The following is a 62,795-nucleotide window of genomic DNA, read 5'->3' on the forward strand; positions in this document are numbered from 1 at the left end:
GCAGCTCTAGTCTCAGTTTGTTGGCGGGTTGATGTGCTAAGATGGACTAGTGTGCTGTGTGAAGGTCACAGCTTGGGGACAATCGTGGCACTGCAAGGAAAGGCCAACACTCTCAGCCTACGTCCTGGATGCTAGCCAGCCAGTGAAGCCACCATCAAAAAGGAAACAGGAAAAATGCCTGTCAACATAGCCAGGAATCTTGAAATCTTCTGCTTCATTTCCAAAGTCAGCATTATTGGTAACATTCAACTCAACAAGTGAAACATTCTTCCACCAACTTCATAGGACCCAGAGATAGATGTGTACATCTTTTTAACTGTTATCTGTTTACTCAGTTCACATTTCTAATTTGTATGTGTCTGTGTGTTGCTTTCTTGTCTTTTTTTCATGTTTATTAGATAATAAATTTGCCTTTTATTTAAATCAAGAAAGCCTGGTCATTTTGGCTTCTTTTAAAACAGAAATATATTTTGATTTGCAAAAGCTATCCAAGAAAGAAGGGATCCTTACTAAATTAACCTTTTTACGATCGACCAAAAGAGGGATTGAATTTTGAAGAGGACCCAGTGCACCTGTCTTCATCCAGGAAAGAAACAACAGCGAGTGTTGTATTTGGACTCATGATGAATTAAGGACCTTTGTCCAGACACCGATTGTAGCAAGATTGTATTTAGTGGTGTTTTGTTTTACTTTATTTCATTGCAACTGTTGTTTTTAGCCTATATCAAACATGCATGGCCAATCTCCTAAAATATGGCTGTCAATTCCTGGTTAAAAATTTTGGTCTCAAAAATCAACTTTTACATGAGCACCTAAGTTAAATATTTTCAACAAAAAGTCAGAATTTGCCAAAATATATTATTTTTGCATCTTTACTAAGATGTGCCTTATGTATATTCCATTCCCCTGTGCATTATTTTACATTTATCCACAATTACACTTCTCTATTCATCTGTCCTGTTACTTTACATTGTCCTAGCCCCTTTCAAATTATTCTGCTCATTTTAAATACATCATCAATTATTTTTGACTAGCCTTGTAGCGTGTCACCATCAAGTGTTGTAAAACTGTTGGAAATACCCTTTTCCATGCTTATGAAATGCTTGGTCAGCGGGATAATCAAATATACAAGTTTGAAGATGTTCCCTCATCTTGCAGTTGTAACAGTAGATTGACATATTGCTATAAAGCACATATTGTAGGCCAAACAAAATGAAGATAGTTGCAGAGTCATTCTATAGCCCTACATCGGCACGGTGGCACAGTGGTTAGCACTGCTGCCTCACAGCGCCAGAGACCCAGGTTCAATTCCCGCCTCAGGCGACTGACTGTGTGGAGTTTGCACAGTCTCCCCGTGTCTGCGTGGGTTTCCTCCGGGTGCTCCGGTTTCCTCCCACAGTCCAAAGATGTGCAAGTTAAGTGGATTGGCCCATGCTAAATTGCCCGTAGTGTTAGGTGAAGGGGTAAGTGTAGGGGAATGGGTCTGGGTGGGTTACGCTTCGGCGGGTCGGTGTGGACTTGTTGGGCCGAAGGGCCTGTTTCCACACTGTAAGTAATCTAATCTAAAAAGTAATCTTTAGTGAATACATTACCCATGATGATAAATGAGTTTGAGTAGTCTATTTCCAATATCTCCTGAACATGGAGCTGTAATATAAAATTTAGTCTAACAATACAAAATGGACAACATCAGTTAGAGGTTTTACAAACTGGGGGCAACACCATTGCAACAGTCATACTCTTTGAATTTGGGATTGAACAACATATTGGAGCACACCAAGGAATCTAATAGTGAGTCCAAAAATAAAGTGTGATATTGCCAGCGCTAACAAACTAAACCTTAGCGATCATAACATTCTTTCCTTCACCAATTTGTCTGCAACAATTAATTTCCTGAAGGTATTGCCTTTGTCAAGCGTGGCTTCACTGTAATGCATTCCTTTCAATGGCTCTCGTAGAACACCTATCAGAGTCTTCAGCATTGTTTGCACATACACAAGTGCAAACATCTGTCATGGGCCTTGCATGACCTCTACCTCTCTCTGTAACTTCCTCCAGTCCAACAACTCTCTGTGGGGGTGTGATATCACCCATGAATTCCAAGTTAGTGGCAATGTGCACTTTCACTTGCAAGTTCATTTCCAAATGTTTAGAAATGAAAACGGCTCAAATTTATTTTGTTCTATATTACTGACTAGAAATCTCTCTTGCTTTTACTACATGCCACTGGCAGTATAGGATAGGTTTGTAGATTCTTAACCTGCTTGGCCACGTTATGAGTGCACTATCCTGAGGTATCAATTCCTTGGATTTCAATTGAATGTTGCACTCCTGGCTCAGAGGTAAGAACACCATATCACTGCACCACAAAGCCTCCAACCAAGATTCATACAAATCTCCTGTTCCAGCTTCTTGCTCATTCCCAATTTTTAAATCTACGACTCTATAGCTGGCAACTGTGTCTTCAGCGGTCTATCTAAAATCTTGACTTCATTCTCTGAAACGTTCTACCTTCCTACTCTTTCCTTTTCTATACCATACATATTCTTTAAAATCTATACATTTGAACAATCTTTTCATTACGTTTCTCAGTGCTTCCTATAATGTGACAATATCATGTTTGATAATGCTTCTGTTTCACCTTGGGATTCTTCACTATTCTATAGGAGTTCTGGTAAATTTAAGTTGTTATTGGTTTATTGAATAGTGCAGGGGTATGGTTGATTTTCCATTAATAACTCAGTTGTGATGAGTCCAATTGTAATTCCATGGTTGTCACCCTGAATGTTATGGATGAACAGCACAGACTGTAGCGATTGTAATTAGGTCAGCCAAGTTGACTTGATAGAAGTCGAGAGTGTGGTGCTGAAAAGCACAGCATCTGAGGAACAGCAGAATCGATGTTTCGGGCAAAAGCCCTTCATCAGTAAGGTACATCCTAACCTCATAGATTATGAGTTCCCTGATTGGGCTGTTAATCTGGTCCCTTCAGGGAGCCCTGGCTGACAGACATAACAAGGAATATCAGAGGTTCTGCTCACTCTGAGAGCTGGCTCTGAGGAAGCCGGACCAGCGACATATGCATGTGTAAATAAAGGGTGACTTGGTGACGGGATGTCAGCCTTTGTGGAGCTATCTCAACAAGAGAAAGTAAATCCTGAAGAAATTCGCTCACACATCTTTAGGTTGGGGGTAAGCATTTCTGGCCTCAGGCTGTTATTTGGGAATCTTGACTTGTTCAATCCTGCCGTGAAAGACTGGGCCCAGGACATGGAAAGAATGCATTGGGGAATGACATTGGAGCAGATGAAAAGCAATGAGTCAATCTCCTGACAGCTTGTGAACCCACAGCTTTTTCAGTCATCAGGTGTCTAACATTTCCTGAGGCACCAGATACTAAAACCGAGTTAAGGAATATTACAACCCCAAACTTCCTCTAATGTTAAGATACTATGGGCTTTACTCAGCAGTTCGAGAACCAAAGGAATCCGCATCGGGATGTTTGACAAGGTTTAAGACGACTGGCAGAGACTTTGTGACTTTGATTTAACCATTAATCAGGTGCTGAGAGACCATTTGGTATTTGGGATTAATGAGTTAAGCATGCAAAACCCCCTACTAGCTGAAACCCAAAAGAACTTCCAACAGACCCTATGACTAATGTGGCAAGTGGACCATATGCATTACAGGGAATGCCGATAGGAGTGGACACTCTTTCCAGGACAACTGACCTTGGGGAATACAACTTGAGTGAAGGCAATTGCATAGCCTCACTCAGATCATATCCTGAACAGAGGAACTCTGGGTCAGCCCAGAGCAAACCTCCAAAATAAAGTCAAGCCTCAGCCAAACAGTAAACATTTTCTTCAGGATGCCGGCTTGTAATTGCTGCCAGTGTGCAGACTACAGACAGCAAAAGGGTCCCACTGGGTCTGAACTGAGTAAGAGAACTCATAAGCTGGTATCCAGGAAAGTGCACATCCTGAAAAGCTCATCTACGTCTGGCTTGGAACAGTTAAATTGTTTAGCAACATCCAAATCAGAACCAATCAAAATAAGTGTCTGGTTAAATGGTCACCTAGTTCTAGTGGAGATTGATACCAGCACTGCTGGAACAGAGATTGCAGAACCTGCCTTTAACAAAATTTGGTCTCGACCCCAACCCTTAAGTTAGAGTAAGAGCTCAGATGGACAGAGAACCTATACTGGGGAAGCTTTACAGATTAAGGGTACAACTTCGGTTCTGTTCTCTTATGAGAAGCAGCTGCTTCAGTTACCAGTGATTTTAGTCAAAGGCTCATGCCCAAGCCTGATGGGGCAAAATTGATTGAGAAAGATTCACCTTGATCGGCTCAACATTTTCAATTAGAAAATGGCTGCCTGAGTGAAGCCCTAATTAAATACCTGGACGCTTTTCAGGAAGGTCTAGGGCCTATGAAAAGAGAAAAGGTCACCTTGCATGTTGACCAGGAAACAATTCCATGATTCTGCAAGGCTCATTCAGTGCCTTTTGCCTTATGGGCAAAAGTAGAGGCAGAAATCAGGAGGCTGAAAAGCAAAGAAATCATCAAACCCGTCCAGTTTGTGGAATGGCAGCACCTGTTGTACTGACTGATGAAGCTTGATGGGTCAACTCACCTTTGTGGGGATTTTAAACAAATGGTAAACTGCTTGTTGGAGCTGAATAAATATCCAATCCCTCGCAAGGAGTATTTACATGCAAAACTAGTGGGGGGAGAGGTGGTGACCAGGTGTCCATCACGAAGCTGGACATGAGCAATGCTTACCTGCAATTGCAATTAGATGAGGATTCCCAGAAGTACACTACATTAATATCTGTAAGGGCTTGTACCAATATGCAAGACTTCCATTTGGGATATCATCAGCCATTTTTCAGTGGACGGTGGAAAACATCGTATAAGGTCTATTCGAGGTCACCATTTAGCCAGATGATATGCTAATAATAGGGAAGACTAATAAAGAGTACTTAGAGAACTTGGATATAGACCTTGGATGGTTCTTCCAGGTGAGTGTACAACTTAGAAGGGAAAATGTGTGCTCCAGGCACCCCAATTGACCTACCTGGGCTATGGAGTCAACAAGACTGAGTTACACCTGTTGAAAGATAAAGTGAGGGAGATCAAAAGTGCCCTGGCTCCCCCGTCTGTACCAAAGTTTAGGTCTTCCCTTGGATTGGTGAATTATTATGGCGAGTTCATACGTAATCTGGTCTACATCCAATCAGGGAACTCGTATTCTGGGAGGTCCACCTGGCTGAACCCGTTACAATCACTGCACAGATGATAGTCTCTTCCCAGTAAGCAGTGCTGTACTGTAGCAGCAACATACAATGCTACAGTAATGAATGGTTACATATTCAAAACATATTTTCATAGATGTGGACTGACTTCCTGTTAATTTCCAACATTTTCTGTTCATCTGAAGTTATTATGCAGGTTGGTTCCCACTATAATTCACAAAATAATTCTCCCACTCTGAAGCAGCCATTTGATATTGATACACAATGTATAATTTCATACCCTAAGTCAACCCAAAACTATAAATGTGCAACAGCTTATTTTTAACATGTCACTTTCATATCTTAAGATTTGTGGTGTGTGGCTTGATTGTGGTATATACAGTCAACATGCAGTGAACAGTTTCCAGTAAGAAGTTCAAAAGAGACCCTGATTTCATGTGCAGATGGCACATTCTGTCTACAATTACATTTCTGCAATTTAAGAAACAACCAATAAGACCATGTGCTCTGAAAATAGACAAGTGGTCAGAATGAAACATTTTGCAGCACAGCCACAGAAGGAAAACATTTCTGCTCATTTGAGATTAGACCTTTCGTTATGCCCCCCAATTTCATCATTTCAGGGAGGGCTCAAAATTTGAAAGAATTACTCTTAGTTTTAGTTTCTTCAAAATATGCTATGAAGTAAAATTTGATTTGTGTCCTTTCATTGGTATTTCAGAAATATGTTTCAAATACTAAAGAGGGTACTCTAAATCAGCCCATCCCACATATTAGCTGAATTCAGGATCAGGGAAGTTGCCCATCCCAGAGGAATTGTATCAAATATTAAACAGGAAACCTGCATCTTGATGATATCATCTGGTCACCCTTGTAGGATTAACTGTGGACCTTGGGCTGCTCATTCTCAAACAGGTAGCAAAGGCTAGCAGCAACCATTTTATTTTGACTTATTATTGTCACATGTACCTAGGTACAGTGAAACGCTTTGTTTTGCATGCAGTGCAGGCAGATCATACTATATAAAGTGCCTTACTTTGTGTGAAGAATGCAATATTACAGCTGCACAGAAGGTGCACAAAGAGTAAGATCAACATAAAATTTAAAATTTCAGAGGTCCATTTAGAAGTCTAGTAACAGAGGGGAAAGAAGCTTTCCTTGAATCTGTTAGTATGTGTGTTTAAACTTTAATATCTTCTGCCCAACCAAAAAGGATGGAAGAGAGTATAACTGGGGTGGGAGGGTCCTTGGTTACGTTGGCCACCTTCCCAAACAGTGAGAAGTATAGCTGGAGTCAGTGGCTGGAAGGTTGAATTGTGTAATGGCCTGGGCTGTGTTTACAACTTTCTGGAGTTTCTTATGGTCCTGGGCACAGCAATTGCCAGACCACAAAAATGCATCTCGATAGAATGTTTTTTGCAGTGCACCTGTAAAAATTGGTAAGAGATTTTATGGACAAGCCAAATTTCCTTAGCCTCCTGAGGAAGTAAAGGTGATGTTCTCATCCTGACTGTAGAAGGCGCAGGTATTTTTATTTTATCAATTCACAGCATGTGGGTGTTATTGACCAGGCCAGCATTTATTGCCTATTCCTAAACGTCAAGAAGGCAGGTAAGAATCAATCACATTGCTGTGAGTCTTGAGACACATCTAGGCCAGACTGGATAAGAATGGCAGATTTTCTTCCCTAAAGGACATTACTGAACCAGATGGTCCTTTTTTTCCAACAATATACAACAGTTTCATGGTCAACATTAGAATCTTAATTCCAGATTTTTATTGAATTCAAATAAGAGCTAAGAAGTTAACATAGAGATGCCAGGCCAGGCAATGTGTTGTACCTGCATAACGTGGGAGTTGGTGGACCCAACTTGTGGTTATAGTGACCACATCTGGAATGAATGTTGGCTTCTTAAGTAATTCCAGCTCAGAGTTAATGACCTGGAGGCTGAGCTTTGAGCACTATGACATATCAGGGTGGGGGAGAAAAACCTGTCATAGAATCCTTACTGGCTGCTCAGGGGCCATTCAGCCCATCGAGTGCACACCAATCCTCTGAAGAACAGTCCATCCTGATCTAGTCTATCTCCATAGCCCCACATTTATCATAGCTAATCCACATAGTCTGCAAATCCCAGACACTATGGACAATTTAGCATGGTTAATCCAACTGGCCTGCACATCCTTTTGACTGTGGGAGGAAATCCATGCAGACACATGGAGAATATGCAAACTCCACACAAGTAGTCAATCACCTGAGGGTGGAATCGAACATGGATCCCAGGTGCTGTGAGGCAGCAGTGCTAACCACTGAGCCACCATGCTGTCTGGACTCCACATGTAATACACTTTTGATTAACTACCTCGAATTTGTTTAATGGTCAGGGTCAGGGTCAGGAAGGTGTGACTATGAGTGAGGCAGGTAGAGGGATCCATAAGGTAGTGCTGAAGGAACCTTAGCCCTTGAGCTTGTCTAACGGGTTTGAGATTCTGCCTCCCTATGTGGATGACAGTGGGAGCTATCGGGAGGATGAGCGAACTGAACATAACACTGTGGTACAGGGAGCCATTCAAGAGAAATGGAGTTGTAATCAGGGAGCATGTTGTCAGAGGAATAGACACTGTTTTTTGTAGCCAGGATCAAGAGTCCTGAAAACTGTGTTGCTTGTGCCCAGGTTCAGAATATCTCATCGGGGCTGCAGAGGAAATTGGGTGGGAGGGGAAAGATCCAATTGTGATCTCTGTAGGCACCAATGATAGAGGTAGAAAGAGGACAAAGGTTCTGCTTAGAGAATATGAGTAGCTAGAGGCTAAATTATAAAGCAGAACCAAACAAGTAATCTCCGGATTACTGTCTGAGCCATGAACAAATTGGCTCAAGGTCAACAAACAAGGAATATTGTTTTATTGAAACGTGGTTAATCTTAACAAGCATCCCCAAATGGCAGCTGAGAAGGTGTTCTATTGCCACTCTTGGGGGGGCGGCACAGTGGCTCAGTCGTTAGCACTGCTACCTCACAGCACCAGGGACCAAGGTTCGATCCCAGCCTCGGGCAACTGTCTGTGTGGAGTTTCCACGTTCTCCCAGTATCTGTGTGGGTTTCTTCCGGATGCTCCAGTTTCCTCCCACAGTCCAAAGATATGCAGGTCAGGTGGATTGGCCATGCTAAATTGGCCATTGAGTTCAGGGATGTGTAGGTTAGGTAGATTAGTCAGGAGTAAATGTAGAGTAAAGGATAGGGGAATGGGTCTGGATGGGATACTCTTTGGAGGGTCGGTTTGGACCTGTTGGGCCGAAGGGCCTGGTTCCACACAGTAGGGATTCTGTGTTCTGGAAAGTTTCAACACTCACTGCTGATTGTATTCTGAGAACTCGGGAGCCATAGTTTAATGAATCAGGTTGATAACACATCATTAAACTGCTCAAAGACAGAGAAAGAGAAAAAAGAACAGGCATTGGCCCTATGAATGGTCCTGTGAAGGGGCACAATGAGTTACATGGGTCATGGAACATCCTGCAAGTTTGGAGAAAATAAAACAGATAAGAAGTGGGTCAATTGGAGCTAACTTCAGTTATAACATCAGAGACCAAATATCACCAGGAAGAAACAAAACCTCGCAGCAGGGATCTGTGTAAAGACAAAATCCTCCTTGTAACAGAACCTGGCCAGTTCAGTTGGAAGCAGGTAATGAACCATTTTGTTAAAGTATTCTACCTAGACTGCTCCATAAAATTTTGCATGTACTTCCGTAAAGTGCTTGACTTAAGTGTTTTGTTAAAACACTTCTGTGAAAGGATTGCATGAAATGTACCAATTAAAGTGCTCTCCCAAAGTGCTTCAGTGAAGGCATCAAATGTGTTAAGCAGATATGTGGGAATTCAGTAAGAACCATTTAGAAACTGCGGAGTGTGTGCTGTGTGCTTCATGTTCACTTTCTCCAGACAACTGCAAGGCAATCACAATCAACACTGATTTCACTACTGACTGATATTCTGCATTGGGAATCCAAATAAAAATATATTCAATAACATACAAAACATTTTTAATCATAAAATAGCTGAAATAAACTATTTGCCATTAAAAAAAAACAGAAACTTTCTTGAAATGGCCCAAAATATTTTCACTCTAAACATGGTGGTCATATTCTTCCAGCAGATTTAGGGGAGCATATAAAATATTGTCATAGTAAGAGTTTGAGATTGATTATTCATAGGCACATTTACACTGTTGCATTTTTAGGCTAAAATAATTCCCAATATTTGAAGCACTTGTCATGGATGACCTAGTGGACAGTACAACTTTCAACAATGCTTTCTCATTATATCGAAGTGTCAATATTTGAATTCATTAGGATACAAACATCAAAATACCTGTCACAGGCTTTCATTGTGATTTCCATCAAATGGAAACAATCTGAAGGTTTGTTTTAGGTTTTACTTTCAAATCTTAAAAACACAAATTAAAGAAGTGAAACTTACATTACTTTCAGAGTGAATGCTAAAATAACGACTTCATTCAATTCTTTTTTGAACATTTAAGCTTTTGTAATAGGGACAGTTTGTTTTCAAACATTGAAATTAAAAGTTAATGCGCAATACCAAGGTGGAAGCAGAAGCCACATGTCCCTTCACTTTCAACATTTTGAATTTAAAAACTTAAAGTTAGTAAATGTTCTTAACCCAGATACACAAATATGTAACCTTTTAAATTTATTCATTCATAGAATGTGGGCTTCACCAGTTGGGCCGGCATTTATTGTCCATCCCTGAATAAATTCTGTTAGTTCTATCACCAAACTTCCAAACAATATGAAAGAAATCTATATAATTGATCAAGTGAAGTAAAATGTAGTCATGTTCTGAGCTTACATGAACTATTTTTCGCTATCCTATTTATCATGCTTCCATTATACTGTAACTTGCATGTTTTGCACTTTATGCCATATATGATTGTGTAGTTTGTGCTGTCCATGTAGCATCCTCGGTCCTGAAGGAACGCTGACACATCTTTACTGTATCAGTTGTATACAGTAAAAATGACAAATAAAAGCTACTCTACTCATAGACATTAAAACTCCTTAAATGATCCACAATCAACTTAATATGAAACCCAATGGCTTCAGATGTATTTTCCTACTGGTATTATGGCAAAATTCTGCTAAGGTGCTACCCAGTATTTGAACCGGAGTTGATTAGTGTCTTTTTCATTTTTGTAGTTTCATAAAACTCTGGCTAATGTGGATGACCACATCCTTTGAACTATTAAAGCTGGAAAGGATTCTCTTAATTTGGGAATAAGCTGTTGCTGGTATACGAGAAAGTGCAATTCTACAGCCTAGCGTAACCTTCCCCTCGGAGATCTGTGTAATATTCTTTGTACAATGTTAATGAAAATGTACAAGATAAATTTCTCTGCTATCTACAGGTATCAAGACTACACTTCATCTATATTTTATCAAGACTGAGAAGAGAGGAATGCGAGGTGCTGCATTTTTGGAAAGCAAATCTTAGCAGGACTTATACACTTAATGGTAAGGTCCTAGGGAATGTTGCTGAATAAAGAGACCTTAGAATGCAGGTTCATAGTTCCTTGAAAGTGGAGTCATAGGTAGACAGGATAGTGAAAAAGGCATTTGGTATGCTTTCCTTTATTAGTCAGAATATTGAATACAGGAGTTAGGAGGTCATGTTGCAGCTGCATAGGACATTGTTTAGGCCACTTTTGGAATATTGCATGCACTTCTGGACTCCAAAGGGTTCGGAAAAGATTTACAAGGATGTTGCTAGGATTGGAGGATTTGAACTATCGGGAGAGGCTGAATAGGCTGGAGCTGTTTTCCCTGGAACATCAGTGACTGAGGGGTGACCTTATAGAGATCTATAAAATCATGAGGGACATGGATAAGATAAATAGACAGGTCTTTTCCCTGGGGTGGGGTAGTCCAGAACTAGAGGGCATAGATTTAGGGTGAGAGGGGAAAGATATAAAAGAGACCTAAGGGACAGCTTTTTCACTCAAAGGGTAGCATGTGTATGGAATGAGCTGCCAGAGGAAGTGGTGGAGGCTGATACAATTAAAAGGCATCTGGATGGGTATATGAATAGGAAGGGTTTGGTGGGATATGGTCCTGGTGCTGGAAGTGGGACTAGATTGGATTGGGATATCTGGTTGGCATGGAATGGTTGGACCGAAGGGTCTGTTTCCGTACTGTACATGTCTAAGACTCCATAACTCTAACAACGCAAGTGTTTAATGGCTTCTGAACCACCGACAGCCTATTTAACTGGATATGAGCAAAATAGCAAAGTTATGATTCAACTAATTGTGCATTGTAAAAAAACATCCAGTTAATAACACAGTACCTCACTGTTCAATTTATCATTGTAGCACGGGCGTAATTGATGTAATTCCTTGGAATACTTACTCGCTGACTTAACCAAGTATACTAAACCAAATTAGTGATAAGATTGCTATATAATAATGACTACTTCTAATATGTGTTGTTACAAAATCCTTTTGGAAGGTAAAGTTAAAGTTAACTTAATATATTCGAAAGATTTATCACTAATAGACTTATGCTTTTGTTCAGTAGAATAGTGTTTTGTTTGATCATTTTAGATAACACCTACTTTCAGCCGATCTCTGAAAAGCCATTTATAGTTTATATCCATTCTGTTCAGAACATTGTACTTTGTAGTGTGGACATTGCGGAATTGTGAAATGAAATATAAGACGGATTATGTAATATTTATGAACTTTGAATTGCAAATCAGCATCTATTTCGAAATGGTGGTTGTGGTGTGGTTGACTCAGTGCAATCTTGTCAGTGGGAAATTTATGTTATTTTTAATCATTTACTGATTCCATTGACAAGTTGAGTAAAAGAGGGAGTATACACAACAACTTGATTTTATATAGCCGTTTCATATAGAAGGAAAGCTAACATATGCAGAAGTATGATACCCAGTATCATTAGAATCAGCCAAATGCATAGTAAAGTGCAAGCTTCCTAAAATATATAATGTTACTCGCATGCAATTGTTTCAGCACATGTGCAATGGTACTCTGAATCTTGCAGGAAGTCAGCAGTCAGTGTGCTCATCCTGCTTTTAATAGTGTGCTAGTTAGTTACTTACATTATCACTGAGATAAGATGTCTGCCGGTAAGTGAATAAAACCTTCACTCATGCAAATCCCACAGTCAACTTAAACAGGTACACCTAAAATTACAAACTCTAAGCAGAGATTAGAGTCAAATTTGGAGAAACAAAGAATAACTTTAAAGAACTGGAGGACAGAATAACGGATTTTGCAGCCAGACATTCATCTTCTACAGATGTTAGTTAAGAATTACCATCTCAGAGGTTCTTATTTTACATTATTACAACTCCATCATGCAAGCATTTTCTATGGAGAGTAAAAACAGACGTGCCAGTGAAACTCAACAGGTCTGGCAGCATTCATGGAGGGAGGAACAGAGTTAACCGTTCAAGTCCAGTTAGCTAGTCATAGTGATTTATAAATGAGAATATATATAGAGATAGGTGATTTATGTAGATGATTTGTGGTCTCACAATTACTTGAGAAAGATGAATACTTAAGCTAAGTTTGCTCTCCTTGACTTTTGGATTGGATTTTGCACTTTGGATGGCGAGAGCTGCTCATGTGGAATTCCATCCTTCCCAATGATCCATCTCTGATTCTGGTTATTTTTAAATGACAATTAATTACATGAATGTTATGTTAGCTCCTGGCAGGATATCCCCCACCTCTGTAAACGAGCTTACCCACAGAGCAACAGAAAATGGTGTGAGACGACTGGTGGTTGTTGGAGTTTAATTTTGATTAGAGTCTCAGCAGATTCAGTTTTACATTCGCACAATACATATTGCAGGCCATTTTGGGGGCCCACAATGACGGGAGACAAGTCTTTGTATGTTTACAGAGAACCATTCTAAACTTACAAGTTTAAACTTCATTTAGAACATTTTAGCTTGACAAGATATAATAAGTGGTGTGCTACTGGGACCTCAACTATTTACAATCTATATCAATAACCTGGATGAAGAGACCAAATTTATGGTTGCTAAATTTGTTGGTTTTTCTTTTTGTCATTCATGGGAAATGGGTGCATTGGACAGGCCAGCTTAACTGCCCATCCCTAACTACCCAGGACAAGGTGGTAGTGAACCACTGCATCCACATGAAGTCGATGTAGCAATTTTTTTTGGTCCGGTGAAAGTGAAGGAATGGTGATATAATTGCAAGTAAAGCTGCTGTGTATCTTGGAGAGAAACTTGCAAGTGTTCTTGCTCCTACACATTTTTTCTCTAGCCCTTCCAGGTGGTCATGGTGGTGAAAGGAACTGTCTAAGAAGTCTGGGTGAGTTGTTGCAGTGCATCTTTTAGGTGGTACTCACTTGATAACACGAAAATAAGAAAACAACTTGTGAATAGGACACCAGGACACTGCAAAAAAAAAATTGGTTAAGTGAGTGGACACAATTTGCCAAATTAAATCTAATTTAATGTGGGAAAACATGAAAATTTCCACTTTGGTGGAGAAAAACAAATAGGCAATATGCATATTATTTATTTGGAGAGAGATTGAAGAACACTGAGTTACAGAAGGATCTGAGTGTCCTCGTATGAAAATCATAAAAGTACAGCAAAGGACTAGTAAAACAAATGGAAGTTGTATATAGGAAGGGAAATGGAATGTTAGAGTGGCATTGTTGTAGATGGTATTAGTGAGAGTCCTTCTCAAGTACTGTTCACAGTTTTGGTCTCCTTGTTTAAGAGAGGACATAAACCCATTTGAAGTAGTTCACAGAGAATGTTCGCATAAATGATTCCTGGAATGAATGGGATATCTGAGGAGGAACGGTTGGGAATGTTGGGCTTGTATCCATTGGAGTTTGGAAAAAGAAGAGTCAATCGTGCTGAAAGATACAAGATACTGGAGGAAGTTGACAGATTGGATACTGAAAGAACATTTCTCCTTGTGGAGAGATTTGGGGACACTGTTTAAAATTAAGGGATCTCCAATTTAAAATGGAAATGAGGAGATTTTCTTTCTTTCAGAGGGTCATTAGGCAGTGGGTTTATCTTCCTCAGATAGAGGTAGAGGCAAGGTCTTCGAACAGTTTCAAGCCTGAGCTAGATTGATTCTCTCCACTCTGCAGGCACCCTGCCTCTATTCCTGATGAAGGGCTTTTGCCCAAAAAAATCGATTTTCCTTCTCCTCGGTTACTGCCTGACCTGCTGTGCTTTTCCAACACCACTCTAATCTAGACTCTGGTTTCCAGCATCTGCAGTCCTTGTTTTTACCAAGATTGATTCTTGACGAATAAGTGAATCAAAAGGTAGCGGAGATGGGAAGGAAAGTGGAGTTAATGCCACTATGAAATCAGCCATGATCTTATCAAATGGCAGGACCTGAATGGCTAAATACTGCTCCTAGTTTGTCATTAAAGCGGAATATGTTTGCATCAAAGCTCATTGTTCAAAACCTTTACCTGAAATATTAGATAACATGAATATTCATTTGTAAATGCCTTTTTTTAATATTTATTCTTGGGATGTGAACATCACTAGCCACCAGAGGTCAACCAGGAGTCAACCACTTTGCTGGGGTCTGTAGTCACATGTAAGCCAGACCAGGTATTTACGGCATTTTCCTTCCCTAATGGGCATTAGTGAAACAGGTGGATTTTTCTGACAATCAATAAAGTTTCATGGTCACCATTGGACTCTTAATTCTAGGTATTTATTGAAATCAAATTCCACCATCAGCCATGGCAGGATTCAACCCCAGACACCCAGAATATCACCAGTATCTTTGGATTAATAGTCTACTGATATTATGACTAGGCCATGACCTCCACTATTTGTACTTCTCTGTTTTCTTTAAACCCGGAGCTTGGTTCATGTACATTGTAAAGACTTGTTTCCAGATTGAAACTGCTTATATTTTCTTGATCTCTTCAGAAATTTTACAGGTAACTACAAACGTTTTTAGTTTGAATGATCATTTTTTCTGGTATCAATAATCTCCAACTCTGAATGACTGCATGGAATGATCAATTTTAAGACTTTTCCTTTGATCTTATTTCCTGTAGGTGGAGGGTTTTGTGCCTGCTTCTCTTCATCTCTTCACTGTTTTTTCTTTCTCAAAAGCAGAAAAAAAATGCTGGAAATACTTAATAGATTGCAACATTTAAGAGGCATTTGGATGGGTATATGAATAGGAAGGGTTTGGAGGGATATGGGCCGGATGCTAGCAGGTGGGACTAGATTGGGTTGGGATATCTGGTCGGCATGGATGGGTTGGACCGAAGGGTCTGTTTCCATGATGTACATCTCTATGACTCTATCTGACAATATCTATGTTAGCTATTAAACATTCTAGGTCAAAGATGACCCTTCACCAGAAAATTAGGGAAGAGGGAAACATTAGGGTCAGAGATTGGTCGGAAGAGAAGTTGGGGTGGGGTTGAGAGATTTGTTGGGGTTTTGAAGAGGAGTCATCCACCTGAAATTTTGTGAAATCCAAAAAAATGTCTAAAAGTGTAAATAATATCCAATTTGATTGTAAGCTTGTATTTTATCTCTAAGTTATCTGCAAGTTATGTATTTCTTGCATTCTTGTTTTCCCAATGTGGGGTGGCTGAATGTGTCATGTTTCCCTTTACATTTTGTTCCAGTTTGGTAGTCATGACATCAACTGGAGTCAACTGTAACCAGCACAAACAACTGGTGACAACCAGTACTAACTAGGGCAGACAGATATTTTCTGAACAACCTGATCAGAAATGTTATTACACCAGATCAGACATGAACTCAGACCCTCTTGTTCAGAGGTAGGGGCAGTACCACTACACCACAAAAGACCAACCAGAACAGACACAACTACGGGAATGACTGTGTTCAACTTGTCTAAATTCCCACTTGATAGCTGGATTCATCTGGGCTCATTGATAGTGTTAGTTCCTGTTTCCATAACAACAGGTAATGAACAAACGTATTTTTCAGACTCATGTCTGTGATCGACACTTTCCTACTGACATGTCACAGATTAGCAACGACTTTGTTTTTTCCTACGTTAATTATTTTACACAGAATGGTGTTACATTTTACAAAATTAAAACAAATACAAATCACTGGAGGAATTCAACAATATCTGTGGAGACAGAAACAGTTAACGATTTGAGTCTGATATGACTCTGAAGAAGAATCATATCAGTCTCAAAATGTTAACTCTGTTTTTCTCTCCCTTCAGATGCTGCCTCATCTGCGCATTTTCTCCAGTACTTTTGTTTTTTTTCAGATTTCCAAAATCCACAGCATTTTATTTTTATTTTCAGAACTGATTGTTCCAGGAAAAGCGGTAATCACAAGATATTTAAAACTTTGCATGGTAATTAGTTTACCATATCTTAAATCAATATATTATCATAATATTAAAAGTTCATTTTATGAAAGTAGAATAGTAGGAATTCTACCATCCATATAGTAAATTAGATTAGATTACTTACAGTGTGAAAGCAGGCCCTTTGGCCCAACAAGTCTACACCGATCCTCCGAAGAGCAACCCACCCAGACCCATTCCTGTACACAACGGGCAATTTAGCATGGCCAATTCACCTAAACTGCACATCTTTTGGACTGTGGGAGGAAACTGGAACACCCAGAGGAAACCCACACAGACACAGGAAAATGTGCAAACTCCACACAGACAGTTGCCTGAGGCGGGAACTGAACCTGGGACTCTGGAGTTGTGAGGCAACGGTGCTAACCACTGTGCCACCCACAATAAATAATTGGAAATAAAAGTTTGGAATAATTCATCATTAAGTCACTCTAAATCTTGATCTGTGATCGAGAATAACTTGCTTGAAGTTCTCAAGGCAAGGGCACAATTGATATGTGGAGCTTGTTCAAGGAGCAACTATTGAGTGTCCTTGTATGTACCTGTCAGGCAGGGAGGAAAGGGTCGTGTGAGGGAGCTGTGGTTTAATAAGGAATTGGAATCCCTTGTTAAAGGGAAGAGGGCGGCCTATGTAAAGATGAGGTGTGAAGGTTCAATTGGGTCGATTGAGAGTTATAAGGTAGCCAGGAAGGATCTGAAGAGAGAGCTAAGAGTAGCAAGGAGGGGACATGAAAAGTCCTTAGTTGGTAGGATTAGGGAAAACCCAAAGGCTTTCTATAGAAATGTCAGGAATAAAAGAATGACTAGGGTAGGAATAGGTCCAGTCAAGGATAGTAGTGGGAAGTTGCGTGTGGAGGCTGAAGAGATTGGGGAGACACTGAATGAATACTTTTCGTCAGTATTCACTCAGGAACAGGACATTGTTGCCGATGTGAATACTGAGTCACAATTAATTAGAATGGACGGCTTTGAGGTATGTAGGGAAGAGGTGTTGGAAATTCTGGAAAGGGTGAAAATAGATATGTCCCCTGGGCCTGATGGCATTTACCCTAGAATTCTCTGGGAAGCAAGGGAGGAGATTGCAGAGCCATTGGCCTAGATTTTTATGTCCTCGTTGTCTACAGGAATAGTGCCAGAAGACTGGAGGATAGCAAATGTAGTTCCCTTGTTCAAGAAGGGGAGTAGGGATAACCCTAGTAACTATAGGCCGGTGAGCCTCACTTCTGTTGTGGGCAAAGTCTTAGAGAGAATTGAAAGGGATAGGATTTATGAACATCTGGATAGGAATAATGTGATCAAGGATAGTCAGCATGGTTTGTGAAGGGCAGATCGTGCCTCACAAACCTTATTGAATTCTTTCAGAAGGTGACTAAGGAGGTGGACGAGGGTAAAGCGGTAGATGTGGTGTATATGGATTTTAGTAAGGCATTTGATAAGGTTTCCCATGGTAGGCTACTGCAATAAATACGGAGGTTTGGCATAGAGGGTGAGTTGGAGGTTTGGATTAGGAATTGGCTGGCTGGAAGAAGACAGAGGGTAGTAGTTGATGGTAAAGGTTCATCTTGGAGTGCAGTTATTAGCGATGTTCCGCAAGGGTCTGTTTTGGGACCATTGCTGTTTGTCATTTTTATAAATGACCTGGAGGAGGGGCTAGAAGGTTGGGTGAGCAAGTTTGCAGATGATACGAAAGTCGGTGGAGTTGTTGACAGTGAGGAAGGATGTGTCAGGTTACAGCGGGACATAGATAAGCTGCAGAGCTGGGCAGAAAGGTGGCAAATGGAGTTCAATGTGGGTAAGTGTGAGGTGATTCACTTTGGTATGAGTAACAAAAAGATGGGGTACTAGGCTAATGGTTGGATACTTGGTAGTATGGATGAGCAGAGGGATCTTGGTGTCCATGTACACAGATCTCTGAAAGTTACCACCCAGGTAAATAGTGCAGTGAAGAAGGCATATAGCGTACTGGCTTTTATTGGTAGAGGATTTGAGTTCCGGAGTCCTGAGGTCATGTTGCAGTTGTATAAGACTCTGGTGCGGCCGCATCTGGAGTATTGTGTGCAGTTTTGGTCACCATACAATAGGAAGGATGTGGAGGCACTGGAACGGGTGCAGAGGAGGTTTACCAGGATGTTGCCTGGTATGGTAGGAAGATCCTATGAGGAAAGGCTGAGGCACTTGGGGCTGTTTTCATTGGAGAAAAGAAGGTTTAGGGGTGACTTGATAGAGGTGTACAAGATGATTAGGGGTTTAGATAGGGTTGACCATGAGAACCTTTTTCCACGTATGGAGTCAGCTATTACGAGGGGGCATAGCTTTAAATTAAGGGGTGGTAGGTATAGGACAGATGTTAGGGGTAGATTCTTTACTCAGCGAGTCGTGAGTTCATGGAATGCCCTGCCAGTAGCAGTGGTGGACTCTCCCTCTTTATGGGCATTTAAACAGGCATTGGATAGGCATATGTAGGATAGTGGGCTAGTGTAGGTTAGGTGGGCTTTGATCAGCGCAACATCGAGGGCCAAACGGCCTGTAATGCGCTGTATTCTTCTATGTTCTACGTTCTAAAGTTTGACAGAGTAAAAATGGAAGGAAGGTAAAAGAGTGACTTTGCTCTAATTAAGTGGGAACTTCTTCAGGTGTTTCCCATCACAGCCAAAATTAACTGAGTAAATAGCATTGTGACTCTGAGATTCAAGTGTATTAATCACAATATAAAGTACTGGAATAATGTTCTATTCTCTCACCCACGGTCAAGGTCCTTATCTCAGATCACTCCAGGGAATGTTAAAAAAAATTCAGTGATTTTTCTATTGAGAAGATTTAAGGATGTGGGACTCAATGGCATCAGTTACTCCTATGATTACATAAAAATCTCATTTTATGGGAAAATATTCACAATATTTATAAATACTGGAAGGTGAGGTTGTGGTCATCATAACCAGTCATAACCTGAACTAAGTTACTCATTTCATTTGCACTTGTATTTGTTCAAAGTGCCTGGTTTGATTTGAATTATTACATTGTTTCATTCCACAATAAAGTGAATGTCCATAGAAACCAATAAATCCAAATAACTGGGAGTGAAACTGCTCAACTGCAATGACAAAAAATGTAAGACAGTGAATTGCAATCCATTTGACACCCAACCTAAACTTGCTTATCTTTGACCACACAAACCAATTTAAAAAGACTTATATCAATCAGTAAAGCTTATCTGAAAAGCAAGATGTAAAAATAATGAACTTGTCAAACTATCCCACACCACTGTAGGAACATGTAATCGGTCATTTAACACATTGTCCTGCTCGCATGCCCACATGTCTGTCCTTGGCATGCTGCAGTGTTCCAGTGAATGACAGCGCAAACTGGAGGAACAACATCTCACCTTCAGTACCTATAGGAATGGCCTCAACTGGAACCTTGGGTTCATGTCACACTATAGGTGACCCCACTGCACCATATATACACACACACACACACCCTCCCTCATACACAAGCTCTCTCTCATACACACATACATCCACCCCTTGCACTCACATTCACGCATTCACCCTCTCACAGGCTTATACCCCAACACACTTGACCAAGCTTATACACACACACATGCACACACTCTTTCACATGCACTCCCACCCATACACTCACACTCACATGCACACACCCACTCTGTCTCTCCTGTACATGCACACATATAAGTTTATGGGGTGAATTTGTATTTATAGAATTATTTTATTTTGCTCAAAAACTGCATAAATCTATGTAAGATTCTGTGAGCACCCCCCCCCCTTTAGAAATAGAACCAGTCTGACTCAAGATTGGGACACAGACAGACTTTCACCTCACACCTTTAATGCATGGTCTGAGCTGAGATGGCACCTATTGTGAGAAAAGTTGAAGGTAACTTAAAAGGACTTCTGGGATTTGCATATTAAAGAACCGAAAATAGCATATCCCATTTGAAAGGATGAAAGACTTCATCTTAAGTTGTTTAAAAATCATTACAGCTCCATGACACTGGAACCCATCTGCTATAAATTCTATGTCTCAGGATCTTATTCTTCACAACCACCTGATGAAGGGGCAGCACTCCAAAAGCTAGTGCTTCCAAATAAACCTGTTGGACTATAACCTTATATTGTGTGATTGTTAACTCTGTCCACCCCAGTCCAACACCACCCCCTCCAAATCATCTTCAGACAAGGCACTCTAAAGCCTTATGGACTTAATATTGAGTCAACACTTTCAAATTGTGAACTATTTCTTCCCTTTCTTTCAGCTTGTTATCATGTCCTCTTCACCCCTGACCCCATCCCTGTCCTTTCCAGTCTGGACGTTAGACACACCATTGTTCTGCCATTGTCACAGTCTGAATACTTAATCTGAACTATCAACATCCTTTCTCCAACAGCACCCTGCATCCATAACCTCGCCTCCCCCGGACTATAGCATTAATGCTGTCCCTCCACACTTCAGCTCTGATGAAGAGCCATTTGGACTCAAAACATTAGCTTACTCTCCTTCCATGGATGCTGTCTGACCCGGTGTGATCTCCGGCATTTGTTATTTTCAGTATCCAACACCACTGGGTCATCTACTTAATTTAATATCTCTTGCATCACAGTGAATCTGTTCTTCATACAGTATCCTGACCAATCTATTTCCACATATCTCTCATCTCTTGTTATCAACCATAACAAACAGATAGGAAAAGAGCAAGATTAATTAAACTGCTTTTATTTCAATGTAAGGGGCCTAACAGGGAAGGCAGATGAACTCAGGGCATGGTTTGGAACATGGTACTGGGATATCATACCAATTACAAAAACATGGCTCAGGGATGGACAAGTCTATCAGCTTAGTGTTCCAGGATACAAATCTACAGGACGGATAGAAAGGGAGACAAGAGAGGAGGGGGAGTGGTGCTTTTGATAAGAGATAGCATTACAGCTGTGCTGAGGGAGGATATTTCTGGAAATACATCCAGGGAAGTTATTTGGGTGGAACTGAGAAATAAGAAAGGGATGATCACCTTATTGGGATTGTATTATAGACCTAATAGTCAGGGGGAAATTGAGAAACAAACTCGTAAGGAGATCTCAGCTATCTGTAAGAATAATAGGTTGGTTATGGTGGGGGATTTTAACTTTCCAAAAATAGACTGGGACTGCCATAGTGTTGAGGGTTTAGATGGAGACGAATTTCTCAAGTGTGTACAAGAAAATTTTCTGATTCAGTATGTGGACGTACCTACTAGATAAGGTGCAAAACTTGACCTACTCTTGGGAAATAAGGCAGGGCAGGTGACTGAGGTGTCAGTGGGGGAGCACTTTGGGGCCAGCGAACATAATTCTATTAGATTTAAAATTGTGATGCAAAAGTATAGACCAGATCTAAAAGTTGAAGTTCTAAATTGGAGAAAGGCCAATTTTGACGGTATTAGGTAAGAACTTTCGAAAGCTGATTGGAGGCAGATGTTCGCAGGTAAAGGGACGGCTGGAAAATGGAAAGCCTTCAGAAATGAGATAACAAGAATCCAGAGAAAGTATATTCCTGTCAGGGTGAAAGGAAAGGCTGGTAGGTAAAGGGAATGTTGGATGACTAAAGAAATTGAGGGTTTGGTTAAGAAAAAGAAGGGAGCATATGTCAGGTATAGACAGGATTCTTAGAAGAGTATAAAGGCAGGAGGAGTATACTTAAGAGGGAAATCAGGAGGGCAAAAAGGGGACATGAGATAGCTTTGGCAAATAGAAATAAGGAGAATCAAAAGGGTTTTTACAAATACATCAAGGACAAAAAGTTAACTAGGGAGAGAATAGGGTTCCTCAAAGATCAGCAAGGCGGCCTTTGTGTGGAGCCTCAAAAAATGAGTGCTAAATGAGTATTTTGCATCAGTATTTACTGTGGAAAAGGATATGGAAGATATAGACTGTAGGGAAATAGATGGAGACACCTTGCAAAACGTTCATATTACAGAGGAGGAAGTGCTGGATGTGTTGAAATGCCTAAAGGTGGATAAATCCCCAGGACCTGATTAGGTGTACCCTAGAACTCTGTGGGAAGCTAGAGAAGTGATTGCTGGGCCTCTTGCTGAAATATTTGTTAGAGGTGAGGTGCCGCAAGAGTGGAGGTTGGCAAAAGTGGTGCCACTGTTTAAGACGGGTGGTAAGGACAAGCAGGGAACTATAGACCAATGAGCCTGACGTCAGTGGTGGGCAAGTTGTTGGAGGGAATCCTGAGAGACAGGATGCACATGTATTTCGAAAGGCAAGGACTGATTAGGGAAAGTCAGCATGGCTTTGTGCGTGGGAAATCATGTGTCACAAACGTGATTGAGTTTTTTGAAGAAGTAACAAAGAGGATTGATGAGGGCAGAGCAGTAGATGTGATCTATCTGGACTTCAGTAAGGCGTTCAACAAGGTTCCCCATGGGAGACTGATTAGCCAGGTTAGATCTCACGGAATATAGGGAGAACTAGCCATTTGGATACAGAATTGGATCAAAGGTAGAAGGCAGAGGGTGGTGGTGGAGGGTTGTTTTATAGACTAAAGGCCTGTGACCAGTGGAGTGCCACAAGGATCGGTGCTGGGTCCTCTATTTTTTGTCATTTACTGAAATGAGTTGGATGCGAGCACAAGAGGTACAGTTAGTAAGTTTGCAGATGACACCAAAATTGGAGGTGTAGTGGACAGCGAAGAAGGTTACCTCAGATTACAACAGGATCTTGATCAGATGGGCCAACGGGCTGAGAAGTTGCAGATGGAGTTTAATTCAGATAAATGCGAGGAGCTGCATTTTGGGAAAGCAAACCTTAGGGGACCTTTACCCTTAATGGTAAGGTCCTAGGGAGTATTACTAAACAAAGAGACCTTAGAGTGCAGGTTCAGAGCTCTTTGAAAGTGGAGTTGCAGGCAGATAGGATAGTGAAGGTGTTTGGTTTTCTTTTATTGATCAGAGTATTGAGTACAGGAGTTGGGAGGTCATGGTGCGGCTGTACAGATCATTGGTTAGGCCACTGTTGGAATACTGTGTGCAACTCTGGTCTCCTTCCTATCGGAAGGATGTTGTGGAACTTGAAAGGGTTCAGAAAAGATTTACAAGGATGTTGCCAGGGTTGGAGGATTTGAGCTATATGGAGAGGCTGAACAGGCTAGGGCTGTTTTCCCTGGAGCATCGGAGGCTGAGGTGTGACCTTATAGAAGCTTAAAAAATAAATTATGAGGGGCATGGATAGGATAAATAGACAAAGTCTCTTCCCTGGGGTGGGGTATTCCAGAACTAGAGGGCATAGGTTTATGGTGAGAGAGAAAAGATATAAAAGAGACCTAAGGGGCAACTTTTTCACACAGGGTGGTACGTGTATGGAATGAACTGCCAGAGATAGCGCTGGAGACTGGTATAATTGCAACATTTAAAAGGCATTTGGATGGGTATATGAATAGGAAGCGTTTGGAGGGATATGGGCCGGGTGCTGGCAGGTGGGACTAGGTTGGGTTGGGCTATCTGGTTGGCATGGACAGGTTGGACTGTAGGGTCTGTTTCCATGCTGTGCATCTCTATGATTCTATGTATTTTTTCCAGTTACCCAGACAAACTAATCCCTGGAAAACTATTTCCATTTTACGAACCCCATCATAGCGGAGTGCTTAATTTGGTTTCAAGCTGTAAAAACGCTGATTTCAAAATTCAAGCATCGCGAGAAATTCTGAAGTTGGTCCAACTAATTTAGGCATTTTGATTAGTATATTTCACTGATAGATTTAAAAGGAGCAATCACAAAGATTACAAACTGACATGCTAACAAGGCACAATTCTTCCTTTGAAGAAGTGAGCTCTTCAAGTTGAAGAGATTAATAAAACAAATATATATTTTCAGTAGTGGGCGAAATGTTGACACAGCAAGATAATGCTTTCCCTATTTCTTGCCTTATATTGTTATTCATTTTATCTAAAATGTGGCTACTGCAGGATGTTCACAGTGTGCAATCTGACTAAGGTTATAATTTTATAGCAAACATTTCATAAAGATTATCTTGATCTGTTTGAAAAAAAAACCTGGGATAACAATACCTGGAATATCCCCAAAAAAAAATGGTTAGGCATTCTATAGACATGCTGTATCTCATAGCACTGTTTTTCACTCATTTCCAAATGTGGTCATTAAAAACATACAATGGGTTCACAATCATATTTGATTATTGCAGCTAAAATGAAGTATGACTAAACTGGGAAAATACAAATTTGCTTATGAGATTCTTTTTTAATCTGCTTCAAAGAGAAATAACATTTAGGTAATTATTCAAACATGCTGACAAGATATTTCCTTATTTAGATTCTGATGACCTAAGTTCCCCAAATCTTGCCGATAAATATAAGATCTGATCAGCCGAATCAATGCACTCTGAAACTGCCAGCTGCTCTGACTGAAGATTAGAAGACATCATAATTTTCAAAAATGAAGACCCAAACAATCTGTTTGCTGTTGACTACAATTGTAATCAGTCTGGCTGCTCAAGGTAAGTTGAGTCACCAAGTTTGCATTTACACGGCAACTGTGTTCCTCTATTAAAAGCAGTGTGACAAGATGACATTTTACTAAGTCTGGTGTGAATAAATTTGAAATTATTTGACTTTGCTCAATATATTTTATGTTGTTTTATAGTCAGAGCATTCAACCGCAAAAGTTGCAATGTCTTCAGATTTAAAAAGAGGAAAATGACCACTAAATTGTCGAGATGAGCACTCTGTTACGTTATAGATCAAATCTAACCTAGTTTAAATAGGCTAGCAAAGTTTGTTCATTATGGCTTTCCTTACTAATCTAGGAAAGTCATAATTGCAAATATTAAACAGACTTTCGGTGATTCAGATCTGATTTTGAGTGGATCAGGATGAGACTGGGTCAAAACAACCTGATATTTTTTAAGTTATTGTCTCCCTTGGCAAAATGATTAAAATCACAAATAAAGTTTGTAAAGGATAATGCGAGGTGCTGGATATTGTTGTGCCTAATTTCAAATGAAGACATTTTAAAGTATCTACTAATATTATAAATTCAACATGTGAGATTATAGCACAAGAGACTGGACACCCAATCAGGTTGTTGACAGATCTTTTGGATAGTGCAATCCAAAACCAGAAAGAGAGCAAAAACAGTCTAGTGTGTATTCCATTGCGACTGTGCATTAAGCTTCTGTAAATCACTTTGTTTTCTGTACATTCTGTAAAATGTAAGGTAATTAAAAAATTTCCCTTCATTTTATTGCAGAAAACATCATTCAGACTAGAGTTTCATTCCACCAAGCAAAGCTTTAGGATAGAAGGGAGAATTTGGAAACCTGCATGATCTTCTACATTGTAGAAGTAAATGTGCATTCCCTTGAAGGGAATAAGCTTCATCAAGTAGAATTTTTGTTAACGCAACTCACATTTTCCAAGTCATGATACCATTTGATTCCGTTTTGTGCTTTATCTTTCACTACAGGTCTGTGCATGGGAAAAGCAACACATTCAAGATGCAGATGTGCAGCAGTCATCTCTCGTTTTATTTCACCAAGAAAATATCAGCATATTGACATCTATCCTCAGGGTTCCTTCTGCAGAAAAGTAGAGGTCATGTAAGTATTACAATAAATTTTATTTCCTAAACTCAATAACAAAGCAACTTAATTTGGCAACTCAAATTTCACAACTCTGGAAAAGTAGCTGATCTTTTTCCACTTAAAACAGTTCGAATTCACCATCTTTGGGAACAAGTCTTTCACAGTTTGAAAGGAGTGCTGATCTTTTAATGCAACTTTATTTGAATCTTAGACTTATTGTTGTCTCCAAAGGCTACTTAACGTTTCTAAATTCAGTGAAATGTTTTCATGTTTTCCAATTCACATTATACAGCAAAACATACTAAATCAATCATCTTTAGGGTGGCACGGTGGCTAGCATTGCTGCCTCACAGCGCCAGAGACCCGGGTTCAATTCCCGCCTCAGGCGACTGACTGTGTGGAGTTTGCACGTTCTCCCCGTGTCTGCGTGGGTTTCCTCCGGGTGCTCCGGTTTCCTCCCACAATCCAAAGATGTGCTAAATTGCCTGTAGTGTTAGGTAAGGGGTAGATATAGATGTAGGGGTATGGGTGGGTTACGCTTCGGCGGGGCGGTGTGGACTTGTTGGGCCGAAGGGCCTGTTTCCACACTGTAAGTAATCTAATCTAATCTAATCTAATCTAAAAAAAAGTTTTTTCTACAATTTATCACAAATTTAACTCTGAACATTAATAAGAATGTCTTTGCTTTTGATTATTAAAATAATTTCCAAAGTCAACCTGCTACCTGATTCAAGTTTTGCTGCTGCATTAACTAATTATTTTGTGATGGAGGTGGTACCATATGTAATTTAAATATTAATAAGATTTTAACCAAAAGAACTTTGTTTATGTGTCACAGAATTACCCTGAAGGATGGGACGAAAGTCTGTGTGAATCCCAAGTCTAATTGGGTCAAAAGGGTTATTAATATCATGAATGAAGAGTAAGTATTGACATTCAATTTTCATTTCTTTTTCAGAACCACTTCCTTTTCGTGTAATCTAGTTTTTCATCTGCAATTTTGGCATCAGTTATTTACACAGACACATGGCACATATTCTTGAGTTTTAACACTGTTATCATTCTGACATAACAGCAGTTTTACTCAGACCATCCAATCATGCGAAGGAAAGAATTGCATTTATAGCATCTTTCCTGACACCAAGAAATTCCAAAGTACTTTAGGACCAGAAGACCAAAACTAAGTAGTAGCAACATGATTAGGCTGTTCAGCAACTCATTAGGATCATGGCTGACATGACATTCATCATGCCCACTTGCTGCTCTTTTCCCATAACCCTTGATTCCCCAATTGATCAAAAAATCTATTTAATCCTCAAAACTCATTTTGCAGCCAATAAAATTCTTTTGACATGAGTTCACCACTGTAATGTTAGAATTACTGCAGCAAATCTGGACACAGCAAGCTCTCACAAACAGAAATGTGACAATGATTATTTAATCTGTACAGCAATGTTGATTGAACAATCAATATTGAACAGGGCCCCAAGCTAATACTCCATCTTTGTTTTTGTATTTTCAGAACTGAAGACTCTACTGCATCAAATTAGTTCACCGACTGAATGAACATCAATTGTTCCAACATAAGATGAAAGTTTACTGCTCCCTGAGCCAAGCCTTTGTTGAAGTTACAGTGTAACAGCTTTAGCTATAGATGAAATGTTTTCTATTTTCCTAACTTTTAATGCAACTTTTGTCATTATTCTGTATAATTTCTTTTAGCATGCCAGTAGTCTTTTGTGCCATTTTTACTTAGTTTCTAGGGCATAAGTTGAAATGTTTCAAAATATTTCAAGTCAGTAAGTTGAAATGTCTGAACAAAATTCAAAGTATAAAAGAAGTTTAACTTTATTTTTCTAGTATCCAAGCATATTAAAAGCAATAATTATTCTCTCATTCCAGTTTTGAGTAGATTGCTTGAAAATGTAGATGTTTTATAATGGTTTTGTAAAAATGGCTAAGTGTTTGGTTTTAGGAATTCCAGACTTAAAACCGAAGTAAATTCAATGGTAATGTAAAGGCAATATCAGCTGATATGTTACATCCTAAAATGTAACATATTTTAGTTGTTAGTCTGTTGATAATTGACAATAAAGTTTTAATCATGATTTCATATGTTTATTGTCACTTGGTTGATGTATTTTGTATTCAATGAATTTCGCATTTGAGGCAATTAAAAAATAAACAACTGTTGATTTAATCTCTCACTCAACTCCTTTGTGTGTCATTAAGGCTCTTGGAATGCTAGAATATAGAAAAATACAGCGCAGTACAGGCCCTTTGGCCCTCGATGTTGCGCCGATCCAAGTCCACCTAACCTCCACTAGCCCACTATCCTCCATATGCCTATCCAATGCCCGTTTAAATGCCCATAAAGAGGGAGAGTCCACCACTGCTACTGGCAGGGCATTCTTAAGACTAAAAGTTTTATAAGTTGCAAAACAAAATTAAACTGCACAAAAACATTAAAATAACATAGCCTTTGCTGATGCCATGTTGAACAACTATTAACTGCAAACTTCAGGAGTAAGAGACACAGACCAAGAGCTGTTGAAATACTGTTCTTATAGGAATCATAGCGGTTTCTGTATTTCCTTCCAAATACTACTTACGTACATTTACATCACTTCCACAAATGAAAACATTCCAACAATATTCCAGGAGGTGAGATCAACTCAATAATTAACAACAGTCACAATACATTTGTCAAAATACTCACCCCATTTGTATATTATATGATAAGCGACCAATAAAAACAGAGAGTACAGCCTGACTTGGTGCAATTATTGAATTTGGATGATGGTGAATTGTCAACCAGTTTTACATCACTTTTGGATTTTATTGCCAAAGCCAATTCAATATGAATTCAACAAAACAAATGAAACTGAACTGACTTTGATCGAAGTAAATCCCAGCAGAGTGATTGACAATTCACCATCATCCATGTTCAATTATTGCACAAAGTCAAAACCTACTCCATACAATTACAACAAAATACTCCATAAAACATACTGAGAGAAACTATGGCTACAGAGATGGATGAGGAGCAGGAATATGATGAGACAAGGAAGAAAAATAGAAGATGAGTCATCATTCTCAAGCATTATGATGAAAATAATAATATTGAGAATGATCATGTGGAGGAAAGAGATTTTGGAGCCAAGCTACCAAGGAGTCCTAGTCCCAAGATGTATTCACGTGAAATTCAACCAGAGTTAACAGGACACATATATTGCAGAGCTGCTCTTGATTTATAAGATAAACAGAAACATTCCTTTAAGACTCCAATGGTTCTCTCAATAACAACTTGGATAGAGTTAGTGCCTTAATGCAGAGCTCCTCATCTGCTATACTAATATATCTTACAGAGATCATTATGCATAATAGCAAAGAATATGACTGATCACCCATAAGCCATTTATAAACATTTGAAAAGCATGGTGTTATAAAAATCCTCAAGAGAAATACTCCATACCACTGCCCAGGTTATCTTACTCAGATGTGCAGGATTCTTCACATTTCACTGCACATGATCTGTTTTTGTCTAGGACAGACAAGATGGCTAAAGAGTCTTCTTCTGTGCTAGAGACCACCGTGACTCTATTCAACAAGGAGGACATTTGTCTGTTCAGAAACTGAGAGGCTAATTCGAGGAAAATGGAAAGCAATGTGCATTGTATTTGTTTTTTCCTGCAACAGTAAGGAATGTTTTCCCTGGAGTGTTGGAGGCTGAGGGGTGACCAGAATGAGATTTATAAATTCATAAGGAGCATGGATAGAGTAAATAGATAAGGTCTTTCTCCTGGGTTGGGGGTGTCCAGAACTAAAAGGGCATAGGTTGTGGGTGAGGGGGGCAAGATTTAAAAGGAACCTTTTTCATGTAGAGGGTGGTGTGTGTATGGAATGAACTGCTTGAGGAAGTGGTGGAGGCTGGGCCAATTACAACATTTAAAAGACATCTGGAGGGATATGGGCCAAGTGCTGGAAAATGAGACAACATCTGTTTAGGAAGTATGATTGGCATGGACGAGTTGGATGGAAGAGTCTGTTTCCGTACTGTACATCTCAATGACTCTATGTGGTGTGAGTCCTTTAACCCTATGCACCCTGATCAAATATCACCTAAATTCCCATAGATGCTGGAAATGACTTGGTGTTAATATATTGAAAGTAACATCTTTCCCACTTGTTATTCTCCCTCCCCTTTCACTTTTCATGTCCTTGGAAATGGGAAATGACAGACACATAAGTCAGGAAAAGGGTGCAAATAAGAGGATTTTTTTTAGATTAGATTAGATTACTTACAGTGTGGAAGCAGGCCTTTCGGCCCAACAAGTCCACACCAACCCTCAGAAGAGCAACCCACCTAGCCCCATCCCCCTACATTTATCTCTTCATCTAATACTATGGGCAATTTAGCATGACCAATTCACCTAACCCGCACATTTTTGGACTGTGGGAGGAAATCGGAGCATCCAGAGGAAACCCACAAAGACATAGGGAGAATGTGCAAACTCCACACAGACAGTTGCCGGAGGTGGGAATTGAACCCGGGTCTTTGGCACTGTGAGGCAGCAGTGCTAACCACTGTGCCACCCACAATGAGCCTCGTCTGATGGAAACATAAACACTGGATCAGCATATTCAAAATATTTGCATTAAAATCTGAGGGACTCAAATATAATTGCCTAATTTTCCGCACAGAGCTTTACAGCATGACCCGTGTCTATATCTGTGTGGACATTCTCTGTACATTTCAGAGAGCTGGGTAGTATTCAGCAGAATTAAAGGGAATATCAGAGCAATATGCAGGCTACTAGATCATTTTCTATGGCCATAGACAGAGACACCCAACGAACAGACTCCCAGGTTAAGGAACACTACACTGAATACACTCTTGCAAAAAAATTGATGATATGAAGGAGACCATGTTTCAGTCATCAGGAAGGATGTGATTTATGGCCATGGTAATGCATGCACAGAGGATGGCATCATTCACCTGGCTACAGAGAACTAGATTGATGACCCCACTTGGGTTCCCAGGTAAGAGGAGTGAATATAGCTTGCAAATACCACAACATGCATACTTCTCACATTTCTCAACGAAGCACAGCCCTATCACCTATAGCCTAGCATTAAAGACTCATCACTGACATCTTTACAAAACAACACTGAAGCATATCTGTCTCTCACACATCTCTCACTGTCTTTATGTGCCATGAGCCATTCCACAGTCAAACACACTGTCACAATGTTCTTCTCACTTGCAATACAAAGTTACTGATGACAGGATCGAAAACCAGAGAACAGGAAGAGGACCTACAGGAATTCATCTTCTCAGCTTCATGGGGTATTTATCTCAGCCTGAAATATACACAAGGACCGTTCCTCTAGCTCCCTGGAGCAAAAGCTTCCAAAGATTCACAACCCTCAGAAAACAAATTCCTCTTCTTCTCAATCTTAGATTGGCATCATTTTATCTGAGACTATGCTCTCTTCCATGAGGAGAACCATCCTCTCAACACCACCCTGTCAAGCCCTTTAAGAATCCGAAATGTTCACCTCCTCATTTGCCTAAATTCCAATGAGTGGAGTCCCAATTTGTTTAACCTTTGCTCATAAGATAATCCTTCTATACTGGGGTTCATCCCAATGAACATTCTCTGCACTGCCTCCAATAAAATCATAGCTTCCCTTAAATAATTGCTCAGATGTGGTCTCACCAGCACCCTGCACAGTTGCTGTAAGACTACTATTGTACTCCACCTTCCTTGAAATAAGATTCAACATTCCAGATTGCTTGCTGTACCAGTGTGATAGCTTTCTGTGTTTTATGCACAAATAACCCCCACCCCCATGTCCCTTTGTGGTGCAGTTTTTAACAGTTTTTCTCTATTTAAATAATTCTTTGTTCTTTTGTTGTCCTTTTCAAAATGAACTTCACATTTTCCTACATTATACTTCATTGACCTACTTTTTGCTTGCTTCAGTCATCAATAGGTCTCTGTAAACTGTTTGCATCCCTCTCGCAACTTTTCTTTTCATCTTTTTTGTCATAACTGCAAATATAGCAGCACTATTTTCACTGCTTTTCTCCAAATCAGTAATATATCCTATCAACAGTTGCAGGCTGTGCTGCCCACATGAAAGAATTGTCTAATTTAGCCCCTCACACCACCATAACATCACTCACTAGATTTCTATATTCAGTTGCATTTAAAAGTTGGTTCCATCAACCTTGAAGATTATGCGTTTTGAATCTTGCATCAATTGTAAAATAATGTTTCATTCCCTTCTAATTTTTTTTGGGCAATTATTTGAAATCTTTTAAACTGTTACAACCTCTACTTATCCAATAATATGCAAAGGAAAATGTTTCTCCTGTAAATTGGCTCCTCTTTTTTGAACTACCCCAGTCTAGCCACAACAAAGTCTTTAAATTATTTTTAGCACAAGTCACACCTCACTGCAATAAAAATGGAAAGTGAAACTTCAGCGGAATCAAGTAAGGAGTCAATGAGAAGGTTTTCCTGAGTGAAAGGGAAACAATATTATTTGTTAGCCCTGAGAAAAACAACCACACATTAAACACACAGAAACATAGGTATAAAGTTAAGAAAGAGAGGGCGCTCCAGTGTGAAAAGGAAACTAAAATTATCAGCAATTTAAAAGATCCTTGAGGTGTTAGATTCAAACCTAAGATCACAATTATTTAATTCATCTTTGCATCCTCAGCAGTATTAAATGTTGTAAATATATTTTCAGTTTTCACTGAGTAGATGTTTCTCCAATTTGCTTTATGTTTGTGTTCTCTGGGAGACTGAGAGAAAACAGAGAGAAAAAAAGCCTTCTTCAGTTCCAAGCACATAGTAATCTTTCTCTTCAATTCTGACAAAATTTGTTTAAAATAGAGTTCACTCATGCATTCCCGTGTCTGGTCTGATTGTTTCACAGGTGACTTTGATGTCTCAATATGCGAAACTTATCCATAAAGCTTTAAATTAAACAGGAGATGTTTGAATGTCTTCCAGAAATGTTACTTTCAGGTGAGCTGTCTTTATCTATCTTTTATTGGTTTCACAAAGGTCAGTATTTTTCATCATGGAAACCATTTGAGTCCAGGAAAGACTCAAATGTTTGAAAATCAGATGAAGGAATTCGAAGATTAACATTCCATATTTTGCTAGTATCTTGCCATTCCAATTGATCCATCAAAATCCCTCAAATTTCTGATCTCCTCTTCTTTGTTTCCTTAATAGAAACAATCCCAGATGCTCTAATATTTCCATTGTACTAAAGACCTTCATTCGCGGTAGCATCCTGGTAAGCTTTGTGAACACTGTTGTGGTAGTGTCCTTCTTAAAGAATTTTCTAATGTTTTCATGTCAAAGGGATATTATAGACCAGAATGGTGGTCAATAATTCCAGCTGATGAACAAATAATTGTACTTTTATCACAATGTTTGCCTGTTATATACAAGTAAATTGCATTAAAGCGATAGATTGAGAAATGTCATTTGAACATGTTGGTGTGACATTACATTTACAATATGGAAAACAGGTTACCTGGTCTAAATGATTTGTGCTGGTGTGTTTATACTTCAGATGTTCCCCTCTCTATGTCATCTAACCCTATCTGCAAATTCTTCTTATCCTTTTCCCTTCATGTACTTACTTGGCAAGAATACCGAATTTCATTAGGAACAACAATTTATACTGCAAGAAAAAGATTCTATTTGATTAGCAACTGATTGCACTTGCCGGGATTCTGAATCACATATCACATGCCTCTACACAGGATACATCTTAAAAGTCTTTTTTTTCATCTTGTAGGTCTTGGCTTGTTTTCTTAGTGCCCACACTTTGTGCATTGACTTGGAGTCTTCCATCCTCTGTAGCTTGCTTTTTAGCATTGGGATAATGAGAACCATACCTCTAGAATCAGAGAATCTTTCAGTATGGAAGGCTATGCCATTCAGCCCATTGAGTCCACAGCTACCCACTGAAAAGCATATCACCCAGACCCATCCTCCCTACCTTATCCTGTAACCCTGCATTCCCCATGATTATTCCATCCAATCTAAACATCCCTGACACAATGGGCAATTTAGCATGATCAATCCATTTAAGCTGTACATTATTGGATTGTGGGAGGAGACTGGAGCACACAGGGAGAATGTGTAAATTCCACACAGACAATTACCCGAGTGTGGTATCGAACTGAGATCCCTGCCACTGCGAGGCAGCATTACCAACCACAAAGCCACCACTCCTCCCATTTCTTGGCTTGGAGATTGGACATGCTGCTGGACTGCACCACGCTACATCTACAATCACAGCTACAGCATGTGTCCGCAGTTCATGTGGCAAACTCATTGCATTTGCTTCAACCAAACAGCACGTGTGACAGTGAAAGGAAGCTGTGCTTTGTCATCCCCCTTGGTTGTACAATCAGTCAATGCACACATCTGATTTCAGTCCAGGGGGATTGGCCACTGTCAGACTTCTAGGTCGGGTGATGATAAGTAAACTGAGTTAGTTCTAGTTCAAATCTAGAATCAAAGAATCTCTACAGCGCAGGAGGCCATTCAGCCCATACATTGTGAACCAACCCTGCAAAGAGCATCCCATCCAAACACATCCCCCTACCCTATTCCTCTAATCCCTGAAAACTAGCTCTTGATTAGCCCATAACAGGAAACACCCTCTCCACATTGCTTAGGATCTTATGTATTTCAATCAAGTTACTTCTGAATCTTCTAAATGTCAATGCATACAAGTTGAATCTGCCCAACCTTTCCTCTATCTACAACCTGCCCATTCCAGGTAATAGTCCAGTAATACTTTTATGAACAGCCTCCAGTGCGGTTACATTTGTCTTTAAACAAGGTGACACCGTGCACTGTCATCCAGACATGGGGTCACCAGTGCCATATTTAACTGAAACAGTACGTCCTGACCTCTGTATCTAACCCTCCTCGTGATAAGCAATATTAGCTTTCCTCATTACTTGCAGTACTTAGTCACTAGTCTTTTCTAATTCATGCACTAGAACACCTAAATCTCCCTGGATTTCACAGCTCTGCAATTTCTCACCACTCAGATAATATGTTGACTTTATATTTTTCCTATCAAAATGGACATTTCACATTTGCCATTATTGCATTCCATTTGCTAACATTCTTTGCCTCGTCACTTGACTTTGTGGACTCTGGTTTGAAAGCATTCCACCAATAAGAATAGTTTCTCTATATCTGTCCAACCCTTTATGATTTTGAATGTCCGTGTCAAATCCCCTCTCAATCTTCTCTTCTCCAAGGAGAATAAGTCCATGCTTCTCCAATCTATTCATACAACTGAAGTTGTTCATTGTGGGAGGGGTTGTATAAAATTTTTCTGCACCCACTCAAAAACCTTCAATTACTTTCAGAAGTGTGCAGCCCAAAAAAGGACACATTGAATCAACATTTTATAAATGCTCCTAATAACTACTGAGTTGAGGCATGTAGTAAGAAATTAATGAAGCAATTTAGAGATTTATGAATCACTTTCTTTTATATAAATCTTCGCATGGATGTAAGCATAAGAGATATAGCCAGTAACTTTGCAGATGACAGGTGGTGTAGTTGACAGCATAGGTTACCTCAGATTACAACAGGATCTTGATTAGATGGGCCAATGGGCTAAGAAGTGGCAGATGGAGTTTAATTTAGATAAATGAGAGGTGGTGCATTTTGGGAAAGCAAATCAAAGCTGGACTTATACACTTAATGGTAAGGTCCTAGGCAGTGTTGCTGAACAATGAGACCTTGGAGTGCAGGTTCATAGTTTCTTGAAAGTGGAGTCGCAAGTAGATAGGATAGTGAAGGCGGCATTTGGTATGCTTCCTTTTATTGGTCAAAGTATTGAGTACAGGAGTTGGGAGGGCATGTTGTGACTGTACAGGACATTGGTTAGGCCACTTTTGGAATATTGCGTGCAATTCTGGTCTCCTTCCTATTGGAAGGATGTTGTGAAACTTGAAAGGGTTCAGAAAAGATTTACAAGGATATCGCCAAGGTTGGAGAATTTGAGCTAAAGGGAGAGGTTGAACAGGCTGGGGCTATTTTCCCTGGAGTGTCGGAGGCTGAGGGGTGACCTTAGAGATTTATAAAATCATGAGGGGCATGGATAGGATAAATAAACAAAGTCTCTTCCCTGGGGTGGGCGAGTCTAGAATTAGAGGGCACAGGTTTAGGGTGAGAGGGGAAAGGTATAAAATAGACCTAACGGGCAACTTTTTCACACAGAGGGTGGTACATGCATGGAATGAGCTGCCAGAGGAAGTGGTGGAGGCTAGTATGATTGCAACATTTAAAAGGCATCTGGATGGGTATATGCTTAGGAAGAGTTTGGAGGGATATGGGCTGGGTACTGGCAGGTGGGACTAGATTGGGTTCGGATATCTGGTAGGCTTGGATGAGTTGAACCAAAGGGTCTGTTTCCGTGCTGTACATCTCTATGACTTTAAATCTGTTCTGCCATCTTTAACAAATTGTACTATAATACAATTTAGGTGCCTCTACATGTGCATTCCTTTAAAGAATTGTTAAACTACATCTTACATTTTTTGGATACCGCATTATTGTATCAAACTTTCTTGATGGTTTTTCACCACAGGCCTAGCAGGTTTGTATCATAATAACTTATCAGACTCATGCATTTGTAACCTACCCCAATCCTATGGTGTTGCTATAATGTCCAAATCTGGCCCCATCTTCTCATATGCCATTTTTCAGAACATTCACGCCTTAGTGGATATTGCAGAATTCATCAGTATCCCATATGTCCACACCATCTTTCAAGGTTATGCGTTTGTACATGCACTATCATTCAAGAGCTGCTTTTCACAGTCCCTGGCACTTGCCTCCAACATGGCAGACAGGGGGAAATTGGCTTGGCAGTATATGGGCAGGGACCTGGAGGGCTGGCTGGATACCGAGGTGCAGAGGCAAGACTTTCTCTTTCCACAGGACCAGGAATGGAGGCCTTGACACTAAACCATGCCAAGTTGGCCTGAGTTTATCGCCTAGTGGGTGGCACGGTGCCACAGTGGCACAGCAGTTAGCACTACTGCCTCACAACGACAGAGATCCGGGTTCAATTCCCATCTCAGGCGACTGTGTGTGGAGTTTGCACATTCTCCCAGTGTCTGCATGAGTTTCCTCTGGGTGCTCCGGTTTCCTCCTACAATCCAAAAATGTACAGGTTGGGTGAATTGGCCACGCTAATTTGCCCGCAGTGTTAGGTGAAGGGGTAAATGTTGGGGAATAGGTCTGGATGGGTTGTGCTTCAGTGTGGACTTGTTGGGCAGAAGGGCCTGTTTCCACACTGTAAGCAATCTCAGTTGAAGGAATGCCCAACACTAAGAAGTCCTTCCCCATTCTTCTTGTGTGAGCACCACCATCCACTTTCCAACACCTTTCACTCATTCTTTCTCAGCTACATTACCCATCTCCCACCAAGGTTCCACCTACATTCAACATCGTCCATCACTCATTGACACCCACCCCAACCCTCAACATCACTAACCCATATGTACTCTGCACCCTCTACTCACTCGATCAGGCACTTAACTACCTTAATTTTCCTCCCCCCTTACTAGCTGCCTCACATTCATTCTCCTCTAGGGCAGAAAGACTCAAGACATGTGGTGGAGTGGCTGACATTCAAATCTTATGTGGACAGCACCCTGGGCTTTGACCACTCAGAGTGGCTGACTGACCATTGCTAAGCCCCTGGACTGGTATCAGAGGTTATGTTTGATTCAGTTGCCTGAACCACCAGAATAATCGCTATTCCCTGGTCTTGGTGGACACCTGCTGCCAACCGTATCAAGCTTCCTTCTTTTGTGGCTGCACTAAATTGTGGGTCCAGTACCAGGTTTAAGAGCCATACAGGACTCAAAATATTAAAAGTGCTCCTCTCTCCGCAGATGTTGTGAGACCGCTGAGTTTCTCCAGTACTTGGTTTTATTTCAGATTTCCAGCATCCGCAATATTTTTATGGATGATCCCTCTTCATATGTAACTCACTATTGCCTCAGGAGAATCTCACTACATTGCTTGTGAAAAGCATAAAAGCTGGAGTGAGATATTCCCAATGTTAAGACAGAGTTCAGACAGCTCATGCGATTCTGCCACAAACCCCACTACCACCGACATTTTTCATACCTAGATTCCACCTGCTGTGTTTATTCTATATTTCTTGTGCTTACCTTTGAACAAATAGGTATTATTTTGCACTTTGAACTTCATACATGGAATTCCACCACCCTGTATTCTTCCACTCAAGGTCGATCACTATCCACATCATAATTCTTAACAGTTTCAAGTTTTGTGCGTTCTGGAAATTTTGAAGTTATACCGTCCCCATCCGAATTAAGATAATTAATATAAACCAAGAAAAGCAGTGATTTAAATAACACCCTTCAGAATCCGATGACATACCTGCATCCAGTTTGAAAACACCTGCTTACAATTACTGGGTTACCTCTCATTCTCGCAAATTTATATCCATGCTGCCACAGTTGCTTTATTTCCTGGGTTTTAATTTTTGTTGACAGGCATTTTGTAAGTCCATGCATAACCATATTGCCAACACCCCAATCTTTTCTGGTACCTCATTAAAATAATTCAATCAAGTTAATTAATAACTGTTAACAGCTATCTGATTTATTTTGCTATCACTTCAGCAGTATCTTCTTTCTCAGTGAAGTCAATTGCAAATCTCAAAAATGCCCACTGTTTGGCATAATCCTCTTTTTGGTCCTTAGTTTGCCCCATTTCTCCTTTTGTTACAATTCTATGATTTATATGCAAGTGCATTTTAGACTTTTGTCCACTACATTAACAAGATGGGGTTTCAAGCACTCGTTTGTGAGATTAGACAATGTAATACAATTCACTAAATCTTTCAGATAAAGTTTGGTTTATTTTGTATGGTAACATAAGGCACAGGCCAAAAAAAATTACAATCATCATAGATGATTGGAGCTGTTGCAGCTGAAAAAAGCAGAAATTACTGGTAGAAATTTCTCAATGGGGTATTTTGTTAAGCAGAAATGGTCTTCAAATTTCAGAATGCACCAAAGAATACAGGATTAAAAATAATTTAAATGGAATGACGCAGTTCTTGAGACTCTGACAACATACATTGTTTACAACTTCCTCAAATCTTTCTATTAAATACAAGATCCAAATGTGCCAAACTAACATTCTGAAGTCTTCTCATTTCTGAGACTGAAAATTAGAAGAGCACCGAATTCAACAATGAAAATTCAAATGATATGTTTGCTGCTGGGAACAGTTGTGATCTGCTTCGCCACTCATGGTAAGATAGTTTCCTCCATATTATTAAAGATAATCAACAATGGGTATCTGTTTTATTCCTAATTGCTTACAGCTTCCACCTGAAAATTTTCTATTGTAAATAAACAAAGCTTTAAAATAATTGCCTAATTAAATTTATTGAAAGTTTAAAGAAAGCATTCAATGAACATATTGTATGAATTGTACTCCAAACTTCAAGGCAGCAGTTAGCTTAGGAGATTCAATTACAGTGGTGTCAAATAAATTAATTTTAATAAGCATACACATTGTTCAAATGCAAAATTCCTACTGTACAGGAATTCTGAAGTGCAGTTTGCTTCCTGTGAAATAAATTGCAATTTTTTTTTAATTTGCCTGGTTTCTTTATCCCCTGTCCCACACCACTTCTCAGTGTAGCAGACTAGTATACAAACTGTTTCCAAGTTTTAGCTAGTGTCTATGGATAAGCCCAGTTTTTCCCTTAGTGAAGAACCCAGCTGAGGTGAGCATATCCTGGAGGTTACTACAGTCAACTGTGGCCAGCTTTTATGTTAATGTGAACAAAAAAAACTTTGAAATCTGAAATTTTGTTACATGAAATAATGCCTTTGGCATCAGTAAAACAAATTTCCAATTACACAAATTCTTCCTGATAAGCTTCTGAAAGTTTGTAGAAGACTTGAATAGATACATGGACAGTAAAAGGTTTAGAAGGATACAGGCCAAATGTAGGCAAGTGAGACAAGTTTAGTTTGGGAAACTTAGTCGGCATGGATGAGTTGGACCAAAGAGTGTGTTTCTATGCTGTATAACTCTATGACTCCAAGTCGTTAAAATTAGAAGACAGGAAAGGCAAAGAACCTGTGGACTAAACATTTGAGAGTAAAAGCTGATAAAAATTTAATTGACGATTTGACCTATAGGGAGAGGTTGAATAGGCTGGGGCTGTTTTCCCTGGAGCATTGGAAGCTGAGGGATGACCTTATAGAGGTTTATAAAATTATGAGGGGCATGGATAGGATAAATAGACAAAGTTTTATTTTCCTGAGGTGGGGGAGTCCAAATCCAGAGGGCACAGGTTCAGGGTGAGAGGGGAAAAGACATAAAAGAGACCTAACGGGCAACTTTTTCACACAGAGAGTGGTATGTGTATGGAATGAGCTGCCAGAGGAAGTGGTGGAGGCTAGTACAATTGCAACATTTAAAAGGCATCTGGATGGGTATATGATTAGGAAGGGTTTGGGTGCTGGCAGGTGGGACTAGATTGGGCTAGGATATCTGGTTGGCGTGTTCAACTTGGATCGAAGGGTCTGTTTCCGTGCTGTACATCTCTATGACTAATGAAATATTATTTTTTCTCTCATTTCCACACTAGTCTATGAAAAATTCAACAGCATTCTTGATTTTCACACAAATTTTAAAAGTTAATGTCATGATTTGAGTTGGATTATTTACAATCATTAAGTTAAATACATTTGATTGGGATATCTAGTCGGCATGGACGGGTTGGACCGAAGGGTTTGTTTCGATGCTGTACATCTCTATGACTATGACTGCTTTAGTTGCCCTTCAGTGAAAGTTGCTCCAGTCCTCAAATACACACTTGGTTTCATTGTAGGTAGACTGTTCCTTTTATTTGTCTGGCAAGTGAAACATTACCTTTTGAATTTTGCTTTTACAATTTGTGACATATTCTGATAGTTGAAGACAGTTTTGTGTCTTTTACTGATATGTGACAGCAGCAGAAATACAGAAACAAGTGCAGCGGAGAAATTAAGTTGGGGAAAGGCCATCCTGTAAGGATGCATCAAGCAAATAAGAAAGGGAGCATGATTGAAAATCTTGAATTCAGATATAGCTTTATGAAAAAAAGACAGCTTTCTGGTTAAATAGCTCACAGATTAAATAGAGACAAAAATAAAGATGGAATTGTTCCTTTTGTATCTGACACATAATTTCATGGCCAGCATGAATGGAAAAGAAACAGGCCACAGGATCTGAAGTAGGGCTACACCTGAAACATCAAATTCTCCACCTCGTGATGCTGCCTGGCCTGCTGTGTTCTCCCAGCTTCCTGCCTGTCTACTTTGGATTCCAGCATTTGGGCGGCACGGTGGCACAGTGGTTAGCACTGTTGCCTCACAGCGCCAGAGATCCGGGTTCAATTCCCGCCTCAGGCGACTAACTGTGTGGAGTTTGCACGTTCTCCCCGTGTCTGCGTGGGTTTCCTCCGGGTGCTCCGGTTTCCTCCCACAGTCCAAAGATGTGCAGGTCAGGTGAATTGGCCATGCTAAATTGCCCGTAGTGTTAGGTAAGGGGTAAATGTAGGGGTATGGTGGGTTGCGCTTCGGCGGGGCGGTGTGGACTTGTTGGGCCGAAGGGCCTGTTTCCACACTGTAAATAATCTAATCTAATCTAATCTGCAATTATTTTTTGTCTCTAACTGAAATAGGCCACAGCGTTAGTTTTTGCCAGTAAACTAGTGCCAGTGTGATGCTTCCCATGTTGTTTACTGTGTCAAGCCTTTTGTCTGCCAGACGTGTTCAGAGAAAATGGGATTCCCACAACTTGCCTGCCAGCAACTCTTCAGCGGAATTTTCCCCTGTAGCCAGTTTGTGACCATAGATTGAACTCCCAGTCCAGATGAGTTCTCGAAACCGTACAACCTAGAGGAGGTCCTCCACGTGAAAACAATTGCAGGATGCCAGGTACAACAACCAAGTGCAGAGAGGTGAACAGACCCTGTTTTTCCAACCTCACAACCAAGGTTAAGGTTTTTTTTAAAAGCACTTGGCTATACCATTTTCCAATTAAAATGTAAGTTAGTTCATTTTTGCTGTAGAGACAAGGAACCAAATAAAAGGTTTATTTGATCTAAAAATAAACAGCAAGGTTATTAGTTGCTGACCCCAAGACCATTAATAATGATGTTAAGTATACAGGCTCAATGCAGTCACACATACAAAACTAAAGGGGATAGTATCCAGTTCGAAGGAAGATATAATAAGACATAGTTGAATCTTTGTGGATGTCCTTGAGGACTATGATTTTAACCTGAGACCATAGTTAAGTAATTGATTTATGAGATTGTCAGTGGTTGAGAATAATAGTTATCTTTTAAGTTCTCAGTTTCCTGATGTATCATTCTAGTCAGTGCGATCATACCTCAGAGAGGGAGAGGAAAGAAAAGAAGACAGCCTTTTCTAATCTGTTTCAATTCCATTTCCTCCACTTTTCTCCAAAAAGCTGCTTTAAATAGAAATCGGCTATCTATTCCAAAGACAGGTCATATTGGATCAGATTCTTAAGTTCTGTTTCCTTATTTACTGTTGTTGCTAGATCTGCTGAGTTTCTCTAGCTTTGTTTTTATTTCAGATGTCCAGTATATTCAGCTTTTATCAAGTAATATCTTCAGTCTGCTGAAGTTTCTTTTGCTTTTCAATCTTAATAATGATATGCAACGCATTCATTGCCAACATGTGAAGATTCTCACACTGGAACAAATCAGATCGGAGTGGAGAACATTTTCAATCCTCCTGGGTAGTTTGTGGGCTGGGCTAGTTGATTTGGTTCATTCAATGGTAAAAAATGATAATTTCAACTTCGGCTGTCTCTTACATACCCACATAGGTTTCATGAAACCTGACTGACTTGTGGGTGAAGTGATAGCTGTGGCCATTTTAAGTCAGTGTTTTTAGGTCTCTTTATAAAACAACGATATCTTGATCAACTAGGCCTGTGTGGTGAAGAATGGCAAATGGTGTTTAATTTAGATAAATATGAAGTGTTTTGGTAAGACAAACCAGGCCAGGATGTGCACAGATAACAGTAGGGCCCTGGAGAGTGTTGTCAAATAAGAGTCATAGAGGAGCAGTTACACAATTCCTTGGAAGTGGCAATAAAGATAGTCAGGATGGTGAATCCAGCTTTTGGCACATTTGCCTTCATCAGTCAGAGTCTTGAGTACAGGAGTTAGGACATCATATTATGTCTGTAAAATACATTGGTAAGGCCATATTTGGAGCACTCTGTACAATTCTTGTTGCCCTCCTAGAGGAAGAACGTTATTAAAGAGTGCCAAAAATATTTACAACAATAAACTGGGACATTTTTCCCTGGAGCATAGGTGGCCAAGAGGTGATCTTCTAGAGGTTTATAAAGTCATGAAGGGCATAGATAAGGTGACTAGCCAACGTCTATTCCCCAAGGTAGGTGAGTCCAATGCTAAAGGGCACAGGTTTTAGGTGTATATGGAACAAGCTGCCAGACAAAATGGTAGAGACAAGTAAAATTACAAGATTTAAAAGCTTTAACATTGAGTTAGGCCCCATCTACCACCCCCTGAGAAAAGGCATAGGAAGAGACTTCACCAACCCAAAGAAACCCAAAACATAAATAGAAAGCAGGAATTTTCAGCAGTGCTTCACCTGAGACCCACTGAAGATGTTACCTAGTAGGGTAATGAAACATCTGGAAATGAACCTTCAAGCTCAGTGAGCAAATTTACATCCATTTGAAAGGCACATGGAAAGAAAGAGTTTCAAGGGATGTGGGCTAAATGCAAGCAACAGGATTAGTTGGTCAAAGGAAGAGTCTGTTTCTGCCCTTTATGACTGTAAAGTGCTGAAATGCTTTTATGAAGTTCCAGATATAATATCAGGCAAAGGTTTTCAAAGTCGATCATCCATATTTAATATTATCATAAACATACATCAGGAAAAGGGAGGCGTGACGTCAAATAAAAGTGGAAGCACCTTCTCTACCATCTTTTCGAATATGAAATAAATACCTGCAAAGATGCCATTGTTGTGGGAATTCCTAGAGCTGGCAGTAGAATGGTGGGGTGGTAGGAGACAGCAGAGGTAAAAGAAAAGGGAATGCCTTAATAGAGAGGCTAGTGACTGTTGCTGAGCTCAGGCAGATAGGGAAGGTGTCTAAGCCTATATAAAGTGGTCTGACGATAGGCAATAGGAACCAATAGGTTTCTCAGTATTTGATTGTCTCCTCGCCATATTCCAACTACCCAGAAAAGCCCAAGCTGGATCCAACTGGTAACTGTCAGACTGACGACTGGGCTATTTTCAGTGTCTTACCAGCTTTGTTCCCAGCCAGTGTGGTGGGGTGAAAAACCTTGCCCCATTTCATGTTTGCTTTGCATGTTAGCAACCTGTAAGTCTGATGTTCAGTGTTCAAAACGCCCAGACTCAATTTGAGTAGGTATCATTTAACAGGCACCAGTCTGTTCAGAGCTCTCATTGCATATTTAATGAATCCAGAGAAAAGCCATATTAAAAATTACCTTAATTGAATATATCATAACACGTTGGTGAAGACAAGTGAGAAAAAAAAAGGTGAATAAGTCCAACTGAAAAGATATTTGATGGTAATAAAATTTGCAAGTATGACACTCTTAAATTTATGGTTCCCTTTTACCATTCAATCTTCCAATCTGCTGGAAAAGTCTACAAACTCAACAACTACATAAAGTCGTTATTCGAAGCTGACTCTGAAAGACATTATAAAACTACTTGCTCCGATGGGAGCCTGTGCCCCACAATCTGAGCCGTCTCTGGAATTTTAATTTTGTCCCTTTTAAGGACGTAAAAAGGCGGGCCCTGTATCGACTGCTGCTGCACACCGTCCACCTCTTCTCCCTCGTCCACCGTCCGGACACGCCTTGGCGTGCCCATTTTCCAACGGGCAGTGGAGATCCCCAGTGGAAGGCTGTCTATGTGGGAGTCTTCCCCCTTTCTCTCGGGGATCTGAGGTGGAGGGTGCTGCACGCAGCGGTCCCCTGCAACCGCAGATTGTGGTGGTTCACAGACTCCCAGCTTGTTCTGTGGTGATGTGGAGTCTGTGGACCATATGTATATTGGGTGTGGGCGTTTGCATTCCCTTTTTGATTTTCTTAAAAACATCCTCCTTTGCTTTTGGTTGCACTTCAGTCCCACACTCCTGATCTTCGGGCACCCGGTACGGAGGAGGGAGGGCAGGTCTGAAAACCTCCTCGTGGGTCTGCTCCTGGGCATGGCCAAACTGGCCATCAATAGGTCCAGGCAGCGGGCCGTGGAGGGGGGCGGTAGGGCCAACTGCCTGCCCCTCTTCCGCGGTTACGTTAGAGCCCTGCTGTCTCTGGAAAAGGAGCATGCGGTGTCCACCGACACCCTGGAGTTGTTCAGGGAGAAGTGGGCGCCGCTGGGAGTGGAGTGCATTATTTTCCCCTCCAACTCTATTTTGATTTAATCCCTGCACTCCCCTTCACTGTTTGATCACACAGCATTGCCCTTTGATGTGAAGGGCACTGCTCGTCACTGGCCACTTGGGCATTTCGTTTCTTCTTGGTGGTGGGAAAAAAAATAAAACTTCTTGCGATCCAAGCATTTTTTTGCCTCTATCCATGCAAAAAGGATGAAAAGGAAGGCAAAATATTTAGTGCCAGAGACATTTACTACCAAACCAAAGATCAGTTTTCCAACATGCTTACTTGGCGTTGATTAAATCACTTTTTACTAAACTATAAAGTGCTTTTAAGCACATTCTACTCAATCTAGCTTCTAATTAAGGGATTGGAAGTGCAGGAGGAAAAAAAAAGAGGTACAGACAAAGAGAGAGCGCTTTACATCAAGTGCCGGAACATAATCACAAGCATCCATTACAAATAATCAATAAAAGGTCCAAGTGCCTCTTACCCCTTGTGTACCAATTTATAGTTAAGAATCTAGGTTATCAACTAGGCCACATGATGTGTGATGTTGAGAAACTGGACAGTTCAATGAGTATCGTGTTATTTCTCTGAAATTGAAATCAAGAGATCAATGGCTCCTCTCTGCCCAGTCAGGTTCCTCGCTGTGGTTAGAAAAGCTCATTTACAGAAGAGGAAAGTTAAAGTTCAGAGCAACCACAGAAATATTGTTCATAATTTCTTTAAAAAAGGGAACTTGATATTTGCTTGAAACAGTGGGACATTTGAAGTATGCAGAGAATAAGGAAGACAGATATTCAACCAAATGAATAGCATTTTTCACAGGATCTGCTCAAATACATTTTACAAATCTGTAAGGCATGCTCTGTTCTTTCTGGGGTGACAACAAAAAAAGGTTTCTCAGTGAAATAACTCCACAGTGTCCCATTACTAAGTCACCATTTATTTATACCTAGAAAGTCCTTGACACTGATCCATCTCCCTCAGAGTCAACTCTCAAAATAAGCAGAACCTCTGACACTCCTGTTTATGTGTGTCAGTCAGGGCTCCCTGAGTGGACCCGATTAACAGCCCCAGTCAGGGAACTCATTTTATGGAGGTACACCTGGCGGACCCAGTTATAATCACTATACTCAGATCTTAGTTTCTCACCTGCAGACCAGTTGATTCCTTCCAAGTTAAACCTAGTAATGATTTAGGATATTTTTAAGCTCTTGAAGAATTCAGGTCATAGAACATAGAACATAGAACAATACAGCGCAGTACAGGCCCTTCGGCCCTCGATGTTGCGCCGATCAAAACCCACCTAACCTACACTAACCCACTATCCTCCATATACCTATCCAATGCACGCTTAAATACCCATAAAGAGGGAGAGTCCACTACTGCTACTGGCAGGGCATTCCATGAGCTTACGACTCGCTGAGTGAAGAACCTACCCCTAACATCAGTCCTATATCTACCCCCCCTTAATTTAAAGCTATGCCCCCTTGTAATAGCTGAAATAGGTCAGTTCTTGCTTGGTTCAGATCCTGCTGAGGTCTACACTGAAGGCAAGATGAATAGAATTTCCAAGAATTTCACTGGCAATGGGATGGAGGCAGGTGATCCTGAAGTAATCAGGTTGTACTCTAACACATTGGTGTCCCTAAACTTAAGCTTTCACTTCAGTCAACCTTAGGGAAAACAACTATCCATTTTAACTGGTATATCTTGCAATATCATACAGGGATTTAGTTCTAGATCAGAGAACGAGTGAAAGCTGCATACTGCCTGCATGTAGGAGCTCTACTGGTATTTAAGAGCCAGCATCAGGACTTCCATATGATCCAGCCTCTGGTAGAGGGTCACTTTTCGATACAAAATGGACTGCAGCAGTTCAAGTAGACCCACAAGGCTGTGAGGGAACGAGTTGTATGGTTTTGACCCAGCAACAGTGAAGGAACAGCAATATATTTTCAAGACAGGATGGTGTGTGACTTGGACAGGACTTTACAGGTGGTGCTCTCATGTATCTACTCCCTTTCGCATTCTGGATGGAAGTGGTCATGTTTGGAAGGTACTAAGAAGCCTTGGTGAACTTCTGCAGTACAGATTCAGTATGTGGCTGTGCCTAGTAGAGAAGGTACAAAACCTGACCTACTCTTGCAAAATAAGGCAGGGCAGGTGATTGAGGTAGGGCAGCATTTTGGGGCCAGTAATCATAATTCTATTAGTTTTTAAACCGTGATGGAAAAGGACAGACCAGATCTAAAAGTTAAAGTTCTAAATTGGAGGAAGGTCAATTTTGATGGTATTAGACAAGAACTTTCGAAAGTTGATATGGAGAGGATATTCACAGGTAAAGGGATGGCTGAGAAATAGAAAGCCTTCAAAAATGAGAAAACTGGAGTCCAGAGACAGTACGTTCTACTTAGAGCAAAGTTGGTAGGGAATGCTTAATGACTAGAGAAATTGAAGTTTTGGTGAGGGCAGAGCAGTGGACATGATCTATATGGACTTGTGGTTCCCCATGGGAGACTGGTTAGGAAGGTTAGATCATATGGAAAAGAGGGACAACTAGCCATTTGGAACAGAAATGGCTCAAAGGTAGGAGTGAGAGGATGGTGGTGGAACATTTCTTTTCAGACTGGAACCTGTGCCCAGTGGTGTACCACAACGATCAGTGCAGGGACCACTGCTTTTTGTCATTTATGTAAATGATTTGGATGAGAATATAGGAAGTTTGGTTAGTTAGTTTGTAGTTGACACCAAAATTGGAGATGTAGTGGACTGTGAAGAAGGTTACTTCAGAGTACAACAGAATCTTGATCTTGGGCCAATGGGCCAAGGAGTGGCAAATGGAGTTCAATTTAGATAAATGGTACGTGCTGCATTTTGGAAAAGCAAATCAAGGCAGGACTAAAACAGTTAATGGTAAGGTCCTGGCGAGATGTTATTGTATAATGGAACTTTGGAGTGCAGGTTCTTAATTTCTTAAAAATGGAGTCACAGGTAGATAGTAGAGTGAAGGCCACATTTGATATGCTTGCCTTTATTCGTCAATGCATTGAGTATAGGAACTAGGAGGTCATGTTGCAGCTGTAAAGACATTGGTTAAGCCAATATTGAAATACGGTCTAGAATTCCGGTCTCCCTGCTATATAGGAAGGATGTTGTGAAACTTGAAAAGGTTTACATGGATATTGCTAGGGTTGGAGGGTTTGAGCTATAAGGAGGTGAACAGACTGGGGTTATTTTCCCTGGAGCACGAGAGGCTGAGTGGTGTCCTTATAGAGGTTTATAAAATCATGAGGGGCATGGATAAGGTAAATAGACAAGAGGTGGGGCAGGGGAGTCCAAATCTAGAGGCCATAGGTTTAGGGAGGGAGGGGAGAGATTTAAAAGGGACCTAAGGGGCAACTTTTTATGCAGAGGGTGGTGCATTTATAGAATGAGCTGCCATAAACAGAAGTGGAGGTTTATACAATTACAACATTTAAAAGGCTTCTTGATGGGTGTATGAATAGGAAGGGTTTAGAGGGATGTGGGCCAAATGGAACTAGATTTATTTAGGATATCTGGTTAGTATGAACGAATTGGACCAAGAGACCTAGTTCTGTGCTGTTTATCTCTATGACTTGTTCATGGTATACTCTACTGCTACTGAATGACGATGGTGGAGTGACTGAATGTTCGTGGATATGGTGGCAATCAAATGCACTACTTTGTCCTGGATGTTATCAAACTTCAAGTGTCGTTGGAGCCGCACCCATCCAGGCAAGTGGACAATATTCCATCACACTCCTACCTTTATGGTAGATGATGGACAGGCCTTGGGGAGTCAGAATTTCCTGCCCCTGACCTGCTCTTGCAGACTCACATACAGTGCTCACAAGCTCTTAAACCACTGTGTATAATTCAACTTGAGGTGAGATCTTAGTACTATCAAATGTTGACCAATTTCCAATCAATGACTTTAGCATTGCTGTTTGGTCAAAAATCCCCATTTACTATCGCAAAAGGCACAGGATGACTGGTACTACTATATCATACAAATGTTGTCTATATCAAGCTTTAAATAGCTGAAATATACCAATTTGAGAAAGTGACCAAAACTAAGACCATAAATATAAGAATTGTCAATATTACTGAACAGCACACAGTCAGACTTCAAAGATTTAAATTATTTAACTAATTAAACTAATTATTATTTACTCTTAGAGCGATTAAAATGTGGAACTCATTACCACTAGGAATAAATGAGATAATTAGCATCAATGTGTTCAAGGAAAAAGTGGATAAATGAAAACAAAAAGGAGATAGAGGTATCTGGTGTGGACCACAACCACTAGTATTAAATAATTGAGCTGAATGGCTAGTTTCTGTGCTGTACATTCTATGTGCATTTTCTTTGTCGACGTAATTCATATTTTATCACTTTTATTTGGCCACTTTGAGTTTCTCTTGCTCTTGGGCCTTTTCATCTAATTCCTTCCTCTTATTACAGGCCACTGTGTGGGAATGCTAACAAACTCAAGATGCAAATGTGCGAAAGTCATCTCTAACTTCATTCATCCAAGAAGGTTTCAAGATATCAATATCTTTTACCAGGGGTCCTTCTGCAGGAAAGTAGAAATTATGTAAGTCCTGAAATAAATTGTATTTCCTTAACTGCAGCAACATTGAACTGCTCAAATCAAAACAGAATAAAAACCTTCTAAAGATAAAAGTTGAATTAATTTTGAATCAATTTTCATATAATAGAACCAGAAAACAGGACGATATAGGAGAGAGAGTTTCCAAATTTCAATGGTCAAATCTGAATCATGTTTATTTGACACATTTTGAAGCAGTCGCTGGCTGGAGGCAAATGCCTTCACTGTTCCAGTAAATGCCTGCAAATGGGCCAGAGATTTTTCAGAACAGCTGCAAACTTCACAAAGACTTAAACATTGGGCACAAGCCATTAGGCATAGCTTCCATGACAGCCCCTAGCCTTCACATATCCTAGCAATGCCAATGATGTAACAGGATGCAGATATGGCAGCACTGGCCATCTCCAACAAGACAATATCTAATCATCTCCTTCCAACACTCAACTGCATTGCCATCACTAAAACCCACACCATCAAATACCCTGACAGTATACTTGTTTCAATCTTTGAAAAATTGAGAGTATCAATCAGTATGATAGTTTAATCAGAATTTCAGTCAGGATATACGCAACAAAAGCATACAACTGTCTCAAGTTGTGGAATGAGATTCATGAAAATCATAATGATGCAACTGATCATATGATCCTGACACCAGTGACACCAGTCGAGAATAAACATGAAAAGAGAGGAGTCCTAGACATTACAATAGAGAACTGTTTTTGAGAACATAGGTACAGAAGTAAACAAAGAGAGTGTTAAATTCATAAAAGAATAGAATTTTACTTGGAGATAAAGGAAACAACAACTTGGGAGGAGAGTATATGCGCAGATACCCACAGCCCAGATCTACACCAGTCTGATAGCTCAATGTGCAGGCAGGACTTAAAGCACAATCCAGGATGACTGATGTGTGAACGGCTTCTTCTTCTTCCATTTCTTGGTGCCCAAGTCTTCTCAACTTCTCTAACCACTCTGGATTGGTTGACTAAAGTCTTCATGGAGAGATCTTTTCTATCACCAACTGCGCACAATTCCCAAAGTGTCTTACTTACATTGCTTTTCAGAGTCAGACTTTTGATTGATTTCAAAGATTCCTATAAAATGCCAAGCTTTCTCTAAATCTTGGGTTGAAAATCTCAGCTTTAGTCTCATTTATCTGCTATATGCTTCTTAAGTCTTTACACACACATTCTGGCTTCAATCAACCTGATCTCACTTTTTTTTTTCCTTACTACATCTTAAGCGGTTTGTGAGACTTGTTAACAAGCTGTTCACAATGACCATTCAGTTGAGCTGTTCTTATTCCAGAGCAGGAGATTGAACAATGATGTTGTTCACTGAATTGACTTCTTTTATATTTCCGCAGACTATTGAACTGAAATTTCTGTAGACTCCCAATTAAGCAAGGTTGAATGAAAAGCCTTAATTGAGTTTTATACCAAGGTTGTTAGCTTTAAGTAACTAGCAACTGCTGTCCCAGAGTCCCTCCATGGACCCATTTCCAGGTTACCCTCAATCATTCAGTTGGTTTGGTTTCTTGGAAAAGGAACTTTGAGCAGGTGACAATAAAACTAAAGCATTAACTAATCATTTACCTATTCCAAACTGAATAAACATATATAGATGCTAGACAATTGGTTAGTTACTAATCTGATCAAATTTTCCATCGACCAGAAACATAACTGAATCATTCAAATTGACATTATTGCAGCAAAAGCAGTTCAGAAGCTGGGAATTCTTGGGCAAATAACTCACCTTCTGGTTTCTCAAACCCTGTATGCCATCAATAAGGCACATCAGGAGACTCCTCTTTTATACTTCACCTGCTTGAATAAATCCAGTGCCAGCAACATTCAACAAGCTCAACACTGTACAGAACAAAGCAGCCCATTTGATTAGCACCCCATTCACCACATTTTAAAAGATTCCCTTCCTACATCACCTGCACACAGTGGCAGCACAGCAGTAACTTGCCTAGTTTCCTTCGACAGCACCTTGTGAACTCTCAACCATCGAAAAGGACAAGGGCACCAGAGACATGGGGCACAGCACCATCTGTGAGTTCCCATCCAAATCACATACCATTCTGATATTGCCATCCCTTCACTGCTGCCGTGTTAGGAAAAAAAATGACATTCCCTTCTTATAAGGGCTGTACCTTTATTTCCATCAGGTGACTGCAGAAGTCCAAAGGAGCTGCCCATCACCAATTTCTCAAGCGCAATTAAAGATGGACATGGCACTGTCAACATCATTAACATCACGTTAAAGAATTTTAAAATGCTGTCTTCATACATTAAACGCAGTTAGGATGCAGCTACAGAAATAATTAGGAAGACAAATGAAGTGTTGGTTTTATTGGTTTCACTGTTGCTGGGTTAATACCCTTCCTAGAAGCATTATGGCTCTAGCTACACCCCAAAGATTACAGTAACTCTGCAGTTAGGTGTGGAAAATAAGTACCAGCCTACATTTTATAAACAAATGCAGATTTCATTCCAAACAAAACAGATGAACTGACAGTAGAAATAGAAATAAGCAAGTTATGTTGCGGTGAATATTTCAGAAACATGTCTTTAGAGTGACAGGAATTGAGACCTGAATCAAAAAGTACAGCATGGTAGCACAGTGGTGAGCACTGCTGCCTTACAGCAGCAGAGACCCGGGTTCAAATCCGGGCAACTAGCTGTGTGGAGTTTGCACATTCTCCCCCTGTCTTTGTGGGTTTCCTCCCACAATCCAAAAATGTGCAGGTTAGGTGAATCGGTCATGCTAAATTGCCCATAGTATTAGATGAAGAGGCAAATGTAGGGGAATGGGGCTGGGTGGGTTGCTCTTCTGAGGGTCGGTGTGGACTTGTTGGGCCAAAGGGCCTGTTTCCACACTAAGTAATCTAATCTAATCTACAAGATGTTTAGGAATTACAGAAATCTATGAAAAGGTGGAGGAATGGCTCTGTTAGTTAATTATGATAGTGGCATAGTGTTAAACTAAATTCAGGAAACTAGGATATGGAAACAGTGGAGCTGAGAATGAACAAAGAACAAAGAACCTTATAGCACAGGAACATGCCCTTCAGCCCTCCAAGCCTGCACCCATCCAGATCTACCTAAACCTGTCACCTATTTTCTAAGAATCCATATTCCTTTGCTCCCTGCCCATTCACGTATCCGTCTAGATACATCTTAAATGACGCTATCGTTTCCCCACCACCACCTCTGCTGGCAACGCGTTCCAGGCACCCACTACCCTCTACGTGAAGAACTTTCCACGTATACCTCCCCTCTCACTTTGAACTAGTGACCCCTAGTAATTGAGTGCTCCACTATGGGGGACAAATGTTTCTTGCTATCCAACATCTCTCATGATTTTGTAGGCCTCAATCAGGTCCCATCTCAACCTCCTCCTTTCCAATGAAAATAATGTTAATCTACTCAACCTCTCCTCATAGCTAGCATCCACTATACCAGGCAACATCCTGGTGAATCTCCTCTACATCCTCTCCAAAGCATTCACATCCTTTTGGTAATGTGGCGACCAGAACCATATGCAGTATTCCAAATGTGGCCAAACCAAAGTCTGGTACAACTGTAACATGACCTGCCAACTCTTGTACTCAATACCCCATCCAATGAAGGAAAGCATACCGTATGCCTTCTTGACCACTCTACTGACCTGTGTTGCCACCTTCAGGGAACAATTGACCTGAACACCCAAAGACAAAGTCATTTATGCCAGTGGTGTAGACAGCACCTAACAGTAAACACATTGTAGAATGGAGCATAAAGGAAAAAATAATGGAGGCTTGTCAGAAAAGAACTGCAATAATTATTCTATAGATTTTAATCTACATATAGACTGAAAATGTCAGGTGTGCAAGGGCAGCTTGGATGATGAATTGAAAGAATGTTTTTAGGATAAATTTTTAGAACAATGTATTCTGGAGCTAACTAGAGAACAGGCTGTACTAGACCTGATACTGCACAGTGACACAGGATTGATTAATGATCTCATAGTGGAGACATCTTAAATAATAGTAACCATTGTATAAGTAAATTTTACAGTCAGTCAGTTTGAGGGAGATGGAAGTGGATCCAAGACTATCTTTTTAAAATAAGTAAGAGTATTATAAAGGGTATGAAAGCAGAGTTGACTAAAATAAATTGACAAATTAGGTGAAAAGATAGACATATTATAGCAATCATTTAATGCGTAAGAAAAATTTGAAGGGACAGACTCACATTCATGCTTAATAAGAAAGGTTGAAGATAGCATCAAAAATTTAAGAAAGAGATGTAATTATGAAATGACAGGCAGAAGATTGGACAGAATAATTTTGATAAAATGAAGTCATAAAAAGAGAGGAAATTAGAGTATGAGGGAAAAGCTAACCAGAAATGTGTAAACAGGTAAGAGTTTATTTAAGTATTTGGAAAAGACTGAACAACATAAGCATGGATCCTACAGAAAGTGAGTCTAGAGAATTATTACTGGAAAATAAGGAGATAGCAGACAAATTGAACATGTATGTTACATCAGTCTTCACTAGGCAGGATATAAGGAGAGGACAAAGTGAGGACTGCAGATGCTGGAGATCAGAGCTGAAAATGTGTTGCTGGAAAAGCGCAGCAGGTCAGGCAGCATCAAAGGAACAGGAGAATCGACGTTTTGGGCATAAGCCCTTCTGAAGAAGGATATAAGGATATCCCAGAAGGAGCAATAAATCAGGAAATAGAAAGAACTCATGAAAATTAGAATCGTCAATGAAGTGGTACTGAGTAAATTGTTGGAGTTGTGAGCTGACAAGTACAAAGGTCCAGCTGACAGTCATCCTCGGGTCTTAAAAGGAAGTGACTAGTGAACATAGTCGATTAATTGATTTTTGATTTTTCCAAACACTCTTAATTCAGATTTGAAAAGAACTCCATTATTCAAAACAGAGGGAGATAGAAAACAGGAAACTGCAGGTTGGTTAGCTTAACATCTGTCACAGGGAAATAAAAGCATCTATTCATAGAGAAGTTATAACAGGCCACTTAGACAAGTTCAATAATCAGACAGAGTGAACATGGTTTTGTGAAAGGGAAATCATATCGAAATAATCAATTGAAATTCTTTTAGTAAGTAACATGTGCTTTTGATAAAGGAAAACTAACAGATCTACTCTTCTTAAAATTTCCAGCAAGCATTTGATAAAGGTATTGCAGAAAATAAGAACTCACATTGTAGGGGGAAGCACATGAGTACAAACAGAAAATTGGCTAGCTGACAGGAATTGAGGAGGCAGAAATTAGTCTTTTCCTGGTTGACAAGATGTAAGGTGTGCAACAGGAATTGGTGCTGTACCTTCAACAGTTTATAATTTTTATAAATAATTTTGATGAAAACAGTGATTTCTTGTTTCTAAGTACACTGACAGCCAGTTTACTTTAGTAGTATTTTCCTGATACCTTTGTTCATTGAGTTCAAGGCGGCCAATCCTGCAATTGCTTAGTTTCGGATTTGCAGGATGAGCATAATTATCCACAGAGGAAGAGACTACCTGTGATTGTTACTTTCCTCCAAACAGCCTGCTTCGTTTTGCAATGCTATAAACATCCCAGATATTTCAACGGTCTGGTATTCCTCTCTCTAAAATATATATTTCCCCATTTAAGGAGTATAGGAGAGAATAGGGTTTGAGTCAGTTGTAACTGAAAAATCTAACTGAGATGACTTATTAATAAAACTTAACAAGCAATTCACTTTCAGTGCTACACCAAACAAACAAATGTTGTAATACAAGATGGCGGAAATCTGAAACAAAAACAGAAAAAAAGTGGCTGGAAGATCTCAGCAGGTCTGGCAGCATCTGTGGAGAGAAAGCAGAGTTTTGAGTACAATGAACTTTCCTCAGAATTCAACCTCTTCAGTTTTGAAGAAGGGTCATAACAGTAAGAAGGTAATGCTTTAGTTTTGCAAGGCCCCCGTAGACCACATCTGGAGTATTGTGTAATCTGTTGGTTCACCTTGCTCTGAAGTTGGAAGCCATTAAGAGAACGTTCATTAGACTGAGTTCAGAGGGTCACCGGACCTGAAACATTAACTTGGATTTCTCTTCACAGATGCTACCAGACCTGCTGAGCTTTTTGAATAACTTCTGCTTTTGTTTCTGATTCACAGCATCCGCAGTCTGTTTGGTTTTTGTTTATCGACCTGTGTTGGGCAGGTTGTCTTATGAAGAAATTTTGAACAGGCTGGACTTATACCTTCTGGAGTTGAGAAGAGCAAAATGTGGCTTGATTGAAAACATACAAGATGTTGAGGAATCTTGACAGGCTGAATGTGGACAGGAGGTTTCTTCTTATGGAAGAGCAAAGAATCAGGGGTTACTGTTTTAAAAATTTAATGCCCCCAAAGATTTAAAACAAAAATTAACCTATTTTTCTAATTAACATTACAAATCTGAGCAGGTGGGACTTGAACCTGGGCCTCCTGGTCCAAGGGTAGGGACATTACCACTGCACCACAAGATTTTTATCAATAAGATCTTCTCTCATTCTTCTGGATTCAGGAAAAGCCAAGGTTCACTTTGAAAGTAGTGTATACTAGTATATATAGAATCATCCATCCAGAACAGATGAGACATGACTTTTCTCAGAGTGTCACAAGTCTTGGGATACTCTTCCTGAAAAAAAACAGTAGAAGCAAGATCTTTAAGACAATGATGGATAGATTACTGGTAAGTAGGGTGAAAAGTTATCAGGAATATGCAATGTGGATTTGAGGTTATAATTAGATTATCCATTATCTTATTGTATGGAGGAGCAGGATTCTATCTTGTTTCTTGTTTATATGCTCAAATGATGCCATGACCATTTATATTAGAATACTGAATTCACCGGTTGGTGCTTTTATGTATTATTTTTGATCTTTCTGCAAGAACAACTTCTGCTTCCCTGACAGAATTACCCTTAAGGGTGGAAAAAAAGTCTGTGTCAACCCAACTACTCCATGGATAAAGAGTGTTATTTCGAACTTCAATAAAAGGTAAGACAATTCTACCAGTTACTGATGGGTCCATGTGAATAATTCAAGAGATTGCGATATCACTAGATTTAACATGAGCTGTAGTTAGATAGGATGTTGGAGACACTGGTGTTGGACTGGGATGGACAAAGGTAAAAATCATATAACACCAGGTTATACTCCAACAGGTTGAGTTGGAAGCACACTAGCTTTTGGAGCGTCGTTCCTTCATCAGGTGGTTGTGGAGGACACAATTTTAAGGCACAGAATTTACAGCAAAAGTTTAGTGAGATGTAACTGAAATTATACATTGAAAAAATACCTGGATTGTCTGTTGAGTCTTTCATCTCTTCGAATACCATGATAGTTTCACTTCTTTCATGTGTAAATCACAAAACCTTTTTAGAAAAAAAGTTGCATTCTCAGGTTAACTAACAAGTGGTGTTGAAGTTGTTAGCCCCGTGTTCTCTGGCTGTGTCATGATGTTTAGATTGATTCTAATCTAAAAAGTCAGGTAACAGTTTTACATGAATTCATGCAGTTTTTGAGCAAAGTACAATATAATTCTGCAAGTAAAAATTCACCCCACAAACGTATATATGTGTGTGTGTGTCTGGGGTGGGGGGCTGAGAGTGTATATGTGTGTGCATGAGTGTAGGGTCGTCTAAGTCTCTGAGACGATGCGTGTGGGAGTGTGTGTGTCTGTAAGGGTGCATGAAAATATCTGTGTGTGTATATGTAGGAGTGCCTGTGGGTGTGTCTACGTGTGTAGGAGTGCCTGTGTGTGTGTATATCGTGCAATGATGGCCACCTGTGGTGTGACATGAACTCAAGGTCCCGGTTAAGGCCCTCCCTATGGGTACCTAACTTAGCTATCAGCCTCTGCTCAGCCACTTTTCACTGCTGTCTGTCCTGAAGTCAGCCTTGGAGGATGGTCACCCAAAGGTCCGCGGTCGAATGCAGGTATGCAGGCAAGGATGCCCTGAGGCATGGTACATTGGGGAAACTGAACAAAGGTTACGGCAACGGATGAATGGGCACCGCACAACAATCAACAGACAGGAGGGTTCCATCCTAGTTGGGGAACACTTCAGCGGTCCAGGACATTCATAGAGATATACATCATGGAAACAGACCCTTCGGTCCAACCTGTCCATACTGACCAGATATCCCAACCCAATCTAGTCCCACCTGCCAGCACCCGGCCCATATCCCTCCAAACCCTTCCTATTCATATACCCATCCAAATGCCTCTTAAATGTTGCAATTGTACCAGCCTCCACCACATCCTCTGGCAGCTCATTCCATATACGTACCACCCTCTGCGTAAAAACGTTGCCCCTTAGGTCTCTTTTCTATCTTTCCCTTCTCACCCTAAACCTATGCCCTCTAGTTCTGGACTCCCTGACCCCAGGGAAAAGACTTTGCCTATTTATCCTATCCATGCCACTCATAATTTTGTAAACCTTTATTAGGTTACCCCTCAGCCTCCGACACTCCAGGGAAAACAGCGCCATTTTTTGCATTTTTAATCAGAATAATGTAGACAATTCTGATTAGTTATGTATTTGGTACCAGTGGTTTGACTTCATTCACATCTTCAGGAGCCATCATTCCTATCCCCTTTCCACCTAGAATGTAATACTTTACAAAACTGGATCGAACATTGCTCACTAACATACAATATTTGGGAGACTTAAGCAAATTGAGCGAACACAAACCCCATAACTGTCCATCACCAAGCTTTGTAACTATGTTACTACACTGCTCCTTGTCTTATTTGCCGGAACTTTAATTTGAAAAAGCTATTGTAAACAACTTCTTCAAAGTTTTGCAAAAGTCCACATGGACAGCATCCAGTGCGGTCTTATCGTCTTTACGAAGATAAATAAGTTCAATGTTTATGGAAAATGTATGATTTTTTTTCTCATTTCTCTAATGGTATTATTGCTTATTTATGTAATAAATGATCTGATCTACTACAATTAACATCATTTTTATATTTCCTAGACAAGTGCGAACTAAAGAACTCATTACAGAGGAGTCATCAACCTAATAAGTGAAGGCCCCTACAATTGAAATTCTACAGTTCATTAGGAGCTAAGCTTTTGCTGTTTAACATTTACTGTAAAAGTCTGCGCCATGAGAATTTGTGTTATCATTTCACTTGCTTTCACCCTAACCAGAATCGCATCATTCAGATATCTAATATAACCTCTTTGAGCAAACTGCTAACAGCATTTGATGCTACTAATGGCTTCTGACTACAAGATTTAAAGGTGTCAACATATTTTTGAGCCAATAAGTTGACAAACTGCACCATAAATGGATTTTTAAAAGTATTCTGCAAGCATCCAAAATAATTAATCTTAATTATAGTCAAAATATAAATTGATTGCAACCTCACAAATTTCACATTGGTTTTCTAAGACCATGACTGGTAGAATATTTGATTATATTAATTTCCAGTAATATTCCATTATTATGATGTGACTGGACACTGGAGAGAATTCTAAAATATTGCTCTACTGCTAGTTACACTGTGTCATTAAATTACAGACTAGCCAATTTCCACATTAGAAGATGTTTAAAGTTCATTGTTTGTGCTTCCACAACATCAGAACTACTTCATTTGGTACACATGGCATGAGAACCCAGTCAATTATCTACCTGGAGTTCTAATTTGTGTTATTTTAATTATTTTGAGATTATACATTAGTCTATTTCAGACTCTGTTATACTGATATTTCTCAATGCCTTCAGTACTGTTCACACTTGGTTTATGATACACCTTCCGGGGAACATAGGAACAGAAGTGGGCCATTCAGTCCCTTGAGCCTGTTTCACCAATAAGATCATGCCTGTTCTATGGCTTGATTTCATATATCTGTCTTTGGCTCATAAACCTTAATTTCTTTGTTAAGCAAAGATATTATGTCAGATTTAAAATTAATTACTGATCCAGCATTCAATGACATTTGTGGAGGAGAGTTCCAAACCTCTACCACTCTTTGTCCTTGAAGTGCTTCCTAACATCTCTCCTGATTGATCTGGCTCTACTTTTTAAGACTCTGCCCCAAGTTCTACAATTGTTAAATCGGTAAAAATAGTTATGATTATTTTGCTGTGTTTTCCTTTAATTATTATCTTGAAGACTTTGATCAATCACCCCTTAACCTTCTAAATTCGAGGGAAAGTGCAATTTCTCCTCAACTTAAATCCTAACGTCCAGGTCTCATTCTTGTAAAACTACATCGTATTCCCTCCAAGGCCAATATATACTTCCTAAGGTATTGAGCACAGATCTGCTCTCAATACTCTATGGCTTTGAATAGCTGCAGCATAACCTCTGTCACCTTGTACTCCAGTCCTCTGGATATAAAGGTCAGCATTTCATTAGCTTTCTTGATTATTTTTAGCACCTCTGTGATATTTTAAAGATCTATGCAGCTGAGCCTTCAAGTCTCTTTGCACATCTACTGCATTTAACTTCATACCATCAATTCTTTTTAGTCCGAAATGGATAATCTCACGCCTCTTCAAAAATTCAAAGAGGTTTGTCAGGCATGACCGACTAATTTTGAATCCTTGCTGGTTCTCCCTGATTAACTGAATTTTTTTTAATGTGTTCAATTACTCCATCCTTGATTATAGATGCCAACAATTTACCCAACACAGATGTTAGGCTAACTGGTCTGAAATTCCCTTCTCTTCCTCTTTCACTCTTCCTAAAAAGCAGAGTGACATTTCTGTTTAATATTTAAGTTGATCTTTAACTTTATAAAGCAAGCAACTTGATAATTTGATGAATCCTCTGTTTTTTCAGCTAAGTGTATATTTATTTTGCACTCATTAACACAACATATTCCTATATATAATTGCACAGAAGTTTGCCATTTCTGGAGCAGACCCTTTTCTTTCACTGTTCCAACATTCTCTCCTGATAGCAAACCAAATAACATGGTGATCAAAATGACAGATCCTGTGAATAATTTGACAGTTGAAGCTTCAAAAGTGCCTTCTTAAAAAAAAAAGGCCAACTTAGAACAGTAGAAAGTGCAAACGGCCCTTGACGTAGGCAGTCCTCTTTGAAATGCAAGAAAAATAAGTTATAAATTCAAATTAAATCATTTGATGTACTTAATTGACTGTGACTGAACATAAACATGCAGAATTAATTCAATCAAAACATTTTACATCCTGTCAACTTCATTTACCTTTGATATCCACAGCAACAATTCATCAAGTTTGAGTCATTCCAGGTAGGATCGAGTTTCAGAATCATCTCTCTACAACAAATCAGTTTTATTACTATCCACTAGGAATTCACAAATTCCTAATTTTGTGAATGAATTGATGATTCAATTAAAATGCACAAATTGTCAGGAGATGCTGTGTCTGTGTCAAAAAGCCATGTCAAGCAAATGGTCATACGTGATACATCACAATGGCAACAGATGTTGCTTCAGATCCAGAATTTGGATCTCAAGCTGCTGCACTTGACAGTGTTTCCTGAATATGTGGTTTTCCAGGCCTCAGGAAATGTTCCCAAATGCAGCAGCATATGCATTTCTCTACCATGCCTTTATGGATTAGACATTAAATTTGATTACTTAAAGACTTTATTCCACACACTGTCACTTAAACATAGGCAAGAACATGGACATACTCTACTTAACCCTTTTTATGAAAACAAATTATTGAATATTAAAGGCCCTAAGACAAATAAAGTAAGTATGGAATAAATCATGTGGTCTTTTAATTTTTCTAACCACGCTGGAAATATCTTCTAATATTAGCTCAATTTAGCAGGACTCTTGTCTTAGGTTCCAATGAAGCACAATTCAAAGGATCCTGGGTAATCCAAGGCACAGGATGGGAGAAATTGTAGCTGTGAAGAGCTGTTTCTTTTTTGAGGTATTTTCAGAGTTGGAGCGGATTTCCTTGACTTCGAGAGACAATAATTACTGTTTTATAAGCTGCGCATTTGTTTTGGAACTTTGGGGGATAAAAATATCAAAACAATGGCACGTTAAATAGGAGGAAGGCAGTCAACAGTAGTGACCACACGGGCAGTGATTCAAAAGGAGAAAGAAACCTATACTGCTGTCTGACCTAGCATAAAGGTGCATGGCTGCTGCCTTTGCTGTCTGGTTTCAAGTATCTCTGGACATCGGAGTTTGTTCTAGGAAATATAAACAAACAGCAAAATTCAAAGTTGACCTTAGAGAAACCAATGTATAGGAGCTCACAGCAGGTGAGCAGCTAAGTGTCATTTCAAAGTGTAACACTACTGTTCTTCTTTTGTAA

The 62,795-nt window shown here is 39.9% G+C and overlaps 2 protein-coding genes across 2 annotated transcripts; both read left to right on the top strand.

Annotated features, from left to right (window-relative positions):
• The first annotated feature begins 25,104 nt into the window (after positions 1 to 25,104).
• On the top strand, positions 25,105 to 28,489 carry LOC140482218 (interleukin-8-like). The gene is made up of 4 exons (XM_072579314.1): positions 25,105 to 25,203; positions 26,172 to 26,304; positions 27,128 to 27,211; positions 27,812 to 28,489. Exons 1-4 carry the CDS (start codon positions 25,143 to 25,145, stop codon positions 27,837 to 27,839), a joined length of 306 nt encoding a protein of 101 aa, XP_072435415.1. The 5' UTR covers positions 25,105 to 25,142; the 3' UTR covers positions 27,840 to 28,489.
• An 11,110-nt stretch (positions 28,490 to 39,599) lies between these two features.
• On the top strand, positions 39,600 to 59,921 carry LOC140482223 (interleukin-8-like). Its single transcript, XM_072579327.1, has 4 exons — positions 39,600 to 39,660; positions 50,330 to 50,462; positions 57,423 to 57,506; positions 59,496 to 59,921. The coding sequence occupies exons 1-4, from the start codon at positions 39,600 to 39,602 to the stop codon at positions 59,539 to 59,541; spliced, it is 324 nt and encodes a 107-aa protein (XP_072435428.1). The 3' UTR covers positions 59,542 to 59,921.
• Positions 59,922 to 62,795: the final 2,874 nt, after the last annotated feature.

Source organism: Chiloscyllium punctatum, chromosome 1, assembly GCF_047496795.1.
Source record: "Chiloscyllium punctatum isolate Juve2018m chromosome 1, sChiPun1.3, whole genome shotgun sequence".
Classification (NCBI taxonomy): domain Eukaryota; kingdom Metazoa; phylum Chordata; class Chondrichthyes; order Orectolobiformes; family Hemiscylliidae; genus Chiloscyllium; species Chiloscyllium punctatum.

What these genes read in the sequence shown, in the direction of transcription:
- LOC140482218 (XM_072579314.1), top strand. Translation starts at nt 25,143, where the DNA reads ATGAAGACCCAAACAATCTGTTTGCTGTTGACTACAATTGTAATCAGT. An exon ending in AATCAGTCTGGCTGCTCAAG is followed by an intron (nt 25,204 to 26,171) that starts GTAAGTTGAGTC and finishes CTTTCACTACAG; the next exon opens with GTCTGTGCATGGGAAAAGCA. An exon ending in ATTAATATCATGAATGAAGA is followed by an intron (nt 27,212 to 27,811) that starts GTAAGTATTGAC and finishes TTGTATTTTCAG; the next exon opens with AACTGAAGACTCTACTGCAT.
- LOC140482223 (XM_072579327.1), top strand. Translation starts at nt 39,600, where the DNA reads ATGAAAATTCAAATGATATGTTTGCTGCTGGGAACAGTTGTGATCTGC. An exon ending in TGCAGGAAAGTAGAAATTAT is followed by an intron (nt 50,463 to 57,422) that starts GTAAGTCCTGAA and finishes CTTCCCTGACAG; the next exon opens with AATTACCCTTAAGGGTGGAA. An exon ending in ATTTCGAACTTCAATAAAAG is followed by an intron (nt 57,507 to 59,495) that starts GTAAGACAATTC and finishes TATATTTCCTAG; the next exon opens with ACAAGTGCGAACTAAAGAAC.